The following is a 71943-nucleotide window of genomic DNA, read 5'->3' as shown; positions in this document are numbered from 1 at the left end:
AATAAGGCCGGATATCCCTGCAGTGACTTGAATGCAGGCTCGTCTTGCATCTCCCAAGACGAAAGGATGTCTGAATCCCCTGTGGAGACCACAGAGAAAGACCTAGTTCCCCACATCATGGTGACCGGAGGCCTCACATCCTTTGAAAACTCCAGAGGTACGCGGAGATCAGTGCCTCCAAAGGAGACGATGCCTGACTCCTCGTGAAACTTGATAGGAGTCCCAGGATTCCTGTGGCACGTGGAAAGGGACCCTTGGTCTCCCGCCTCAGCTGGAGAGGCGTCGCAATTGCCCTGCCAAACCTCGAGGAGAATCCCGAGTTGTCCCTCCCAAATAGGCAGGAGTCCTGACGTCGCTGAACAAACACGTGGGTGGAAGGGCCATCCCCGTCGTAACTCGAGAATATACCCCAGGTTCCCGCCGCAACTCGAGAAAAACCATGAGACTTCCCCCTCGCCGGGAGCTGAGGCCCGATTCCCCTGCACTGCGTGCAGAGCAATTCCGTGTTGCACATCACACATGAAAGGAGCCTTGATTTCCTTAATGGCACTCCAGAGAAACCCCAAGAACACTGTTTCAAGGCTAGAGGGATCCTGAGGTCACTGTAGCAACACGAAAGAGCTCCATGGACCAAAAATCAACTCGAGATGACAGGTTAGTCCCTGTCTTCGACTCCAGAGGAATACCACCTTATCACAAGCACCTCAAGAGGAGGCTTCTCTCAGCTCTAGGTATGTGAGAGGGACCCTGAGTATGCGGCCTCAAGTTCAATGGACACCGCGATGCCCTGACTCGAAATAAGGCCGGATATCCCTGCAGTGACTTGAATGCAGGCTCGTCTTGCATCTCCCAAGACGAAAGGATGTCTGAATCCCCTGTGGAGACCACAGAGAAAGACCTAGTTCCCCACCTCATCGCGACCGGAGGCCTCACATCCTTTGAAAACTCCAGAGGTACGTGGAGATCAGTGCCTCCAAAGGAGACGATGCCTGACTCCTCGTGAAACTTGATAGGAGTCCCAGGATTCCTGTGGCACGTGAAAAGGGACCCTTGGTCTCCCGCCTCAGCTGGAGAGGCGTCCCAATTGCCCTGCCAAGCCTCGAGGAGAATCCCGAGTTGTCCCTCGCAACTAGGCAGGAGTCCTGACGTCGCTGAAGAAACACGTGTGTGGAAGGGCCATCCCCGTCGTAACTCGAGAATATACCCCAGGTTCCCGCCGCAACTCGAGAAAAGCCATGAGACTTCCCCCTCGCCGCGAGATGAGGCCCGATTCCCCTGCACTGCGTGCAGAGCAATTCCGTGTTGCACATCACACATGAAAGGAGCCTTGATTTCCTTGATGGCACTCCAGAGAAACCCCAAGAAATCTGTTTCAAGGCTAGAGGGATCCAGAGGTCACTGTAGCAACACGAAAGAGCTCCGTGGACCAAGAATCAACTCGAGATGAGAGGTTAGTCCCTGGCTTCGACTCCAGAGGAATACCACCTTACCACAAGCACCTCAAGAGGAGGCTTCTCTCAGCTCTAGCTATGTGAGAGGGACCCTGAGTTTGCGGCCTCAAGTGGAATGGACACCGCGATGCCCTGACTCGAAATTAGGCTGGATATCCCTGCAGTGACTTGAATGCAAGCTTGTCTTGCATCTCCCAAGATGAAAGGATGTCTGAATCCCCTGTGGAGATCACAGAGAAAGACCTAGTTCCCCACCTCATCGGGACCGGAGGCCTCACATCCTTTGAAAACTCCAGAGGTACGCGGAGATCAGTGCCTCCAAAGGAGACGATGCCTGACTCCGCGTGAAACTTGATAGGAGACCCAGGATTCCTGTGGCACGTGGAAAGGGACCCTTGGTCTCCCGCCTCAGCTGGAGAGGCGTCGCAATTGCATTGCCAAGCCTCGAGGAGAATCCCGAGTTGTCCCTCGCAACTAGGCAGGAGTCCTGCCGTCGCTGAACAAACTCGTGTGTGCAAGGGCCATCCCCATCTTAAGTCGAGAATATACCCCAGGTTCCCGCCGCAACTCGAGAAAAACCATGAGACTTCCCTCTCGCCGCGGGATGAGGCCCGATTCCACTGCACTGCGTGCAGAGCAATTCCGTGTTGCACATCACACATGAAAGGAGCCTTCATTTCCTTGGTGGCACTCCAGAGAAACCCCAAGAACACTGTTTCAAGGCTAGAGGGATCCTGAGGTCACTGTAGCAACACGAAAGAGCTGCGAGGACCAAAAATCAACTCGAGATGAGAGGTTAGTCCCTGGCTTCGACTGTGGAGGAATACCACCTTACCACAAGCACCTCAAGAGGAGGCTTCTCTCAGCTCTAGGAATGTGAAAGGGACCCTGAGGTTGCAGCCTCAAGTGGAATAGACACCGCAATGCCCTGGCTCGAAATTAGGCCGGATATCCCTGCAGTGACTTGAATGCAGGCTCGTCTTGCATCTCCCAACACGAAAAGATGTCTGAATCCCCTGTGGAGACCACAGAGAAAGACCTAGTTCCCCACCTCATCGCGACCGGAGGCCTCACATCCTTTGAAAACTCCAGAGGTACGCGGAGATCAGTGCCTCCAAAGGAGATGATGCCTGACTCTTCGTGAAACTTGATAGGAGTCCCAGGATTCCTGTGGCACGTGGAAAGGGACCCTTGGTCTCCCGCCTCAGCTGGAGAGGCGTCCCAATTGCCCTGCCAAGCCTCGAGGAGAATCCCGAGTTGACCCTCGCAACTAGGCAGGAGTCCTGACGTCGCTGAAGAAACACGTGGGTGGAAGGGCCATCCCAGTCGTAACTCGAGAATATACCCCAGGTTCCCGCCGCAACTCGAGAAAAACCATGAGACTTCCCCCTCGCCGCGAGATGAGGCCCGATTCCCCTGCACTGCGTGCAGAGCAATTCCGTGTTGCACATCAAATATGAAAGGAGCCTTGATTTCCTTGATGGCACTCCAGAGAAACCCCAAGAACACTGTTTCAAGGCTAGAGGGATCCTGAGGTCACTGTAGCAACACGAAAGAGCTCCGTGGACCAAAAATCAACTCGAGATGAGAGGTTAGTCCCTGTCTTCGACTCCAGAGGAATACCACCTTACCACAAGCACCTCAAGAGGAGGCTTCTCTCAGCTCTAGCTATGTGAGAGGGACCCTGAGATTGCGGCCTCAAGTGGAATGGACACCGCGATGCCCTGACTCGAAATAAGGCCGGATATCCCTGCAGTGACTTGAATGCAGGCTCGTCTTGCATCTCCCAAGACGAAAGGATGTCTGAATTCCCTGTGGAGACCACAGAGAAAGACCTAGTTCCCCACCTCATCGCGACCGGAGGCCTCACATCCTTTGAAAACTCCAGAGGTACGCGGAGATCAGTGCCTGCAAAGGAGATGATGCCTGACTCCTCGTGAAACTTGATAGCAGTGCCAGGATTCCTGTGGCACGTGGAAAAGGACCGTTGGTCTTCCGCCTCAGCTGGAGAGGCGTCCCAAATGCCCTGCCACGCCTCGAGGAGAATCCCGAGTTGTCCCTCGCAACTAGGCAGGAGTCCTGACGTCGCTGAAGAAACACGTGTGTGGAAGGGCCATCCCCGTCGTAACTCGAGAATATACCCCAGGTTCCCGCCGCAACTCGAGAAAAGCCATGAGACTTCCCCCTCGCCGCGAGATGAGGCCCGATTCCCCTGCACTGCGTGCAGAGCAATTCCGTGTTGCACATCACACATGAAAGGAGCCTTGATTTCCTTGATGGCACTCTAGAGAAACCCCAAGAAATCTGTTTCAAGGCTAGAGGGATCCAGAGGTCACTGTAGCAACACGAAAGAGCTCCGTGGACCAAGAATCAACTCGAGATGAGAGGTTAGTCCCTGGCTTCGACTCCAGAGGAATACCACCTTACCACAAGCACCTCAGGAGGCTTCTCTCAGCTCTAGGTATGTGAGAGGGACCCTGAGTTTGCGGCCTCAAGTGGAATGGACACCGCGGGGCCCTGGCTCGAAATAAGGCCGGATATCCCTGCAGTGACTTGAATGCAGGCTCGTCTTGCATCTCCCAAGACGAAAGGATGTCTGAATCCCCTGTGGAGACCACAGAGAAAGACCTAGTTCCCCACCTCATCGCGACCGGAGGCCTCACATCCTTTGAAAACTCCAGAGGTATGCGGAGATCAGTGCCTCCAAAGGAGACCATGCCTGACTCCTCGTGAAACTTGATAGGAGTCCCAGGATTCCTGTGGCACATGGAAAGGGACCCTTGGTCTTCCGCCTCAGCTGGAGAGGCGTCCCAAATGCCCTGCCACGCCTCGAGGAGAATCCCGAGTTGTCCCTCGCAACTAGGCAGGAGTCCTGACGTCGCTGAAGAAACACGTGGGTGGAAGGGCCATCCCCGTCGTTACTCGAGAATATACCCCAGGTTCCCGCCGCAACTCGTGAAAAACCATGAGACTTCCCCCTTGCCGCGAGATGAGGCCCGATTCCCCTGCACTGCGTGCAGAGCAATACCGTGTTGCACATCACACATGAAAGGAACCTTGATTTCCTTGATGGCACTCCAGAGAAACCCCAAGAACACTGTTTCAAGGCTAGAGGGATCCTGAGGTCAATGTAGCAACACGAAAGAGCTCCATGGACCAAAAATCAACTCGAGATGAGAGGTTAGTCCCTGGCTTCGACTCCAGAGGAATACCACCTTACCACAAGCACCTCAAGAGGAGGCTTCTCTCAGCTCTAGCTATGTGAGAGGGACCCTGAGTTTGCGGCCTCAAGTGGAATGGACACCGCGATGCCCTGACTCGAAATTAGGCTGGATATCCCTGCAGTGACTTGAATGCAAGCTTGTCTTGCATCTCCCAAGATGAAAGGATGTCTGAATCCCCTGTGGAGATCACAGAGAAAGACCTAGTTCCCCACCTCATCGGGACCGGAGGCCTCACATCCTTTGAAAACTCCAGAGGTACGCGGAGATCAGTGCCTCCAAAGGAGACGATGCCTGACTCCGCGTGAAACTTGATAGGAGACCCAGGATTCCTGTGGCACGTGGAAAGGGACCCTTGGTCTCCCGCCTCAGCTGGAGAGGCGTCCCAATTGCCCTGCCAAGCCTCGAGGAGAATCCCGAGTTGTCCCTCGCAACTAGGCAGGAGTCCTGCCGTCGCTGAACAAACTCGTGTGTGCAAGGGCCATCCCCATCGTAAGTCGAGAATATACCCCAGGTTCCCGCCGCAACTCGAGAAAAACCATGAGACTTCCCTCTCGCCGCGGGATGAGGCCCGATTCCACTGCACTGCGTGCAGAGCAATTCCGTGTTGCACATCACACATGAAAGGAGCCTTCATTTCCTTGGTGGCACTCCAGAGAAACCCCAAGAACACTGTTTCAAGGCTAGAGGGATCCTGAGGTCACTGTAGCAACACGAAAGAGCTCCGAGGACCAAAAATCAACTCGAGATGAGAGGTTAGTCCCTGGCTTCGACTGCAGAGGAATACCACCTTACCACAAGCACCTCAAGAGGAGGCTTCTCTCAGCTCTAGGAATGTGAAAGGGACCCTGAGTTTGCAGCCTCAAGTGGAATAGACACCGCAATGCCCTGGCTCGAAATAAGGCCGGATATCCCTGCAGTGACTTGAGCGCAGGCTCGTCTTGCATCTCCCAACACGAAAGGATGTCTGAATCCCCTGTGGAGACCACAGAGAAAGACCTAGTTCCCCACCTCATCGCGACCGGAGGCCTCACATCCTTTGAAAACTCCAGAGGTACGCGGAGATCAGTGCCTCCAAAGGAGATGATGCCTGACTCTTCGTGAAACTTGATAGGAGTCCCAGGATTCCTGTGGCACGTGGAAAGGGACCCTTGGTCTCCCGCCTCAGCTGGAGAGGCGTCCCAATTGCCCTGCCAAGCCTCGAGGAGAATCCCGAGTTGTCCCTCGCAACTAGGCAGGAGTCCTGACGTCGCTGAAGAAACACGTGGGTGGAAGGGCCATCCCAGTCGTAACTCGAGAATATACCCCAGCTTCCCGCCGCAACTCGAGAAAAACCATGAGACTTCCCCCTCGCCGCGAGATGAGGCCCGATTCCCCTGCACTGCGTGCAGAGCAATTCCGTATTGCACATCGCACATGAAAGGAGCCTTGATTTCCTTGATGGCACTCCAGAGAAACCCCAAGAACACTGTTTCAAGGCTAGAGGGATCCTGAGGTCACCGTAGCAACAAGAAAGAGCTCCTTGGACCAAAAATCAACTCGAGATGAGAGGTTAGTCCCTGGCTTCGACTCCAGAGGAATACCACCTTACCACAAGCACCTCAAGAGGAGGCTTCTCTCAGCTCTAGCTATGTGAGAGGGACCCTGAGTTTGCGGCCTCAAGTGGAATGGACACCGCGATGCCCTGACTCGAAATAAGGTCGGATATCCCTGCAGTGACTTGAATGCAGGCTCGTCTTGCATCTCCCAAGACGAAAGGATGTCTGAATCCCCTGTGGAGACCACAGAGAAAGACGTAGTTCCCCACCTCATGGCGACAGGAGGCCTCACATCCTTTGAAAACTCCAGAGGTACGCGGAGATCAGTGCCTCCAAAGGAGACGATGCCTGACTCCTCGTGAAACTTGATAGGAGTCCCAGGATTCCTGTGGCACGTGGAAAGGGACCCTTGGTCTCCTGCCTCAGCTGGAGAGGCGTCGCAATTGCCCTGCCAAGCCTCGAGGAGAATCCCGAGTTGTCCCTCGCAACTAGGCAGGAGTCCTGACGTCGCTGAACAAACACGTGGGTGGAAGGGCCATCCCCGTCGTAACTCGAGAATATACCCCAGGTTCCCGCCGCAACTCGAGAAAAACCATGAGACTTCCCCCTCGCCGCGAGATGAGGCCCGATTCCCCTGCACTGCGTGCAGAGCAATTCCGTGTTGCACATCACACATGAAAGGAGCCTTGATTTCCTTGATGGCACTCCAGAGAAACCCAAAGAACACTGTTTCAAGGCTAGAGGGATCCTGAGGTCACTGTAGCAACACGAAAGAGCTCCGTGGACCAAAAATCAACTCGAGATGAGAAGTTAGTCCGTGGCTTCGACTCCATAGGAATACCACCTTACCACAAGCACCTCAAGAGGAGGCTTCTCTCAGCTCTAGCTATGTGAGAGGGACCCTGAGTTTGCGGCCTCAAGTGGAATGGACACCGCGATGCCCTGACTCGAAATGAGGCCGGATATCCCTGCAGTGACTTGAATGCAGGCTCGTCTTGCATCTCCCAAGACGAAAGGATGTCTGAATCCCCTGTGGAGACCACAGAGAAAGACCTAGTTCCCCACCTCTTCGCGACCGGAGGCCTCACATCCTTTGAAAACTCCAGAGGTACGCGGAGATCAGTGCCTGCAAAGGAGACGATTCCTGACTTCTCGTGAATCTTGATAGGAGTCCCAGGATTTCTGTGGCACGTGGAAAGGGACCCTTGGTCTCCCGCCTCAGCTGGAGAGGCGTCCCAATTGCCCTGCCAAGCCTCGAGGAGAATTCCGAGTTGTCCCTCGCAACTAGGCAGGAGTCCTGACGTCGCTGAAGAAACACGAGTGTGGAAGGGTCATCCCCGTCGTAACTCGAGAATATACCCCAGGTTCCCGCCGCAACTCGAGAAAAACCATGAGACTTCCCCCTTGCCGCGAGATGAGGCCCGATTCCCCTGCACTGCGTGCAGAGCAATTCCGTGTTGCACATCACACATGAAAGGAGCCTTGATTTCCTTGATGGCACTCCAGAGATACCCCAAGAACACTGTTTCAAGGCTAGAGGGATCCTGAGGTCACTGTAGCAACAAGAAAGAGCTCCGTGGACCAAAAATCAACTCGAGATGAGAGGTTAGTCCCTGGCTTCGACTCCAGAGGAATACCACCTTACCACAAGCACCTCAAGAGGAGGCTTCTCTCAGCTCTAGGTATGTGAGAGGGACCCTGAGTTTGCGGCCTCAAGTGGAATGGACACCGCGATGCCCTGACTCGAAATAAGGCCGGATATCCCTGCAGTGACTTGAATGCAGGCTCGTCTTACATCTCCCAAGACGAAAGGATGTGTGGATCCCCTGTGGAGACCACAGAGAAAAAATTAGTTCCCCACCTCATCGCGACCGGAGGCCTCACATCCTTTGAAAACTCCAGAGGTACGCGGAGATCAGTGCCTCCAAAAGAGACGATGCCTGACTCCTCGTGAAACTTGATAGGAGTCCCAGGATTCCTGTGGCACGTGGAAAGGGACTCTTGGTCTCCCGCCTCAGCTGGAGAGGCGTCCCAATTGCCCTGCCAAGCCTCGAGGAGAATCCCGAGTTGTCCCTCGCAACTAGGCAGGAGTCCTGATGTCGCTGAACAAACACGTGGGTGGAAGGGCCATCCCCGTTGTAACTCGATAATATACCCCAGGTTCCCGCTGCAACTCGAGAAAAACCATGAGACTTCCCCCTCGCCGCGAGATGAGGCCCGATTCCCCAGCACTGCGTGCAGAGCAATTCCGTGTTGAACATCACACATGAATGGAGCCTTGATTTCCTTGATGGCACTCCAGAGAAACCCCAAGAACACTGTTTCAAGGCTAGAGGGATCCTGAGGTCACTGTAGCAACACGAAAGAGCTCCGTTGACCAAGAATCAACTCGAGATGAGAGGTTAGTCCCTGGCTTCCACTCCAGAGGAATACCACCTTACCACAAGCACCTCAAGAGGAGGCTTCTCTCAGCTCTAGGTATGTGAGAGGGACCCTGAGTTTGCGGCCTCAAGTGGAATTTACACCGCGATGCCCTGGCTCGAAATAAGGCCGGATATCCCTGCAGTGACTTGAATGCAGGCTCGTCTTGCATGTCCCAACATGAAAGGATGTCTGAATCCCCTGTGGAGACCACAGAGAAAGACCTAGTTCCCCACCTCATCGCGACCGGAGGCCTCACATCCTTTGAAAACTCCAGAGGTACGCGGAGATCAGTGCCTCCAAAGGAGACGATGCCTGACTCCTCGTGAAACTTGATAGGAGTCCCAGGATTCCTGTGGCACGTGGAAAGGGACCATTGGTCTCCCGCCTCAGCTGGAGAGGCGTCCCAATTGCCCTGCCAAGCCTCGAGGAGAATCCCGAGTTGTCCCTCGCAACTAGGCAGGAGTCCTGACGTCGCTGAAGAAACACGTGTGTGGAAGGGCCATCCCCGTCGTAACTCGAGAATATACCCCACGTTCCCGCCGCAACTCGAGAAAAACCATGAGACTTCCGCCTCTCCGCGAGATGAGGCCTGATTCCCCTGCACTGCGTGCAGAGCCATTCCGTGTTGCACATCACACATGAAAGGAGCCTTGATTTCCTTGATGGCACTCCAGAGAAAACCCAAAAACACTGTTTCAAGGCTAGAGGGATCCTGAGGTCACTGTAGCAACACGAAAGAGCTCCGTGGACCAAAAATCAACTCGAGATGAGAGGTTAGTCCCTGGCTTCGACTCCAGAGGAATACCACCTTACCACAAGCACGTCAAGAAGAGGCTTCTCTCAGCTCTAGGTATGTGAGAGGGACCCTGAGTTTGCGGCCTCAAGTGGAATGGACACCGCGATGCCCTGACTCGAAATAAGGCCGGATATTCCTGCAGTGACTTGAATGCAGGCTCGTCTTGCATCTCCCAAGACGAAAGGATGTGTGAATCCCCTGTGGAGACCACAGAGAAAGACCAAGTTCCCCACCTCATCGCGACCGGAGGCCTCACATCCTTTGAAAACTCCAGAGGTACGCGGAGATCAGTGCCTCCAAAGGAGACGATGCCTGACTCCTCATGAACCTTGATAGGAGTCCCAGGATTCCTGTGGCACGTAGAAAGGGACCCTTGGTCTCCCGCCTTAGCTGGAGAGGCATCCCAATTGCCCTGCCAAGCCTCGAGGAGAATCCCGAGTTGTCCCTCGCAACTAGGCAGGAGTCCTGACGTCGCTGAACAAACACGTGTGTGGAAGGGCCATCCCCGTCGTAACTCGAGAATATACCCCAGGTTCCCGCCGCAACTCGAGAAAAACCATGAGACTTCCCCCTCGCCGCGAGATGAGGCCCGATTCCCCTGCACTGCGTGCAGAGCAATTCCGTGTTGCACATCAAACATGAAAGGAGCCTTGATTTCCTTGATGGCACTCCAGAGAAACACCAAGAACACTCTTTCAAGGCTAGACGGATCCTGAGGTCACTGTAGCAACACGAAAGAGCTCCGTGGACGAAAAATCAACTCGAGATGAGAGGTTAGTCCCTGGCTTCGACTCCAGAGGACTACCACCTTACCACAAGCACCTCAAGAGGAGGCTTCTCTCAGCTCTAGGTATGTGAGAGGGGCCCTGAGTTTGCGGCCTCAAGTGGAATGGACACCGCGATTCCCTGACTTGAAATAAGGCCGGATATCCCTGCAGTGACTTGAATGCAGGCGCGTCTTGCATCTCCCAAGATGAAAGGTGTCTGAATCTCCTGTGGAGACCACAGAGAAAGACCTAGCTCCCCACCTCATCGTGACCGGATTCCTTATATCCTTTGAAAACTCCAGAGGTATGCGGAGATCAGTGCCTCCAAAGGAGACGATGCCTGACTCCTCGTGAAACTTGATAGGAGTCCCAGGATTCCTGTGGCACGTGGAAAGGGACCCTTGGTCTCCTGCCTCAGCTGGAGAGGCGTCCCAATTGCCCTGCCAAGCCTCGAGGAGAATCCCGAGTTGTCCCTCGCAACTAGGCAGGAGTCCTGACGTCGCTGAACAGAAACGTGGGTGGAAGGGCCATCCCCGTGGTAACTCGAGAATATACCCCAGGTTCCCGCCGCAACTCGAGAAAAACCATGAGACTTCCCCCTCGCCGCGAGATGAGGCCCGATTCCCCTGCACTGTGCGCAGAGCAATTCCGTGTTGCACATCACACATGAAAGGATCCTTGATTTCCTTGATGGCACTCCAGAGAAACCCCAAGAACACCGTTTCAAGGCTAGAGGGATCCTGAGGTCACTGTAGCAACACGAAAGAGCTCCGTGGACCAAAAATCAACTCGAGATGAGAAGTTACTCCCTGGTTTCGACTCCAGAGGAATACCACCTTACCACAAGCACCTCAAGAGGAGGCTTCTCTCAGCTCTAGGTATGTGAGAGGGACCCTGAGTTTGCGGCCTCAAGTGGAATGGACACCGCGATGCCCTGGCTCGAAATAAGGCCGGATATCCCTGCAGTGACTTGAATGCAGGCTCGTCTTGCATCTCCCAAGACGAAAGGATGTCTGAATCCCCTGTGGAGACCACAGAGAAAGACCTAGTTCCCCAACTCATGGCGACCAGAGGCCTCACATCCTTGGAAAACTCCAGAGGTACGCGGAGATCAGTGCCTCCAAAGGAGACGATTCGTGACTCCTCGTGAAACTTGATAGGAGACCCAGGATTCCTGTGGCACGTGGAAAGGGAGCCTTGGTCTCCCGCCTCAGCTGGAGAGGCACCCCAATTGCCCTGCCAAGCCTCGAGGAGAATTCCGAGTTGTCCCTCGCAACTAGGCAGGAGTCCTGACGTCGCTGAAGAAACACGTGTGTGGAAGGGCCATCCCCGTCGTAACTCGAGAATATACCCCATGTTCCCGCCGCAACTCGAGAAAGCCAAGAGACTTCCCCCTCGCCGTGAGATGAGGCCCGATTCCCCTGCACTGCGTGCAGAGCAATTACGTGTTGCACATCACACATGAAAGGAGCCTTCATTTCCTTGGTGGCACTCCAGAGAAACCCCAAGAACACTGTTTCAAGGCTAGAGGGATCCTGAGGTCACTGTAGCAACACGAAAGAGCTCCGTGGACCAAAAATCAACTCGAGATGAGAGGTTAGTCCCTGGCTTTGACTCCAGAGGAATACCACTTTACCACAAGCACCTCAAGAGGAGGCTTCTCTCAGCTCTAGGTATGTGAGAGGGACCCTGAGTTTGCGGCCTCAAGTGGAATGGACACCGCGATGCCCAGACTCAAAATAAGGCTGGATATCCCTGCAGTGACTTGAATGCAGGCTTGTCTTGCATCTCCCAAGACGAAAGGATGTCTGAATCCCCTGTGTAGATCACAGAGAAAGACCTAGTTCCCCACCTCATCGCGACCGGAGGGCTCACATCCTTTGAAAACTCCAGAAGTACGCGGAGATCAGTGCCTCCAAAGGAGACGATGCCTGACTCTCGAGAAACTTGATAGGAGTCCCAGGATTCCTGGGGCACGTGGAAAGGGACCCTTGGTCTCCCGCCTCAGCTGGAGAGGCGTCCCAGTTGCCCTGCCAAGCCTCGAGGAGAATCCCGAGTTGTCCCTCGCAATTAGGCAGGAGTCCTGACGTCGCTGAAGAAACACGTGTGTGGAAGGGCCATCCCCGTCGTAACTCGAGAATATACCCCAGGTTCCCACCGCAACTCGAGAAAAACCATGAGACTTCCCCCTCGTCGCGAGATGAGGCCCGATTCCCCTGCACTGCGTGCAGAGCAATTCCGTCTTGCACATCACACATGAAAGGAGCCTTGATTTCCTTGATGGCACTCCAGAGAAACCCCAAGAACACTGTTTCAAGGCTAGAAGGATCCTGAGGTCACTGTAGCAACACGAAAGAGCTCCATGGACCAAAAATCAACTCGAGATGACAGGTTAGTCCCTGGCTTCGACTCCAGGGGAATACCACCTTACCACAAGCACCTCAACAGGAGGCTTCTCTCAGCTCTAGGTATGTGAGAGGGACCCTGAGTTTGCGGCCTCAAGTGGAATGGACACCGCGATGCCCTGACTCGAAATAAGGCCGGATATCCCTGCAGTGACTTGAATGCAGGCTCGTCTTACATCTCCCAAGACGAAAGGATGTGTGGATCCCCTGTGGAGACCACAGAGAAAGACCTAGTTCCCAACCTCATCGCTACCGGAGGCCTCACATCCTTTGAAAACTCCAGAGGTACGCGGAGATCAGTGCCTCCAAAAGAGACGATGCCTGACTCCTCGAGAAACTTGATAGGAGTCCCAGGATTCCTGTGGCACGTGGAAAGGGACTCTTGGTCTCCCGCCTCAGCTGGAGAGGCGTCCCAATTGCCCTGCCAAGCCTCGAGGAGAATCGCGAGTTGTCCCTCGCAACTAGGCAGGAGTCCTGACGTCGCTGAACAAACACGTGGTTGGAAGGGCCATCCCCGTTGTAACTCGAGAATATACCGCAGGTTCCCGCCGCAACTCGAGAAAAACCATGAGACTTCCCCCTTGCCGCGAGATGAGGCCCAATTCCCCTGCACTGCGTGCAGAGCAATTCCGTGTTGCACATCACACATGAAAGGAGCCTTGATTTCCTTGATGGCACTCCAGAGAAACCCCAAGAACACTGTTTCAAGGCTAGAGGGATCCTGAGGTCACTGTAGCAACACGAAAGAGCTCCGTGGACGAAAAATCAACTCGAGATGAGAGGTTAGTCCCTGGCTTCGACTCCAGAGGAATACCACCTTACCACAAGCACCTCAAGCGGAGGCGTCCCTCAGCTCTAGGTATGTGAGAGGGAGCCTGAGTTTGCGGCCTCAAGTGGAATGGACACCGCGATGCCCTGACTCGAAATAAGGCCGGATATCCCTGCAGTGACTTGAATGCAGGCTCGTCTTGCATCTCCCAAGACGAAAGGATGTCTGAATCCCCTGTGGAGACCACAGAGAAAGACCTAGTTCCCCACCTCATCGCGACCGGAGGCCTCACATCCTTTGAAAACTCCAGAGGTACGCGGAGATCAGTGCCTCCAAAGGAGACGATGCCTGACTCCTCGTGAAACTTGATAGGAGTACCAGGATTCCTGTGGCACGTGGAAAGGGACACTTGGTCTCCCGCCTCAGCTGGAGAGGCGTCCCTATTGCCCTGCGAAGCCTCGGGGAGAATCCCGAGTTGTCCCTCCCAACTAGGCAGGAGTCCTGACATCGCTGAACAAACACGTGGGTGGAAGGGCCATCCCCGTCGTAACTCAAGAATATACCCCAGGTTCGCACCGCAACTCGAGAAAAACCATGAGACTTCCCCCTCGTCGCGAGATTAGGCCCGATTCCCCTGCACTGCATGCAGGGCAATTCCGTGTTGCACATCACACATGAAAGGAGCCTTGATTTCCGTGATGGCACTCCAGAGAAACCCCAAGAACACTGTTTCAAGGCTAGAGGGATCCTGAGGTCACTGTAGCAACACGAAAGAGCTCCGTGGACCAAAAATCAACTCGAGATGAGAGGTTAGTCCCTGGCTTCGACTCCAGGGGAATACCACCTTACCACAAGCACCTCAAGAGGAGGCTTCTCTCAGCTCTAGGTATGTGAGAGGGACCCTGAGTTTGCGGCCTCAAGTGGAATGGACACCGCGATGCCCTGGCTCGAAATAAGGCCGGATATCCCTGCAGTGACTTGAATGCAGACTCGTCTTGCATCTCCCAAGACGAAAGGATGTCTGAATCCCCTGTGGAGACCACAGAGAAAGACCTAGTTCCCCAACTCATGGCGAACGGAGGCCACACATCCTTTGAAAAATCCAGAGGTACGCGGAGATCAGTGCCTCCAAAGGAGACGATTCGTGACTCCTCGTGAAACTTGATAGGAGACCCAGGATTCCTGTGGCACGTGGAAAGGGAGCCTTGGTCTCCCGCCTCAGCTGGAGAGGCGTCCCTATTGCCCTGCCAAGCCTCGAGGAGAATTCCGAGTTGTCCCTCGCAACTAGGCAGGAGTCCTGACGTCGCTGAAGAAACACGTGTGTGGAAGGGCCATCCCCGTCGTAACTCGAGAATATACCCCAGGTTCCCGCCGCAACTCGAGAAAAACCATGAGACTTCCCCCTCGCCGCGAGATGAGGCCTGATTCCCCTGCACTGCGTGCAGAGCAATTCCGTGTTGCACATCACACATGAAAGGAGCCTTGATTTCCTTGATGGCACTCCAGAGAAAACCCAAGAACAGTGTTTCAAGGCTAGAGGGATCCTGAGGTCACTGTAGCAACACGAAAGAGCTCCGGGGACCAAAAATCAACTCGAGATGAGAGGTTAGTCCCTGGCTTCGACTCCAGAGGAATACCACCTTACCACAAGCACGTCAAGAAGAGGCTTCTCTCAGCTCTAGGTATGTGAGAGGGACCCTGAGTTTGCGGCCTCAAGTGGAATGGACACCGCGATGCCCTGACTCGAAATAAGGTCGGATATCCCTGCAGTGACTTGAATGCAGGCTCGTCCTGCATCTCCCAAGGCGAAAGGATGTGTGAATCCCCTGTGGAGACCACAGAGAAAGACCTAGTTCCCCACCTCATCGCGACCGGAGGCCTCACATCCGTTGAAAACTCCAGAGGTACGCGGAGATCAGTGCCTCCAAAGGAGACGATGCCTGACTCCTCATGAACCTTGATAGGAGTCCCAGGATTCCTGTGGCACGTGGAAAGGGACCCTTGGTCTCCCGCCTTAGCTGGAGAGGCATCCCAATTGCCCTGCCAAGCCTCGAGGAGAATCCCGAGTTGTCCCTCGCAACTAGGCAGGAGTCCTGACGTCGCTGAACAAACACGTGTGTGGAAGGGCCATCCCCGTCGTAACTCGAGAATATAGCCCAGGTTCCCGCCGCAACTCGAGAAAACCAAGAGACTTTCCCCTCGCCGCGAGATGAGGCCCGATTCCCCTGAACTGCGTGCAGAGCAATTCCGTGTTGCACATCAAACATGAAAGGAGCCTTGATTTCCTTGATGGCACTCCAGAGAAACACCAAGAACACTCTTTCAAGGCTAGAGGGATCCTGAGGTCACTGTAGCAACACGAAAGAGCTCCGTGGACCAAAAATCAACTCGAGATGAGAGGTTAGTCCCTGGCTTCGACTCCAGAGGACTACCACCTTACCACAAGCACCTCAAGAGGAGGCTTCTCTCAGCTCTAGGTATGTGAGAGGGACCCTGAGTTTGCGGCCTCAAGTGGAATGGACACCGCGATGCCCTGGCTCGAAATAAGGCCGGATATCCCTGCAGTGACTTGAATGCAGGCTCGTCTTGCATCTCCCAAGACGAAAGAATGTCTGAATCCCCTGTGGAGACCACAGAGAAAGACCTAATTCCCCACCTCATCGCGACCGGAGGCCTCACATCCTTTGAAAACTCCAGAGGTACGCGGAGATCAGTGCCTCCAAAGGAGACGATTCGTGACTCCTCGTGAAACTTGATAGGAGACCCAGGATTCCTGTGGCACGTGGAAAGGGAGCCTTAGTCTCCCACCTCAGCTGGAGAGGCGTCCCAATTGCCCTGCCAAGCCTCGAGGAGAATCCCGAGTTGTCCCTCGCAACTAGGCAGGAGTCCTGACGTCGCTGAACAAACACATGGGTGGAAGGGCCATCCCCGTCGTAACTCGAGAATATACCCCAGGTTCCCGCCGCAACTCGAGAAAAGCCATGAGACTTCCCCCTCGCCGACAGATGAGGCCCGATTCCGCTGCACTGTGTGCAGAGGAATTCCGTGTTGCACATCACACATGAAAGGAGCCTTGATTTCCTTGATGGCACTCCAGAGAAACACCAAGAACACTGTTTCAAGGCTAGAGGGATCCTGAGGTCACTGTAGCAACACGAAAGTGTTCCGTGGACCAAAAATCAACTCGAGATGAGAAGTTAGTCCCTGGCTTCAACTGCAGAGGAATACCACCTTACCACAAGCACCTCAAGAGGAGGCTTCTCTCAGCTCTAGGTATGTGAGAGGGACCCTGAATTTGCGGCCTCAAGTGGAATGGACACCGCGATGCCCTGGCTCGAAATAAGGCCGGATATCCCTGCAGTGACTTGAATGCAGGCTCGTCTTGCATCTCCCAAGACGAAAGAATGTCTGAATCCCCTGTGGAGACCACAGAGAAAGACCTAATTCCCCACCTCATCGCGACCGGAGGCCTCACATCCTTTGAAAACTCCAGAGGTACGCGGAGATCAGTGCCTCCAAAGGAGACGATGCCTGACTCCTCGTGAAACTTGATAGGAGTCCCAGGATTCCTGTGGCACGTGGAAAGGGACCCTTGGTCTCCCGCCTCAGCTGGAGAGGCGTCCCAATTGCCCTGCCAAGCCTCGAGGAGAATCCCGAGTTTTCCCTCGCAACTAGGCAGGAGTCCTGACGTCGCTGAAGAAACACGTGTGTGGAAGGGCCATCCCCGTCGTAACTCGAGAATATACCCCAGGTTCCCGCCGCAACTCGAGAAAAACCATGAGACTTCCCTCTCGCCGCGAGATGAGGCACGATTCCCCTGCACTGCGTGCAGAGCAATTCTGTGTTGCACATCACACATGAAAGGAGCCTTCATTTCCTTGGTGGCACTCCAGAGAAACCCCAAGAACACTGTTTCAAGGCTAGAGGGATCCTGAAGTCACTGTAGCAACACGAAAGAGCTCCGTGGACCAAAAATCAACTCGAGATGAGAGGTTAGTCCCTGGCTTTGACTCCAGAGGAATACCACCTTACCACAAGCACCTCAAGAGGAGGCTTCTCTCAGCTCTAGGTATGTGAGAGGGACCCTGAGTTTGCGACCTCAAGTGGAATGGACACCGCGATGCCCTGGCTCGAAATAAGGCTGGATATCCCTGCAGTGACTTGAATGCAGGGTTGTCTTGCATCTCCCAAGACGAAAGGATGTCTGAATCCCCTGTGTAGATCATAGAGAAAGACCTAGTTCCCCACCTCATTGCGACCGGAGGGCTCACATCCTTTGAAAACTCCAGAGGTACGCGGAGATCAATGCCTCCAAAGGAGAGGATGCCTGACTCCTCGTGAAACTTGATAGGAGTCCCAGGATTCCTGTGGCACGTGGAAAGGGAACCTTCGTCTCCCACCTCAGCTGGAGAGGCGTCCCAGTTGCCCTGCCAAGCCTCGAGGAGAATCCCGAGTTGTCCCTCGCAACTAGGCAGGAGTCCTGACTTCGCTGAAAAAACACGTGGGTGGAAGGACCATCCCCGTCGTTACTCGAGAATATACCCCAGGTTCCCGTCGCAACTCGAGAAAAACCATGAGACTTCCCCCTCGCCGCGAGCTGAGGCCCGATTCCCCTGCACTGCGTGCAGAGCAATTCCGTGTTGCACATCACACATGAAAGGAGCCTTGATTTCCTTGATGGCACTCCAGAGAAACCCCACGAACACTGTTTCAAGGCTAGAGGGATCCTGCGGGCACTGTAGCAACACGAAAGAACTCCATGGACCAAAAATCAACTCGAGATGAGAGGTTAGTCCCTGGCTTCCACTCCAGAGGAATACCACCTTACCACAAGCACCTCAAGAGGAGGCTTCTCTCAGCTCTAGGTATGTGAGAGGGACCCTGAGTTTGCGGCCTCAAGTGGAATGGACACCGCGATGCCCTGGCTCGAAATAAGGCCGGATATCCCTGCAGTGACTTGAATGCAGGCTCGTCTTGCATCTCCCAAGACGAAAGGATGTCTGAATCCCCTGTGGAGACCACAGAGAAAGACCTAGTTCCCCAACTCATGGCGACCAGAGGCCTCACATCCTTTGAAAAATCCAGAGGTACGCGGAGATCAGTGCCTCCAAAGGAGACGATTCGTGACTCCTCGTGAAACTTGATAGGAGACCCAGGATTCCTGTGGCACGTGGAAAGGGAGCCTTAGTCTCCCGCCTCAGCTGGAGAGGCGTCCCAATTGCCCTGCCAAGCCTCGAGGAGAATTCCGAGTTGTCCCTCGCAACTAGGCAGGAGTCCTGACGTCGCTGAACAAACACGTGTGTCGAAGGGCCATCCCCGTCGTAACTCGAGAATATACCCCAGGTTCCCGCCGCAACTCGAGAAAAACCATGAGACTTCCCCCTCGCTGCGAGATGAGGCCTGATTCCCCTGCACTGCGTGCAGAGCAATTCCGTGTTGCACATCACACATGAAAGGAGCCTTCATTTCCTTGGTGGCACTCCAGAGAAACCCCAAGAACACTGTTTCAAGGCTAGAGGGATCCTGAAGTCACTGTAGCAACACGAAAGAGCTCCGTGGACCAAAAATCAACTCGAGATGAGAGGTTAGTCCCTGGCTTTGACTCCAGAGGAATACCACCTTACCACAAGCACCTCAAGAGGAGGCTTCTCTCAGCTCTAGGTATGTGAGAGGGACCCTGAGTTTGCGACCTCAAGTGGAATGGACACCGCGATGCCCTGACTCAAAATAAGGCTGGATATCCCTGCAGTGACTTGAATGCAGGCTTGTCTTGCATCTCCCAAGACGAAAGGATGTCTGAATCCCCTGTGTAGATCATAGAGAAAGACCTAGTTCCCCACCTCATTGCGACCGGAGGGCTCACATCCTTTGAAAACTCCAGAGGTACGCGGAGATCAATGCCTCCAAAGGAGAGGATGCCTGACTCCTCGTGAAACTTGATAGGAGTCCCAGGATTCCTGTGGCACGTGGAAAGGGACCCTTGGTCTCCCACCTCAGCTGGAGAGGCGTCCCAGTTGCCCTGCCAAGCCTCGAGGAGAATCCCGAGTTGTCCCTCGCAACTAGGCAGGAGTCCTGACTTTGCTGAAGAAACACGTGGGTGGAAGGGCCATCCCCGTCGTTACTCGAGAATATAGCCCAGGTTCCCGTCGCAACTCGAGAAAAACCATGAGACTTCCCCCTCGCCGGGAGCTGAGGCCCGATTCCCCTGCACTGCGTGCAGAGCAATTCCGTGTTGCACATCACACATGAAGGAGCCTTGATTTCCTTGATGGCACTCCAGAGAAACCCCAAGAACACTGTTTCAAGGCTAGAGGGATCCTGCGGGCACTGTAGCAACACGAAAGAACTCCATGGACCAAAAATCAACTCTAGATGAGAGGTTAGTCCCTGGCTTCGACTCCAGAGGAATACCACCTTACCACAAGCACCTCAAGAGGAGGCTTCTCTCAGCTCTAGGTATGTGAGAGGGACCCTGAGTTTGCGGCCTCAAGTGGAATGGACACCGCGATGCCCTGGCTCGAAATAAGGCCGGATATCCCTGCAGTGACTTGAATGCAGGCTCGTCTTGCATCTCCCAAGACGAAAGGATGTCTGAATCCCCTGTGGAGACCACAGAGAAAGACCTAGTTCCCCAACTCATGGCGACCAGAGGCCTCACATCCTTTGAAAAATCCAGAGGTACGCGGAGATCAGTGCCTCCAAAGGAGACGATTCGTGACTCCTCGTGAAACTTGATAGGAGACCCAGGATTCCTGTGGCACGTGGAAAGGGAGCCTTAGTCTCCCACCTCAGCTGGAGAGGCGTCCCAATTGCCCTGCCAAGCCTCGAGGAGAATCCCGAGTTGTCCCTCGCAACTAGGCAGGAGTCCTGACGTCGCTGAACAAACACATGGGTGGAAGGGCCATCCCCGTCGTAACTCGAGAATATACCCCAGGTTCCCGCCGCAACTCGAGAAAAGCCATGAGACTTCCCCCTCGCCGACAGATGAGGCCCGATTCCGCTGCACTGTGTGCAGAGGAATTCCGTGTTGCACATCACACATGAAAGGAGCCTTGATTTCCTTGATGGCACTCCAGAGAAACCCCAAGAACACTGTTTCAAGGCTAGAGGGATCCTGAGGTCACTGTAGCAACACGAAAGTGTTCCGTGGACCAAAAATCAACTCGAGATGAGAAGTTAGTCCCTGGCTTCAACTGCAGAGGAATACCACCTTACCACAAGCACCTCAAGAGGAGGCTTCTCTCAGCTCTAGGTATGTGAGAGGGACCCTGAATTTGCGGCCTCAAGTGGAATGGACACCGCGATGCCCTGGCTCGAAATAAGGCCGGATATCCCTGCAGTGACTTGAATGCAGGCTCGTCTTGCATCTCCCAAGACGAAAGAATGTCTGAATCCCCTGTGGAGACCACAGAGAAAGACCTAATTCCCCACCTCATCGCGACCGGAGGCCTCACATCCTTTGAAAACTCCAGAGGTACGCGGAGATCAGTGCCTCCAAAGGAGACGATGCCTGACTCCTCGTGAAACTTGATAGGAGTCCCAGGATTCCTGTGGCACGTGGAAAGGGACCCTTGGTCTCCCGCCTCAGCTGGAGAGGCGTCCCAATTGCCCTGCCAAGCCTCGAGGAGAATCCCGAGTTGTCCCTCGCAACTAGGCAGGAGTCCTGACGTCGCTGAAGAAACACGTGTGTGGAAGGGCCATCCCCGTCGTAACTCGAGAATATACCCCAGGTTCCCGCCGCAACTCGAGAAAAACCATGAGACTTCCCTCTCGCCGCGAGATGAGGCACGATTCCCCTGCACTGCGTGCAGAGCAATTCTGTGTTGCACATCACACATGAAAGGAGCCTTCATTTCCTTGGTGGCACTCCAGAGAAACCCCAAGAACACTGTTTCAAGGCTAGAGGGATCCTGAAGTCACTGTAGCAACACGAAAGAGCTCCGTGGACCAAAAATCAACTCGAGATGAGAGGTTAGTCCCTGGCTTTGACTCCAGAGGAATACCACCTTACCACAAGCACCTCAAGAGGAGGCTTCTCTCAGCTCTAGGTATGTGAGAGGGACCCTGAGTTTGCGACCTCAAGTGGAATGGACACCGCGATGCCCTGGCTCGAAATAAGGCTGGATATCCCTGCAGTGACTTGAATGCAGGGTTGTCTTGCATCTCCCAAGACGAAAGGATGTCTGAATCCCCTGTGTAGATCATAGAGAAAGACCTAGTTCCCCACCTCATTGCGACCGGAGGGCTCACATCCTTTGAAAACTCCAGAGGTACGCGGAGATCAATGCCTCCAAAGGAGAGGATGCCTGACTCCTCGTGAAACTTGATAGGAGTCCCAGGATTCCTGTGGCACGTGGAAAGGGAACCTTCGTCTCCCACCTCAGCTGGAGAGGCGTCCCAGTTGCCCTGCCAAGCCTCGAGGAGAATCCCGAGTTGTCCCTCGCAACTAGGCAGGAGTCCTGACTTCGCTGAAAAAACACGTGGGTGGAAGGACCATCCCCGTCGTTACTCGAGAATATACCCCAGGTTCCCGTCGCAACTCGAGAAAAACCATGAGACTTCCCCCTCGCCGCGAGCTGAGGCCCGATTCCCCTGCACTGCGTGCAGAGCAATTCCGTGTTGCACATCACACATGAAAGGAGCCTTGATTTCCTTGATGGCACTCCAGAGAAACCCCACGAACACTGTTTCAAGGCTAGAGGGATCCTGCGGGCACTGTAGCAACACGAAAGAACTCCATGGACCAAAAATCAACTCGAGATGAGAGGTTAGTCCCTGGCTTCCACTCCAGAGGAATACCACCTTACCACAAGCACCTCAAGAGGAGGCTTCTCTCAGCTCTAGGTATGTGAGAGGGACCCTGAGTTTGCGGCCTCAAGTGGAATGGACACCGCGATGCCCTGGCTCGAAATAAGGCCGGATATCCCTGCAGTGACTTGAATGCAGGCTCGTCTTGCATCTCCCAAGACGAAAGGATGTCTGAATCCCCTGTGGAGACCACAGAGAAAGACCTAGTTCCCCAACTCATGGCGACCAGAGGCCTCACATCCTTTGAAAAATCCAGAGGTACGCGGAGATCAGTGCCTCCAAAGGAGACGATTCGTGACTCCTCGTGAAACTTGATAGGAGACCCAGGATTCCTGTGGCACGTGGAAAGGGAGCCTTAGTCTCCCGCCTCAGCTGGAGAGGCGTCCCAATTGCCCTGCCAAGCCTCGAGGAGAATTCCGAGTTGTCCCTCGCAACTAGGCAGGAGTCCTGACGTCGCTGAACAAACACGTGTGTCGAAGGGCCATCCCCGTCGTAACTCGAGAATATACCCCAGGTTCCCGCCGCAACTCGAGAAAAACCATGAGACTTCCCCCTCGCTGCGAGATGAGGCCTGATTCCCCTGCACTGCGTGCAGAGCAATTCCGTGTTGCACATCACACATGAAAGGAGCCTTCATTTCCTTGGTGGCACTCCAGAGAAACCCCAAGAACACTGTTTCAAGGCTAGAGGGATCCTGAAGTCACTGTAGCAACACGAAAGAGCTCCGTGGACCAAAAATCAACTCGAGATGAGAGGTTAGTCCCTGGCTTTGACTCCAGAGGAATACCACCTTACCACAAGCACCTCAAGAGGAGGCTTCTCTCAGCTCTAGGTATGTGAGAGGGACCCTGAGTTTGCGACCTCAAGTGGAATGGACACCGCGATGCCCTGACTCAAAATAAGGCTGGATATCCCTGCAGTGACTTGAATGCAGGCTTGTCTTGCATCTCCCAAGACGAAAGGATGTCTGAATCCCCTGTGTAGATCATAGAGAAAGACCTAGTTCCCCACCTCATTGCGACCGGAGGGCTCACATCCTTTGAAAACTCCAGAGGTACGCGGAGATCAATGCCTCCAAAGGAGAGGATGCCTGACTCCTCGTGAAACTTGATAGGAGTCCCAGGATTCCTGTGGCACGTGGAAAGGGACCCTTGGTCTCCCACCTCAGCTGGAGAGGCGTCCCAGTTGCCCTGCCAAGCCTCGAGGAGAATCCCGAGTTGTCCCTCGCAACTAGGCAGGAGTCCTGACTTTGCTGAAGAAACACGTGGGTGGAAGGGCCATCCCCGTCGTTACTCGAGAATATAGCCCAGGTTCCCGTCGCAACTCGAGAAAAACCATGAGACTTCCCCCTCGCCGGGAGCTGAGGCCCGATTCCCCTGCACTGCGTGCAGAGCAATTCCGTGTTGCACATCACACATGAAGAAGCCTTGATTTCCTTGATGGCACTCCAGAGAAACCCCAAGAACACTGTTTCAAGGCTAGAGGGATCCTGCGGGCACTGTAGCAACACGAAAGAACTCCATGGACCAAAAATCAACTCTAGATGAGAGGTTAGTCCCTGGCTTCGACTCCAGAGGAATACCACCTTACCACAAGCACCTCAAGAGGAGGCTTCTCTCAGCTCTAGGTATGTGAGAGGGACCCTGAGTTTGCGGCCTCAAGTGGAATGGACACCGCGATGCCCTGGCTCGAAATAAGGCCGGATATCCCTGCAGTGACTTGAATGCAGGCTCGTCTTGCATCTCCCAAGACGAAAGGATGTCTGAATCCCCTGTGGAGACCACAGAGAAAGACCTAGTTCCCCAACTCATGGCGACCAGAGGCCTCACATCCTTTGAAAAATCCAGAGGTACGCGGAGATCAGTGCCTCCAAAGGAGACGATTCGTGACTCCTCGTGAAACTTGATAGGAGACCCAGGATTCCTGTGGCACGTGGAAAGGGAGCCTTAGTCTCCCACCTCAGCTGGAGAGGCGTCCCAATTGCCCTGCCAAGCCTCGAGGAGAATCCCGAGTTGTCCCTCGCAACTAGGCAGGAGTCCTGACGTCGCTGAACAAACACATGGGTGGAAGGGCCATCCCCGTCGTAACTCGAGAATATACCCCAGGTTCCCGCCGCAACTCGAGAAAAGCCATGAGACTTCCCCCTCGCCGACAGATGAGGCCCGATTCCGCTGCACTGTGTGCAGAGGAATTCCGTGTTGCACATCACACATGAAAGGAGCCTTGATTTCCTTGATGGCACTCCAGAGAAACCCCAAGAACACTGTTTCAAGGCTAGAGGGATCCTGAGGTCACTGTAGCAACACGAAAGTGTTCCGTGGACCAAAAATCAACTCGAGATGAGAAGTTAGTCCCTGGCTTCAACTGCAGAGGAATACCACCTTACCACAAGCACCTCAAGAGGAGGCTTCTCTCAGCTCTAGGTATGTGAGAGGGACCCTGAATTTGCGGCCTCAAGTGGAATGGACACCGCGATGCCCTGGCTCGAAATAAGGCCGGATATCCCTGCAGTGACTTGAATGCAGGCTCGTCTTGCATCTCCCAAGACGAAAGAATGTCTGAATCCCCTGTGGAGACCACAGAGAAAGACCTAATTCCCCACCTCATCGCGACCGGAGGCCTCACATCCTTTGAAAACTCCAGAGGTACGCGGAGATCAGTGCCTCCAAAGGAGACGATGCCTGACTCCTCGTGAACCTTGATAGGAGTCCCAGGATTCCTGTGGCACGTGGAAAGGGACCCTTGGTCTCCCGCCTCAGCTGGAGAGGCGTCCCAATTGCCCTGCCAAGCCTCGAGGAGAATCCCGAGTTGTCCCTCGCAACTAGGCAGGAGTCCTGACGTCGCTGAAGAAACACGTGTGTGGAAGGGCCATCCCCGTCGTAACTCGAGAATATACCCCAGGTTCCCGCCGCAACTCGAGAAAAACCATGAGACTTCCCTCTCGCCGCGAGATGAGGCACGATTCCCCTGCACTGCGTGCAGAGCAATTCTGTGTTGCACATCACACATGAAAGGAGCCTTCATTTCCTTGGTGGCACTCCAGAGAAACCCCAAGAACACTGTTTCAAGGCTAGAGGGATCCTGAAGTCACTGTAGCAACACGAAAGAGCTCCGTGGACCAAAAATCAACTCGAGATGAGAGGTTAGTCCCTGGCTTTGACTCCAGAGGAATACCACCTTACCACAAGCACCTCAAGAGGAGGCTTCTCTCAGCTCTAGGTATGTGAGAGGGACCCTGAGTTTGCGACCTCAAGTGGAATGGACACCGCGATGCCCTGGCTCGAAATAAGGCTGGATATCCCTGCAGTGACTTGAATGCAGGGTTGTCTTGCATCTCCCAAGACGAAAGGATGTCTGAATCCCCTGTGTAGATCATAGAGAAAGACCTAGTTCCCCACCTCATTGCGACCGGAGGGCTCACATCCTTTGAAAACTCCAGAGGTACGCGGAGATCAATGCCTCCAAAGGAGAGGATGCCTGACTCCTCGTGAAACTTGATAGGAGTCCCAGGATTCCTGTGGCACGTGGAAAGGGAAACTTCGTCTCCCACCTCAGCTGGAGAGGCGTCCCAGTTGCCCTGCCAAGCCTCGAGGAGAATCCCGAGTTGTCCCTCGCAACTAGGCAGGAGTCCTGACTTCGCTGAAAAAACACGTGGGTGGAAGGACCATCCCCGTCGTTACTCGAGAATATACCCCAGGTTACCGTCGCAACTCGAGAAAAACCATGAGACTTCCCCCTCGCCGCGAGCTGAGGCCCGATTCCCCTGCACTGCATGCAGAGCAATTCCGTGTTGCACATCACACATGAAAGGAGCCTTGATTTCCTTGATGGCACTCCAGAGAAACCCCACGAACACTGTTTCAAGGCTAGAGGGATCCTGCGGGCACTGTAGCAACACGAAAGAACTCCATGGACCAAAAATCAACTCGAGATGAGAGGTTAGTCCCTGGCTTCGACTCCAGAGGAATACCACCTTACCACAAGCACCTCAAGAGGAGGCTTCTCTCAGCTCTAGGTATGTGAGAGGGACCCTGAGTTTGCGGCCTCAAGTGGAATGGACACCGCGATGCCCTGGCTCGAAATAAGGCCGGATATCCCTGCAGTGACTTGAATGCAGGCTCGTCTTGCATCTCCCAAGACGAAAGGATGTCTGAATCCCCTGTGGAGACCACAGAGAAAGACCTAGTTCCCCAACTCATGGCGACCAGAGGCCTCACATCCTTTGAAAAATCCAGAGGTACGCGGAGATCAGTGCCTCCAAAGGAGACGATTCGTGACTCCTCGTGAAACTTGATAGGAGACCCAGGATTCCTGTGGCACGTGGAAAGGGAGCCTTAGTCTCCCGCCTCAGCTGGAGAGGCGTCCCAATTGCCCTGCCAAGCCTCGAGGAGAATTCCGAGTTGTCCCTCGCAACTAGGCAGGAGTCCTGACGTCGCTGAACAAACACGTGTGTCGAAGGGCCATCCCCGTCGTAACTCGAGAATATACCCCAGGTTCCCGCCGCAACTCGAGAAAAACCATGAGACTTCCCCCTCGCTGCGAGATGAGGCCTGATTCCCCTGCACTGCGTGCAGAGCAATTCCGTGTTGCACATCACACATGAAAGGAGCCTTGATTTCCTTGATGGCACTCCAGAGAAAACCCAAGAATAGTGTTTCAAGGCTAGAGGGATCCTGAGGTCACTGTAGCAACACGAAAGAGCTCCGGGGACCAAAAATCAACTCGAGATGAGAGGTTAGTCCCTGGCTTCGACTCCAGAGGAATACCACCTTACCACAAGCACCTCAAGAGGAGGCTTCTCTCAGCTCTAGGTATGTGAGAGGGACCCTGAGTTTGCGGCCTCAAGTGGAATGGACACCGCGATGTCCTGACTCAAAATAAGGCTGGATATCCCTGCAGTGACTTGAATGCAGGGTTGTCTTGCATCTCCCAAGACGAAAGGATGTCTGAATCCCCTGTGGAGACCACAGAGAAAGACCTAGTTCCCCACCTCATCGCGACCGGAGGGCTCATATCCTTTGAAAACTCCAGAGGTACGCGGAGATCAATGCCTCCAAAGGAGACGATGCCTGACTCCTCGTGAAACTTGATAGGAGTCCCAGGATTCCTGTGGCACGTGGAAAGGGACCCTTGGTCTCCCGCCTCAGCTGGAGAGGCGTCCCAATTGCCCTGCCAAGCCTCGAGGAGAATCCCGAGTTGTCCCTCGCAACTAGGCAGGAGTCCTGACGTCGCTGAACAAACACGTGGGTGGAAGGGCCATCCCCGTCGTAACTCGAGAATATACCCCAGGTTCCCGCCGCAACTCGAGAAAAACCATGAGACTTCCCTCTCGCCGCGAGATGAGGCACGATTCCCCTGCACTGCGTGCAGAGCAATTCCGTGTTGCACATCACACATGAAAGGAGCCTTCATTTCCTTGGTGGCACTGCAGAGAAACCCCAAGAACACTGTTTCAAGGCTAGAGGGATCCTGAAGTCACTGTAGCAACACGAAAGAGCTCCGTGGACCAAAAATCAACTCGAGATGAGAGGTTAGTCCCTGGCTTTGACTCCAGAGGAATACCACCTTACCACAAGCACCTCAAGAGGAGGCTTCTCTCAGCTCTAGGTATGTGAGAGGGACCCTGAGTTTGCGACCTCAAGTGGAATGGACACCGCGATGCCCTGACTCAAAATAAGGCTGGATATCCCTGCAGTGACTTGAATGCAGGCTTGTCTTGCATCTCCCAAGACGAAAGGATGTCTGAATCCCCTGTGTAGATCATAGAGAAAGACCTAGTTCCCCACCTCATCGCGACCGGAGGGCTCACATCCTTTGAAAACTCCAGAGGTACGCGGAGATCAATGCCTCCAAAGGAGAGGATGCCTGACTCCTCGTGAAACTTGATAGGAGTCCCAGGATTCCTGTGGCACGTGGAAAGGGACCCTTGGTCTCCCACCTCAGCTGGAGAGGCGTCCCAGTTGCCCTGCCAAGCCTCGAGGAGAATCCCGAGTTGTCCCTCGCAACTAGGCAGGAGTCCTGACTTCGCTGACGAAACACGTGGGTGGAAGGGCCATCCCCGTCGTTACTCGAGAATATAGCCCAGGTTCCCGTCGCAACTCGAGAAAAACCATGAGACTTCCCCCTCGCCGCGAGCTGAGGCCCGATTCCCCTGCACTGCGTGCAGAGCAATTCCGTGTTGCACATCACACATGAAAGGAGCCTTGATTTCCTTGATGGCACTCCAGAGAAACCCCAAGAACACTGTTTCAAGGCTAGAGGGAACCTGAGGTCACTCTAGCAACACGAAAGAGCTCCGTGGACCAAAAATCAACTCGAGATGAGAGGTTAGTCCCTGGCTTCGACTCCAGAGGAATACCACCTTACCACAAGCACCTCAAGAGGAGGCTTCTCTCAGCTCTAGGTATGTGAGAGGGACCCTGAGTTTGCGGCCTCAAGTGGAATGGACACCGCGATGCCCTGGCTCGAAATAAGGCCGGATATCCCTGCAGTGACTTGAATGCAGGCTCGTCTTGCATCTCCCAAGACGAAAGGATGTCTGAATCCCCTGTGGAGACCACAGAGAAAGACCTAATTCCCCACCTCATCGCGACCGGATTCCTTATATCCTTTGAAAATTCCAGAGGTACGCGGAGATCAGTGCCTCCAAAGGAGACGATGCCTGACTCCTCGTCAAACTTGATAGGAGTCCCAGGATTCCTGTGGCACGTGGAAAGGGACCCTTGGTCTCCCGCCTCAGCTGGAGAGGCGTCCCAATTGCCCTGCCAAGCCTCGAGGAGAATCCCGAGTTGTCCCTCGCAACTAGGCAGGAGTCCTGACGTCGCTGAACAAACACGTGGGTGGAAGGGCCATCCCCGTCGTAACTCGAGAATATACCCCAGGTTCGCGCCGCAACTCGAGAAAAACCATGAGACTTCCCTCTCGCCGCGAGATGAGGCACGATTCCCCTGCACTGCGTGCAGAGCAATTCCGTGTTGCACATCACACATGAAAGGAGCCTTCATTTCCTTGGTGGCACTCCAGAGAAACCCCAAGAACACTGTTTCAAGGCTAGAGGGATCCTGAGGTCACTGTAGCAACACGAAAGAGCTCCGTGGACCAAAAATCAACTCGAGATGAGAGTTTAGTCCCTGGCTTCGACTACAGAGGAATACCACCTTACCACAAGCACCTCAAGAGGAGCCTTCTCTCAGCTCTAGGTATGTGAGAGGGACCCTGAGTTTGCGGCCTCAAGTGGAATGGACACCGCGATGCCCTAGCTCGAAATAAGGCCGGATATCCCTGCAGTGACTTGAATGCAGGCTCGTCTTGCATCTCCCAAGACGAAAGGATGTCTGAATCCCCTGTGCAGACCAAAGAGAAAGACCTAGTTCCCCAGCTCATCGCGACCGGAGGCCTCACATCCTTTGAAAACTCCAGAGGTACGCGGAGATCAGTGCCTCCAAAGGAGACGATGCCTGACTCCTCGTGAAACTTGATAGGAGTCCCAGGATTCCTGTGGCACGTGGAAAGGGACCCTTGGTCTCCCGCCTCAGCTGGAGAGGCGTCCCAATTGCCCTGCCAAGCCTCGAGGAGAATCCCGAGTTGTCCCTCGCAACTAGGCAGGAGTCCTGACGTCGCTGAACAAACACGTGGGTGGAAGGGCCATCCCCGTCGTAACTCGAGAATATACCCCAGGTTCCCGCCGCAACTCGAGAAAAACCATGAGACTTCCCCCTCGCCGCGAGATGAGGCCCGATTCCCCTGCACTGCGTGCAGAGCAATTCCGTGTTGCACATCACACATGAAAGGAGCCTTGATTTCCTTGATGGCACTCCAGAGAACCTCCAAGAACACTGTTTCCAGGCTAGAGGGATCCTGAGGTCACTGTAGCAACACGAAAGAGCTCCGTGGACCAAAAATCAACTCGAGATGAGAGGTTAGTCCCTGGCTTCGACTCCAGAGGAATACCACCTTACCACAAGCAGCTCAAGAGGAGGCTTCTCTCAGCTCTAGGTATGTGAGAGGGGCCCTGCGTTTGCGGCCTCAAGTGGAATGGACACTGCGATGCCCTGACTCGAAATAAGGCCGGATATCCCTGCAGTGACTTGAATGCAGGCTCGTCTTGCATCGCCTAATGACGAAAGGATGTCTAAATCCCCTGTGCAGACCACAGAGAAAGACCTAGTTCCCCACCTCATCGCGACCGGAGGCCTCACATCCTTTGAAAACTCCAGAGGTACGCGGAGATCAGTGCCTCCAAAGGAGACGATGCCTGACTCCGCGTGAAACTTGATAGGAGTCCCAGGATTCCTGCGGCACGTGGAAAGGGAGCCTTGGTCTCCCGCCTCAGCTGGAGAGTCGTCCCAATTGCCCTGCCAAGCCTCGAGGAGAATCCCGAGTTGTCCCTAGCAACTAGGCAGGAGTCCTGACGTTGCTGAACAAACACGTGGGTTGAAGGGCCATCCCCGTCGTAACTCGAGAATATACCCCAGGTTCCCGCCGCAACTCGAGAAAAACCATGAGACTTCCCCCTCGCCGCGAGATGAGGCCCGATTCCCCTGCACTGCGTGCAGAGCAATTCCGTGTTGCACATCACACATGAAAGGAGCCTTGATTTCCTTAATGGCACTCCAGAGAAACCCAAGAACACTGTTTCAAGGCTAGAGGGATATTGACGTCACTGTAGCAACACGAAAGAGCTTCATGGACCAAAAATCAACTCGAGATGAGAGGTTAGTCCCTGTCTTCGACACCAGAGGAATACCACCTTACCACAAGCTCCTCAAGAGGAGCCTTCTCTCAGCTCTAGGTATGTGAGAGGGACCCTGAATATGCGTCCTCAAGTTCAATGGACATCGCGACGCCCTGACTCGAAATAAGGCCGGATATCCCTGCAGTGACTTGAATGCAGGCTCGTCTTGCATCTCCCAAGACGAAATGATGTCTGAATCCCCCGTGGAGACCACAGAGAAAGACCTAGTTCCCCACCTCATCGCAACCGGAGGCCTCACAGCCTTTGAAAACTCCAGAGGTACGCGGAGATCAGTGCCTCCAAAGGAGACGATGCCTGATTCCTCGTGAAACTTGAAAGGAGTCCCAGGATTCCTGTGGCACATGGAAAGGGACCCTTGGTCTCCCGCCTCAGCTGGAGAGGCGTCCCAATTGCCCTGCCAAGCCTCGAGGAGAATTCCGAGTTGTCCCTCGCAACTAGGCAGTAGTCCTGACGTCGCTGAAGAAACACGTGTGTGGAAGGGCCATCCCCGTCGTAACTCGAGAATATACCCCAGGTTCCCGCCGCAACTCGAGAAAAACCATGAGACTTCCCCCTCGCCGCGAGATGAGGCCCGATTCCCCTGCAATGCGTGCAGAGCAATTCCGTGTTGCACATCACACATGAAAGGAGCCTTGATTTCCTTGATGGCACTCCAGAGAAACCCCAAGAACACTGTTTCAAGGCTAGAGGGATCCTGAGGTCACTGTAGCAACACGAAAGAGCTCCGTGGACCAAAAATCAACTCGAGATGGAAGGTTAGTCCCTGGCTTCGACTCCAGAGGAATACCACCTTACCACAAGCACCTCAAGAGGAGGCTTCTCTCAGCTCTAGCTATGTGAGAGGGACCCTGAGTTTGCGGCCTCAAGTGGAATGGACACCGCGATGCCCTGACGTGAAATAAGGCCGGATATCCCTGCAGTGACTTGAATGCAGGCTCGTCTTGCATCTCCCAAGACGAAAGGATGTCTGAATCCCCTGTGGAGACCACAGAGAAAGACCTAGTTCCCCAACTCATGGCGACCAGAGGCCTCACATCCTTTGAAAAATCCAGAGGTACGCGGAGATCAGTGCCTCCAAAGGAGACGATTCATGACTCCTCGTGAAACTTGATAGGAATCCCAGGATTCCTGTGGCACGTGGAAAGGGAGCCTTGGTTTCCCGCCTCAGCTGGAGAGGCGTCCCAATTGCCCTGCCAAGCCTCGAGGAGAATCCCGAGTTGTCCCTCGCAACTAGGAAGGAGTCCTGACGTCGCTGAAGAAACACGTGTGTGGAAGTGCCATCCCCGTTGTAACTCGAGAATATACCCCAGGTTCCCGCTGCAACTCGAGAAAAACCATGAGACTTACCCCTCGCCGCGAGATGAGGCCTGATTCCCCTGCACTGCGTGCAGAGCAATTCCGTGTTGCACATCACACATGAAAGGAGCCTTGATTTCCTTGATGGCACTCCAGAGAAACCCCAAGAACACTGTTTCAAGGCTAGAGGGATCCTGAGGTCACTGTAGCAACACGAAAGAGCTCCGTGGACCAAGAATCAACTCGAGATGAGATGTTAGTCCGTGGCTTCGACTCCAGAGGAATACCACCTTACCACAAGCACCTCAAGAGGAGGCTTCTCTCAGCTCTAGCTATGTGAGAGGGACCCTGAGTTTGCGGCCTCAAGTGGAATGGACACCGCGATGCCCTGACTCGAAATAAGGCCGGATATCCCTGCAGTGACTTGAATGCAGGCTCGTCTTGCATCTCCCAAGACGAAAGGATGTGTGAATCCCCTGTGGAGACCAGAGAGAAAGACCTAGTTCCCCACCTCATCGCGACCGGAGGCCTCACATCCTTTGAAAATTTCAGAGGTACGCGGAGATCAGTGCCTCCAAAGGAGACGATTCGTGACTCCTCGTGAAACTTGATAGGAGTCCCAGGATTCCTGTGGCACGTGGATAGGGAGCCTTGGTCTCCCGCCTCAGCTGGAGAGGCGTCCCAATTGCCCTGCCAAGCCTCGAGGAGAATCCCGAGTTGTCCCTCGCAACTAGGCAGGAGTCCTGACGTCGCTGAACAAACACGTGGGTGGAAGGGCCATCCCCGTCGTAACTCGAGAATATAGCCCAGGTTCCCGCCGCAACTCGAGAAAAACCATGAGACTTCCCCCTTGCCGCGAGATGAGGCCCGATTCCCCTGCACTGCATGCAGAGCAATTCCGTGTTGCACATCACACATGAAAGGAGCCTTGATTTCCTTGATGGCACTCCTGAGAAACCCCAAGAACACTGTTTCCAGGCTAGAGGGATCCTGAGGTCAATGTAGCAACACGAAAGAGCTCCGTGGACCAAAAATCAATTCGAGATGAGAGGTTAGTCCCTGGCTTCGACTGCAGAGGAATACCACCTTACCACAAGCACCTCAAGAGGAGGCTTCTCTCAGCTCTAGCTATGTGAGATGGACCCTGAGTTTGCGGCCTCAAGTGGAATGGACACCGCGATGCCCTGGCTAGAAATAAGGCCAGATATCCCTGCAGTGACTTGAATGCAGGCTCGTCTTGCATCTCCCAAGAAGAAAGGATGTCTGAACCCCTGTGGAGACCACAGAGAAAGACCTAGTTCCCCACCTCATCGCGACCGGAGGCCTCACATCCTTTGAAAACTCCAGAGGTACGCGGAGATCAGTGCCTCCAAAGGAGACGATGCCTGACTCCTCGTGAAACTTGATAGGAGTCGCAGGATTCCTGTGGCACGTGGAAAGGGACCCTTGGTCTCCCGCCTCAGCTGGAGAGGCGTCCCAATTGCCCTGCCAAGCCTCAAGGAGAATCCCGAGTTGTCCCTCGCAACTAGGCAGGAGTCCTGACGTCGCTGAACAAACACGTGGGTGGAAGGGCCATCCCCGTCGTAACTCGAGAATATACCCCAGGTTCCCGCCGCAACTCGAGAAAAACCATGAGACTTCCCCCTCGCCGCGAGATGAGGCCTGATTCCCCTGCACTGCGTGCAGAGCAATTCCGTGTTGCACATCACACATGAAAGGAGCCTTGATTTCCTTGATGGCACTCCAGAGAAACCCCAAGAACACTGTTTCAAGGCTAGAGGGATCCTGAGGTCACTGTAGCAACACAAAATAGCTCCGTGGACGAAAAATCAACTCGAGATGAGAGGTTAGTCCCTGACTTCGACACCAGAGGAATACCACCTTACCACAAGCACCTCAAGAGGAGGCTTCTCTCAGCTCTAGCTATGTGAGAGGGACCCTGAGTTTGCGGCCTCAAGTTTAATGGACACCGCAATGCCCTGACTTGAAATAAGGCCGGATATCCCTGCAGTGACTTGAATGCAGGCTGGTCTTGCATCGCCCAAGACGAAAGGATGTCTGAATCCCCTGTGGAGACCACAGAGAAAGACCTAGTTCCCCACCTCATCGCGACCGGAGGCCTCACATCCTTTGAAAACTCTAGAGGTACGCGGAGATCAGTGCCTCCAAAGGAGACGATGCCTGACTCCTCGTGAAACTTGATAGGAGTCCCAGGATTCCTGTGGCACGTGGAAAGGGACCCTTGGTCTCCCGCCTCAGCTGGAGAGGCGTCCTAATTGCCCTGCCAAGCCTCGAGGAGAATCCCGAGTTGTCCCTCGCAACTAGGCAGGAGTCCTGACGTCGCTGAACAAACACGTGGGTGGAAGGTCCATCCCCGTCGTAACTCGAGAATATACCCCAGGTTCCCGCCGCAACTCGAGAAAAACCATGAGACTTCCCCCTCGCCGCGAAATGAGGCCCGATTCCCCTGCACTGCGTGCAGAGCAATTCGTGTTGCACATCACACATGAAAGGAGCCTTGATTTCCTTGATGGCACTCCAGAGAAACCCCAAGAACACTGTTTCAAGGCTAGAGGGATCCTGAGGTCACTGTAGCAACACAAAAGAGCTCCGTGGACCAAGAATCAACTCGAGATGAGAGGTTAGTCCCTGGCTTCGACTCCAGAGGAATACCACCTTACCACAAGCACCTCAAGAGGAGGCTTCTCTCAGCTCTAGCTATGTGAGAGGGACCCTGAGTTTGCGGCCTCAAGTGGAATAGACACCGCGATGCCCTGACTCGAAATAAGGCCGGATATCCCTGCTGTGACTTGAATGCAGGCTCGTCTTGCATCTCCCAAGACGAAAGGATGTCTGAATCCCCTGTGGAGACCACAGAGAAAGACCTAGTTCCCCAACTCAAAGCGACCAGAGGCCTCACATCCTTTGAAAAATCCAGAGGTACGCGGAGATCAGTGCCTCCAAAGGAGACGATTCGTGACTCCTCGTGAAACTTGATAGGAGTCCCAGGATTCCTGTGGCACGTGGAAAGGGACCCTTGGTCTCCCGCCTCAGCTGGAGAGGCGTCCCAGTTGCCCTACCAAGCCTCGAGGAGAATCCCGAGTTGTCCCTCGCAACTAGGCAGGAGTCCTGACGTCGCTGAAGAAACACGTGGGTGGAAGGGCCATCCCCGTCGTTACTCGAGAATATACCCCAGGTTCCCGTCGCAACTCGAGAAAAACCATGAGACTTCCCCCTCGCCGCGAGCTGAGACCCGATTCCCCTGCACTGCGTGCAGAGCAATTCCGTGTTGCACATCACACATGAAAGGAGACTTGATTTCCTTGATGGCACTCCAGAGAAACCCCAAGAACACTGTTTCAAGGCTAGAGGGATCCTGAGGTCACTGTAGCAACACGAAAGAGCTCCGTGGACCAAAAATCAACTCGAGATGAGAGGTTAGTCCCTGGCTTCGACTCCAGAGGAATACCACCTTACCACAAGCACCTCAAGAGGAGGCTTCTCTCAGCTCTAGCTATGTGAGAGGGACCCTGAGTTTGCGGCCTCAAGTGGAATGGACACCGAGATGCCCTGACTCGAAATAAGGCCGGATATCCCTGCAGTGACTTGAATGCAGGCTCGTCTTGCATCTCCCAAGACGAAAGGATGTCTGAATCCCCTGTGGAGACCACAGAGAAAGACCTAGTTCCCCATCTCATCGCGACCGGAGGCCTCACATCCCTTGAAAATTCCAGAGGTACGCGGAGATCAGTGCCTCCAAAGGAGATGATGCCTGACTCCTCGTGAAACTTGATAGGAGTCCCAGGATTCCTGTGGCACGTGGAAAGGGAGCCTTGGTCTCCCGCCTCAGCTGGAGAGGCGTCCCAATTGCCGTGCCAAGCCTCGAGGAGAATTCCGAGTTGTCCCTCGCAACTAGGCAGGAGTCCTGACGTCACTGAAGAAACACGTGTGTGGAAGGGCCATCCCCGTCGTAACTCGAGAATATACCCCAGGTTCCCGCCGCAACTCGAGAAAAACCATGAGACTTCCCCCTCGCCGCGAGATGAGGCCCGATTCCCCTGCACTGCGTGCAGAGCAATTCCGTGTTGCACATCACACATGAAAGGAGCCTTGATTTCCTTGATGGCACTCCAGAGAAACCCCAAGAACACTCTTTCAAGGCGAGAGGGATCCTGAGGTCACTGTAGCAACACGAAAGAGCTCCACGGACCAAAAATCAACTCGAGATGAGAGGTTAGTCACTGGCTTCGACTCCAGAGGAATACCACCTTACCACAAGCACCTCAAGAGGAGGCTTCTCTCAGCTCTAGCTGTGTGAGAGGGACCCTGATTTTGCGGCCTCAAGTGGATTGGACACCGCGATGCCCTGACTCAAAATAAGGCTGGATATCCCTGCAGTGACTTGAATGCAGGCTCGTCTTGCATCTCCCAAGATGAAAGGATGTCTGAATCCCCAGTGTAGACCACAGAGAAAGACCTAGTTCCCCACTTCATCGCGACCGGAGGCCTCACATCCTTTGAAAACTCCAGAGGTACGCGGAGATCAGTGCCTCCAAAGGATTCGATGCCTGACTCCTCGTGAAACTTCATAGGAGTCCCAGGATTCCTGTGGCACGTGGAAAGGGACCCTTGGTCTCCCGCCTCAGATGGAGAGGCGTCCCAATTGCCCTGCCAAGCCTCGAGGAGAATTCCGAGTTGTCCCTCGCAACTAGGCAGGAGTCCTGACGTCGCTGAACAAACACGTGGGTGGAAGGGCCATTCCCGTCGTAACTGGAGAATATACCCCAGGTTCCCGCTGCAACTCGAGAAAAACCATGAGACTTCCCCCTCGCCGCGAGCTGAGGCCCGATTCCCCTGCACTGCGTGCAGAGCAATTCCGTGTTGCACATCACACATGAAAGGAGCCTTGATTTCCTTGATGGCACTCCAGAGAAACCCCAAGAACACTGTTTCAAGGCTAGAGGGATCCTGAGGTCACTGTAGCAACACGAAAGAGCTCCGTGGACCAAGAATCAACTCGAGATGAGATGTTAGTCCCTGGCTTCGACTCCAGAGGAATACCACCTTACCACAAGCACCTCACGAGGAGGCTTCTCACAGCTCTAGCTATGTGAGAGGGACCCTGAGTTTGCGGCCTCAAGTGGAATGGACACCGCGATGCCCTGACTCGAAATAAGGCCGGATATCCCTGCAGTGACTTGAATGCAGGCTCGTCTTGCATCTCCCAAGACGAAAGGATGTCTGAATCCCCTGTGGAGACCACAGAGAAAGACCTAGTTCCCCACCTCATCGCGACCGGAGGCCTCACATCCTTTGAAAACTTCAGAGGTACGCGGAGATCAGTGCCTCCAAAGGAGACGATTCGTGACTCCTCGTGAAACTTGATAGGAGTCCCAGGATTCCTGTGGCACGTGGAAAGGGAGCCTTGGTCTCCCGCCTCAGCTGGAGAGGCATCCCAATTGCCCTGCCAAGCCTCGAGGAGAATCCCGAGTTATCCCTCGCAACTAGGCAGGAGTCCTGACGTCGCTGAACAAACACGTGGGTGGAAGGGCCATCCCCGTCGTAACTCGAGAATATAGCCCAGGTTCCCGCCGCAACTCGAGAAAAACCATGAGACTTCCCCCTTGCCGCGAGATGAGGCCCGATTCCCCTGCACTGCATGCAGAGCAATTCCGTGTTGCACATCACACATGAAAGGAGCCTTGATTTCCCTGATGGCACTCCTGAGAAACCCCAAGAACACTGTTTCCAGGCTAGAGGGATCCTGAGGTCACTGTAGCAACACGAAAGAGCTCCGTGGACCAAAAATCAATTCGAGATGAGAGGTTAGTCCCTGGCTTGGACTGCAGAGGAATACCACCTTACCACAAGCACCTCAAGAGGAGGCTTCTCTCAGCTCTAGCTATGTGAGATGGACCATGAGTTTGCGGCCTCAAGTGGAATTTACACCGCGATGCCCTGGCTCGAAATAAGGCCGGATATCCCTGCAGTGACTTGAATGCAGGCTCGTCTTGCATCTCCCAAGACGAAAGGATGTCTGAATCCCCTGTGGAGACCAGAGAGAAAGACCTAGTTCCCCACCTCATCGCGACCGGAGGCCTCACATCCTTTGAAAACTCCTGAGGTACGCGGAGATCAGTGCCTCCAAAGGAGACGATGCCTGACTCCTCGTGAAACTTGATAGGAGTCCCAGGATTCCTGTGGCACGTGGAAAGGGACCCTTGGTCTCCCGCCTCAGCTGGAGAGGCGTCCCAATTGCCCTGCCAAGCCTCGAGGAGAATCCCGAGTTGTCCCTCGCAACTAGGCAGGAGTCCTGACGTCGCTGAAGGAACACGTGTGTGGAAGGGCCATCCCCGTCGTTACTCGAGAATATACCCCAGGTTCCCGCTGCAACTCGAGAAAAACCATGAGACTTCCCCCTCGCCGCGAGATGAGGCCCGATTTCCCTGCACTGCGTGCAGAGCAATTCCGTGTTGCACATCACACATGAAAGGAGCCTTGATTTCCTTGATGGCACTCCAGAGAAAAGCCAAGAACACTGTTTCAAGGCTAGAGGGATCCTGAGGTCACTGTAGCAACACGAAAGAGCTCCGGGGACCAAAAATCAACTCGAGATGAGAGGTTAGTCCCTGGCTTCGACTCCAGAGGAATACCACCTTACCACAAGCACGTCAAGAAGAGGCTTCTCTCAGCTCTAGGTATGTGAGAGGGACCCTGAGTTTGCGGCCTCAAGTGGAATGGACACCGCGATGCCCTGACTCGAAATAAGGCCGGATATCCCTGCAGTGACTTGAATGCAGGCGCGTCTTGCATCTCCCAAGATGAAAGGATGTCTGAATCCCCTGTGGAGACCACAGAGAAAGACCTAGTTCCCCACCTCATCGCGACCGGATTCCTTATATCCTTTGAAAACTCGAGAGGTACGCGGAGATCAGTGCCTCCAAAGGAGACGATGCCTGACTCCTCGTGAAACTTGATAGGAGTCCCAGGATTCCTTTGGCACGTGGAAAGGGACCCTTGGTCTCCTGCCTCAGCTGGAGAGGCGTCCCAATTGCCCTGCCAAGCCTCGAGGAGAATCCCGAGTTGTCCCTCGCAACTAGGCAGGAGTCCTGACGTCGCTGACCAAACACGTGGGTGGAAGGGCCATCCCCGTCGTAACTCGAGAATATACCCCAGGTTCCCGCCGCAACTCGAGAAAAACCATGAGACTTCCCCCTCGCCGCGAGATGAGGCCCGATTTCCCTGCACTGCGTGCAGAGCAATTCCGTGTTGCACATCACACATGAAAGGAGCCTTGATTTCCTTGATGGCACTCCAGAGAAACCCCAAGAACACTGTTTCAAGGCTAGAGGGATCCTGAGGTCACTGTAGCAACACGAAAGAGCTCCGTGGACCAAAAATCAACTCGAGATGAGAGGTTAGTCCCTGGCTTCGACTCCAGAGGACTACCACCTTACCACAAGCACCTCAAGAGGAGGCTTCTCTCAGCTCTAGGTATGTGAGAGGGACCCTGAGTTTTTGGCCTCAAGTGGAATGGACACCTCGATGACCTGGCTCGAAATAAGGCCGGATATCCCTGCAGTGACTTGAATGCAGGCTCGTCTTGCATCTCCCAAGACGAAAGGATGTGTGAATCCCCTGTGGAGACCACAGAGAAAGACCTAGTTCCCCACCTCATCGCGACCAGAGGCCTCACATCCTTTGAAAACTCCAGAGGTACGCGGAGATCAGTGCCTCCAAAGGAGACGATGCCTGACTCCTCATGAACCTTGATAGGAGTCCCAGGATTCCTGTGGCACGTGGAAAGGGACCCTTGGTCTCCCGCCTTAGCTGGAGAGGCTTCGCAATTGCCCTGCCAAGCTTCGAGAATCCCGAGTTGTCCTTCGCAACTAGGCAGGAGTCCTGACGTCGCTGAACAAACACGTGTGTGGAAGGGCCATCCCCGTCGTAACTCGAGAATATAGCCCAGGTTCCCGCCGCAACTCGAGAAAGCCATGAGACTTCCCCCTCGCCGTGAGATGAGGCCCGATTCCCCTGCACTGCGTGCAGAGCAATTCCGTGTTGCACATCACACATGAAAGGAGCCTTGATTTCCTTGTTGGCACTCCAGAGAAACACCAAGAACACTCTTTCAAGGCGAGAGGGATCCTGAGGTCACTGTAGCAACACGAAAGAGCTCCGTGGACCAAAAATCAAATCGAGATGAGAGGTTAGTCCCTGGCTTCGACTCCAGAGGACTACCACCTTACCACAAGCACCTCAAGAGGAGGCTTCTCTCAGCTCTAGGTCTCTGAGAAGGGCCCTGAGTTTGCGGCCTCAAGTGGAATGGACACCGCGATGCCCTGACTCGAAATAAGGCCGGATATCCCTGCAGTGCCTAGAATGCAGGCGCGTCTTGCATCTCCCAAGATGAAAGGATGTCTGAATCCCCTGTGGAGACCACAGAGAAAGACCTAGTTCCCCACCTCATCGCGACCGGATTCCTTATATCCTTTGAAAACTCCAGAGGTACGCGGAGATCAGTGCCTCCAAAGGAGACGATGCCTGACTCCTCGTGAAACTTGATAGGAGTCCCAGGATTCCTGTGGCACGTGGAAAGGGACCCTTGGTCTCCCGCCTCAGCTGGAGAGGCGTCCCAGTTGCCCTGCCAAGCCTCGAGGAGAATCCCGAGTTGTCCCTCACAACTAGGCAGGAGTCCTGACGTCGCTGAAGAAACACGTGGGTGGAAGGGCCATTCCCGTCGTTACTCGTGAATATACCCCATGTTCCCGTCGCAACTCGAGAAAAACCATGAGACTTCCCCCTCGCCGCGAGCTGAGACCCGATTCCCCTGCACTGCGTGCAGAGCAATTCCGTGTTGCACATCACACATGAAAGAAGCCTTGATTTCCTTGATGGCACTCCAGAGAAACCCCAAGAACACTGTTTCAAGGCTAGAGGGATCCTGAGGTCACTGTAGCAACACGAAAGAGCTCCGTGGACCAAAAATCAACTCGAGATGAGAGGTTTGTCCCTGGCTTCGACTCCAGAGGAATACCACCTTACCACAAGCAGCTCAAGAGGAGGCTTCTCTCAGCTCTAGCTATGTGAGAGGGACCCTGAGTTTGCGGCCTCAAGTGGAATGGACACCGAGATGCCCTGACTCGAAATAAGGCCGGATATCCCTGCAGTGACTTGAATGCAGGCTCGTCTTGCATCTCCCAAGACGAAAGGATGTCTGAATCCCATGTGGAGACCAAAGAGAAAGACCAAGTTATCCATCTCATCGCGACCGGAGGCCTCACATCCCTTGAAAATTCCAGAGGTACGCGGAGATCAGTGCCTCCAAAGGAGCCGATGCCTGACTCCTCGTGAAACTTGATAGGAGTCCCAGGATTCCTGTGGCACGTGGAAAGGGACCCTTGTTCTCCCGCCTCAGCTGGAGAGGCGTCCCAATTGCCGTGCCAAGCCTCGAGGAGAATCACGAGTTGTCCCTCGCAACTAGGCAGGAGTCCTGACGTCACTGAAGAAACACGTGTGTGGAAGGGCCATCCCCGTCGTAACTCGAGAATATACCCCACGTTCCCGCCGCAACTCGAGAAAAACCATGAGACTTCCCCCTCGCCACGAGATGAGGCCCGATTCCCCTGCACTGCGTGCAGAGCAATTCCGTGTTGCACATCACACTTGAAAGGAGCCTTGATTTCCTTGATGGCACTCCAGAGAAACCCCAAGAACACTGTTTCAAGGTTAGAGGGATCCTGAGGTCACTGTAGCAACACGAAAGAGCTCCATGGACCAAAAATCAACTCGAGATGACAGGTTAGTCCCTGGCTTCGACTCCAGAGGAATACCACCTTACCACAAGCACCTCAAGAGGAGCCTTCTCTCAGCTCTAGGTATGTGAGAGGGACCCTGAGTTTGCGGCCTCAAGTGGAATGGACACCGTGATGCCCTGGCTCGAAATAAGGCCAGATATCCCTGCAGTGACTTGAATGCAGGCTCGTCTTGCATCTCCCAAGACGAAAGGATGTCTGAATCCCCTGTGGAGACCACAGAGAAAGACCTAGTTCCCCAACTCATGGCGACCGGAGGCCTCACATCCTTTGAAAAATCCAGAGGTACGCGGAGATCAGTGCCTCCAAAGGAGACGATGCCTGACTCCTCGTGAAACTTGATAGGAGTCCCAGGATTCCTGTGGCACGTGGAAAGGGACCCTTGGACTCCCGCCTCAGCTGGAGAGGCGTCCCAATTGCCCTGCCAAGCCTCGAGGAGAATCCCGAGTTGTCCCTCGCAACTAGGCAGGAGTCCTGACGTCGCTGAAGAAACACGTGGGTGGAAGGGCCATCCTCGTCGTAACTCGAGAATATACCCCAGGTTCCCGCTGCAACTAGAGAAAAACCATGAGACTTCCCCCTCGCCGCGAGATGAGGCCTGATTCCCCTGCACTGCGTGCAGAGCAATTCCGTGTTGCACATCACACTTGAAAGGAGCCTTGATTTCCTTGATGGCACTCCAGAGAAACCACAAGAACACTGTTTCAAGGTTAGAGGGATCCTGAGGTCACTGTAGCAACACGAAAGAGCTCCATGGACCAAAAATCAACTCGAGATGACAGGTTAGTCCCTGGCTTCGACTCCAGAGGAATACCACCTTACCACAAGCACCTCAAGAGGAGCCTTCTCTCAGCTCTAGGTATGTGAGAGGGACCCTGAGTTTGCGGCCTCAAGTGGAATGGACCCCGTGATGCCCTGGCTCGAAATAAGGCCGCATATCCCCGCAGTGACTTGAATGCAGGCTCGTCTTGCATCTCCCAAGACGAAAGGATGTCTGAATCCCCTGTGGAGACCACAGAGAAAGACCTAGTTCCCCAACTCATGGCGACCGGAGGCCTCACATCCTTTGAAAAATCCAGAGGTACGCGGAGATCAGTGCCTCCAAAGGAGACGATTCATGACTCCTCGTGAAACTTGATAGGAGTCCCAGGATTCCTGTGGCACGTGGAAAGGGACCCTTGGACTCCCGCCTCAGCTGGAGAGGCGTCCCAATTGCCCTGCCAAGCCTCGAGGAGAATCCCGAGTTGTCCCTCGCAACTAGGCAGGAGTCCTGACGTCGCTGAAGAAACACGTGGGTGGAAGGGCCATCCTCGTCGTAACTCGAGAATATACCCCAGGTTCCCGCTGCAACTCGAGAAAAACCATGAGACTTCCCCCTCGCCGCGAGATGAGGCCTGATTCCCCTGCACTGCGTGCAGAGCAATTCCGTGTTGCACATCACACATGAAAGGAGCCTTGATTTCCTTGATGGCACTCCAGAGAAACCCCAAGAACACTGTTTCAAGGCTAGAGGGATCCTGAGGTCACTGTAGCAACACGAAAGAGCTCCGTGGACCAAAAATCAACTCGAGATGAGATGTTAGTCCCTGGCTTCGACTCCAGAGGAATACCACCTTACCACAAGCACCTCAAGAGGAGGCTTCTCTCAGCTCTAGGTATGTGAGAGGGACCCTGAGTTTGCGGCCTCAAGTGGAATGGACACCACGATGCCCTGACTCGAAATAAGGCCGGATATTCCTGCAGTGACTTGAATGCAGGCTCGTCTTGCATCTCCCAAGACGAAAGGATGTGTGAATCCCCTGTGGAGACCAGAGAGAAAGACCTAGTTCCCCACCTCATCGCGACCGGAGGCCTCACATCCTTTGAAAACTCCAGAGGTACGCGGAGATCAGTGCCTCCAAAGGAGACGATGCCTGACTCCTCATGAACCTTGATAGGAGTCCCAGGATTCCTGTGGCACGTGGAAAGGGACCCTTGGTCTCCCGCCTCAGCTGGAGAGGCGTCCCAATTGCCCTGCCAAGCCTCGAGGATAATCCCGAGTTGTCCCTCGCAACTAGGCAGGAGTCCTGACGTCGCTGAACAAACACGTGTGTGGAAGGGCCATCCCCGTCGTAACTCGAGAATATAACCCAGGTTCCCGCCGCAACTTGAGAAAAACCATGAGACTTCCCCCTTGCCGCGAGATGAGGCCCGATTCCCCTGCAGTGCATGCAGAGCAATTCCGTGTTGCACATCACACATGAAAGGAGCCTTGATTTCCTTGATGGCACTCCAGGGAAACCCCAAGAACACTGTTGCCAGGCTAGAGGGATCCTGAGGTCACTGTAGCAACACGAAAGAGCTCCGTGGACCAAGAATCAACTCGAGATGAGAGGTTAGTCCCTGGCTTCGACTCCAGAGGAATACCACCTTACCACAAGCACCTCAAGAGGAGGCTTCTCTCAGCTGTAGCTATGTGAGAGGGACCCTGAGTTTGCGGCCTCAAGTGGAATGGACACCGCGATGCCCTGACTCGAAATAAGGCCGGATATCTCTGCAGTGACTTGAATGCAGGCTCGTCTTGCATCTCGCAAGACGAAAGGATGTCTGAATCCCCTGTGGAGATCACAGAGAAAGACCTAGTTCACCACCTCATCGCGACCGGAGGCCTCACATACTTTGAAAACTCCAGAGGTACGCGGAGATCAGTGCCTCCAAAGGAGACGATGCCTGACTCCTCGTGAAACTTGATAGGTGTCCCAGGATTCCTGTGGCACGTGGAAAGGGACCCTTGGTCTCCTGCCTCAGCTGGAGAGGCGTCCCAATTGCCCTGCCAAGCCTCGAGGAGAATCCCGAGTTGTCCCTCGCAACTAGGCAGGAGTCCTGACGTCGCTGAACAAACACGTGGGTGGAAGGGCCATCCCCGTCGTAACTCGAGAATATACCCCAGGTTCCCGCCGCAACTCGAGAAAAACCATGAGACTTCCCCCTCGCCACGAGATGAGGCCCAATTCCCCTGCACTGCGTGCAGAGCAATTCCGTGTTGCACATCACACATGAAAGGAGACTTGATTTCCTTGATGGCACTCCAGAGAAACCCCAAGAACACTGTTTCAAGGCTAGAGGGATCCTGAGGTCACTGTAGCAACACGAAAGAGCTCCATGGACCAAAAATCAACTCGAGATGAGAGGTTAGTCACTGGCTTCGACTCCAGAGGAATACCACCTTACCACAAGCACCTCAAGAGGAGGCTTCTCTCAGCTCTAGGTATGTGAGAGGGACCCTTAGTTTGCGGCCTCAAGTGGAATGGACACCGCGATGCCCTGACTCAAAATAAGGCTGGATATCCCTGCAGTGACTTGAATGCAGGCTCGTCTTGCATCTCCCAAGACGAAAGGATGTCTGAATCCCCTGTGGAGACCACAGAGAAAGACCTAGTTCCCCACCTCATCGTGACCGGAGGCCTCACATCCTTTGAAAAATCCAGAGGAACGCGGAGATCAGTGCCTCCAAAGGAGACGATGCCTGACTCCTCGGGAAACTTGATAGGAGTCCCAGGATTCCTGTGGCACGTGGAAAGGGACCCTTGGTCTACCGCCTCAGCTGGAGAGGCGTGCCAATTGCCCTGCCAAGCCTCGAGGAGAATCCCGAGTTGTCCCTGGCAACTAGGCAGGAGTCCTGACGTCGCTGAACAAACACGTGGGTGGAAGGGCCATCCCCGTCTTAACTCGAGAATATAGCCCAGGTTCCCATTGCAACTCGAGAAAAACAATGAGACTTCCCCCTCGCCGCGAGATGAGGCCCGATTCCCCTGCACTGCATGCAGAGCAATTCCGTGTTGCACATCACACATGAAAGGAGCCTTGATTTCCTTGATGGCACTCCAGAGAAACCCCAAGAACACTGTTTCAAGGCTAGAGGGATCCTGAGGTCACTGTAGCAACACGAAAGAGCTCCGTGGACCAAAAATCAACTCGAGATGAGAGGTTAGTCCCTGGCTTCGACTCCAGAGGAATAGCACCTTACCACAAGCACCTCAAGAGGAGCCTTCTCTCAGCTCTAGGTATGTGAGAGGGACCCTGAGTATGCGGCCTCAAGTGGAATGGACACCGCGATGCCCTGGCTCGAAATAAGGCCAGATATCCCTGCAGTGACTTGAATGAAGGCTTGTCTTGCATCTCCCAAGACGAAAGGATGTCTGAATCCCCTGTGTAGATCACAGAGAAAGAACTAGTTCCCCACCTCATCGCGACCGTTGGCCTCACATTCTTTGAAAACTCCAGAGGTTCGCGGAGATCAGTGACTCCAAAGGAGACGATGTCTGACTCCTCGTGAAACTTGATAGGAGTCCCAGGATTCCTGTGGCATGTGGAAAGGGACCCTTGGTCTCCCGCCTCAGCTGGAGAGGCGTCCCATTGCCCTGCCAAGCCTCGAGGAGAATCCCGAGTTGTCCCTCGCAACTAGGCAGGAGTCCTGCCGTCGCTGAACAAACACGTGGGTGGAAGGGCCCTCCCCGTCGTAACTCGAGAATATACCCCAGGTTCCCGCCGCAACTCGAGAAAAACCATGAGACTTCCCCCTCGCCGCGAGATGAGGCCCGATTCCCCTGCACTGCGTGCAGAGCAATTCCGTGTTGCACATCACACATGACACGAGCCTTGATTTCCTTGATGGCACTCCAGAGAAACCCCAAGAACACTGTTTCCAGGCTAGAGGGATCCTGAGGTCACTGTAGCAACACAAAAGAGCTCCGTGGACCAAAAATCAACTCGAGATGAGAGGTTAGTCCCTGGCTTCGACTCCAGAGGAATACCACCTTACCACAAGCACCTCAAGAGGAGGCTTCTCTCAGCTCTAGGTATGTGAGAGGGACCCTGAGTTTGCAGCCTCAAGTGGAATGGACACCACGATGCCCTGACTCGAAATAAGGCCCGATATCCCTGCAGTGACTTGAATGCAGGCTCGTCTTGCATCTCCCAAGACGAAAGGATGTCTGAATCCCCTGTGGAGACCACAGAGAAAGACCTAGTTCCCCACCTCATCGCGACCGGAGGCCTCACATCCTTTGAAATCTCCAGATGTACGCGGAGATCAGTGCCTCCAAAGGAGACGATGCCTGACTCCTCGTGAAAATTGACAGGAGTCCAAGGATTCCTGTGGCACGTGGAAAGGGACTCTTGGTCTCCCGCCTCAGCTGGAGAGGCGTCCCAATTGCCCTGCCAAGCCTCGAGGAAAATCCCGAGTTGTCCCTCGCAACTAGGCAGGAGTCCTGACGTCGCTGAACAAACACGTGGGTGGAAGGGCCATCCCCGTCGTAACTCGAGAATATACCCCAGGTTCCCACCGCAACTCGAGAAAAACCATGAGACTTCCCCCTCGCCGCGAAATGAGGCCCGATTCCCCTGCACTGCGAACAGAGCAATTCCGTGTTGCACATCACACATGAAAGGAGCCTTGATTTCCTTGATGGCACTCCAGAGAAACCCCAGGAACACTGTTTCAAGTCTAGAGGGATCCTGAGGTCACTGTAGCAACATGAAAGAGCTCCGTGGACCAAGAATCAACTCGAGATGAGAGGTTAGTCCCTGGCTTCGACTCCAGAGGAATACCACCTTACCACAAGCACCCCAAGAGGAGGCTTCTCTCAGCTTTAGGTATGTGAGAGGGACCCTGAGTTTGCGGCCTCAAGTGGAATGGACACTGTGATGCACTGACGGGAAATAAGGCCGGATATCCCTGCAGTGACTTGAATGCAGGCTCGTCTTGCATCTCCCACGATGAAAGGATGTCTAAATCTCCTGTTTAGACCACAGAGAAAGACCTAGTTCCCCAAATCATCGCGACCAGAAGCCTCACATCCTTTGAAAACTCCAGAGGTACGCGGAGATCAGTGCCTCCAAAGGAGACGATGCCTGACTCCTCGTGAAACTTGATAGGAGTCCCAGGATTCCTGTGGCACGTGGAAAGGGAGCCTTGGTCTCCCGCCTCAGCTGGAGAGGCGTCCCAATTGCCCTGCCAAGCCTCGAGGAGAATCCCGAGTTGTCCCTCGCAACTAGGCAGGAGTCCTGACGTCGCTGAACAAACACGTGGGTGGAAGGGCCATCCCCGTCTTAACTCGAGAATATACCCCAGGTTCCCGCCGCAACTCGAGAAAAACCATGAGACTTCCCCCTCGCCGCAAGATGAGGCCTGATTCCCCTGCACTGCGTGCAGAGCAATTCCGTGTTGCACATCACACATGAAAGGAGCCTTGATTTCCTTGATGGCACTCCAGAGAAACCCCAAGAACACTGTTTCAAGGCTAGGGGGATCCTGAGGTCACTGTAGCAACACGAAAGAGCTCCGTGGACCAAAAATCAACTCGAGATGAGAGGTTAGTCCCTGGCTTCGACTCCAGAGGAATACCACCTTACCACAAGCACCTCAAGAGGAGGCTTCTCTCAGCTCTAGGTATGTGATAGAGACCCTGAGTTTGCGGCCTCAAGTGGAATGGACACCGCGATGCCCTGACTCGAAATAAGGCCGGATATCACTGCAGTGACTTGAATGCCGGCTCGTCTTGCATCTCCCAAGATGAAAGGATGTCTGAATCCCCTGTGGAGACCACAGAGAAAGACCTAGTTCACCACTTCATCGCGACCGGAGGCCTCACATCCTTTGAAAACTCCAGAGGTACGCGGAGATCAGTGTCTGCAAAGGAGACGATGCCTGACTCCTCGTGAAACTTGATAGGAGTCCCAGGATTCCTGTGGCACGTGGCAAGGGACCCTTGGTCTCCTGCCTCAGCTGGAGAGGCGTCCCAATTGCCCTGCCAAGCCTCGAGGAGAATCCCGAGTTGTCCCTCGCAACTAGGCAGGAGTCCTGACGTCGCTGAACAAACACGTGGGTGGAAGGGCCATCCCCTTCGGAACTCGAGAATATACCCCAGGTTCCCGCCGCAACTCGAGAAAAACCATGAGACTTCCCCCTCGCCGCGAGATGAGGCCCGATTCCCCTGCACTGCGTGCAGAGCAATTCCGTGTTGCACATCACACATGAAAGGAGCCTTGATTTCCTTGATGGCACTCCAGAGAAACCCCAAGAACACTGTTTCAAGGCTAGAGGGATCCTGAGGTCACTGTAGCAACACGAAAGAGTTCCGTGGACCAAAAATCAACTCGAGATGAGAGGTTAGTCCCTGGCTTCGACTCCAGAGGAATACCACCTTACCACAAGCACCTCAAGAGGAGCCTTCTCTCAGCTCTAGGTATCTGAGAGGGACCCTGAGTTTGCGGCCTCAAGTGGAATGGACACCGCGATGCCCTGGCTCGAAATAAGGCCGGATATCCCTGCAGTGACTTGAATGCAGGCTCGTCTTGCATCTCCCAAGACGAAAGGATGTGTGAATCCCCTGTGGAGACCACAGAGAAAGACCTAGTTCCCTACCTCATCGCTACCGGAGGCCTCACATCCTTTGAAAACTCCAGAGGTACGCGGAGATCAGTGCCTCCAAAGGAGACGATGCCTGACTCCTCGTGAAACTTGATAGGAGTACCAGGATTCCTGTGGCACGTGGAAAGGGACCCTTGGTCTCCTGCCTCAGCTGGAGAGGCGTCCCAATTGCCCTGCCAAGCCTCGAGGAGAATCCCGAGTTGTCCCTCGCAACTAGGCAGGAGTCCTGACGTCGCTGAACAAACACGTGGGTGGAAGGGCCATCCCCGTCTTAACTCGAGAATATACCCCAGGTTCCCGCCGCAACTCGAGAAAAACCATGAGACTTCCCCCTCTCCGCGAGATGAGGCCTGATTCCCCTGCACTGCGTGCAGAGCAATTCCGTGTTGCACATCACACATGAAAGGAGCCTTGATTTCCCTGATGGCACTCCAGAGAAACCCCAAGAACACTGTTTCAAGGCTAGAGGGATCCTGAGGTCACTGTAGCAACACGAAAGAGCTCCGTGGACCAAAAATCAACTCGAGATTAGAGGTTAGTCCCTGGCTTCGACTCCAGAGGAATACCACCTTACCACAAGCACCTCAAGAGGAGCCTTCTCTCAGCTCTAGGTATGTGAGAGGGACCCTGAGTTTGCGGCCTCAAGTGGAATGGACACTGCGATGCCCTGACGTGAAATAAGGCCGGATATCCCTGCAGTGACTTGAATGCAGGCTCGTCTTTCATCGCCCAAGACGAAAGGATGTCTGAATCCCCTGTGGAGACCACAGAGAAAGACCTAGTTCCCCAAATCAGAGCGACCAGAGGCCTCACATCCTTTGAAAAATCCAGAGGTACGCGGAGATCAGTGCCTCCAAAGGAGACGATTCGTGACTCCTCGTGAAACTTGATAGGAGTCCCAGGATTCCTGTGGCACGTGGAAAGGGAGCCTTGGTCTCCCGCCTCAGCTGGAGAGGCGTCCCAATTGCCCTGCCAAGCCTCGAGGAGAATCCCGAGTTGTCCCTCGCAACTAGGCAGGAGTCCTGACGTCGCTGAACAAACACGTGTGTGGAAGGGCCATCCCCGTCGTAACTCGAGAATATACCCCAGGTTCCTGCTGCAACTCGAGAAAAACCATGAGACTTCCCCCTCGCCGCGAGATGAGGCCTGATTCCCCTGCACTGCGTGCAGAGCAATTCCGTGTTGCACATCACTCATGAAAGGAGCCTTGATTTCCTTGATGGCACTCCAGAGAAACCCCAAGAACACTGTTTCAAGGCTAGAGGGATCCTGAGGTCACTGTAGCAACACGAAAGTGCTCCGGGGACCAAAAATCAACTCGAGATGAGAGGTTAGTCCCTGGCTTCGACTCCAGAGGAATACCACCTTACCACAAGCACGTCAAGAAGAGGCCGCTCTCAGCTCTAGGTATGTGAGAGGGACCCTGAGTTTGCGGCCTCAAGTGGAATGGACACCGCGATGCCCTGACTCGAAATAAGGCCGGATATCCCTGCAGTGACTTGAACGCAGGCGCGTCTTGCATCTCCCAAGATGAAAGGATGTCTGAATCTCCTGTGGAGACCACAGAGAAAGACCTAGTTCCCCACCTCATCGCGACCGGATTCCTTATATCCTTTGAAAACTCCAGAGGTACGCGGAGATCAGTGCCTCCAAAGGAGACGATGCCTGACTCCTCATGAACCTTGATAGGAGTCCCAGGATTCCTGTGGCACGTGGAAAGGGACCCTTGGTCTCCCGCCTTAGCTGGAGAGGCATCCCAATTGCCCTGCCAAGCCTCGAGGAGAATCCCGAGTTGTCCTTCGCAACTAGGCAGGAGTCCTGACGTCGCTGAACAAACACGTGTGTGGAAGGGCCATCCCCGTCGTAACTCGAGAATATAGCCCAGGTTCCCGCCGCAACTCGAGAAAGCCATGAGACTTCCCCCTCGCCGTGAGATGAGGCCCGATTCCCCTGCACTGCGTGCAGAGCAATTCCGTGTTGCACATCAAACATGAAAGGAGCCTTGATTTCCTTGGTGGCACTCCAGAGAAACACCAAGAACACTCTTTCAAGGCGAGAGGGATCCTGAGGTCACTGTAGCAACACGAAAGAGCTCCGTGGACCAAAAATCAACTCGAGATGAGAGGTTAGTCCCTGGCTTCGACTCCAGAGGACTACCACCTTACCACAAGCACCTCAAGAGGAGGCTTCTCTCAGCTCTAGGTATGTGAGAGGGGCCCTGAGTTTGTGGCCTCAAGTGGAATGGACACCGCGATGCCCTGACTCGAAATAAGGCCCGATATCCCTGCAGTGACTTGAATGCAGGCTCGTCTTGCATCTACCAAGACGAAAGGATGTCTGAATCCCCTGTGGAGACCACAGAGATAGACCTAGTTCCCCACCTCATCGCGACCGGAGGCCTCACATCCTTTGAAAATTCCAGAGGTATATGGAGATCAGTTCCTCCAGAGGAGACAATGCCTGACTCCTCGTGAATCTTCTTAGGAGTCCCAGGCTTCCTGTGGCAGGTGGAACGGGACCCTTGGTCTCCCGCCTCAGCTGGAGAGGCGTCCCAATTGCCCTGCCAAGCCTCGAGGAGAATCCCGAGTTGTCCCTCGCAACTAGGCAGGAGTCCTGACGTCGCTGAACAAACACGTGTGTGGAAGGGCCATCCCCGTCGTAACTCGAGAATATACCCCAGGTTCCTGCTGCAACTCGAGAAAAACCATGAGACTTCCCCCTCGCCGCAAAATGAGACCCGATATCCTGCACTGCGTGCAGAGCAATTCCGTGTTGCACATCACACATGAAAGGAGCCTTGATTTCCTTGATGGCACTCCAGAGAAACCCCAAGAACACTGTTTCAAGGCTAGAGGGAACCTGAGGTCACTGGAGCAACACAAAAGAGCTGCGTTGACCAAAAATCAACTCGAGATGAGAGGTTAGTCCCTGGCTTCGGCTCTAGAGGAATACCACCTTACCACAAGCACCTCAAGAGGAGGCTTCTCTCAGCTCTAGCTATGTGAGAGGGACCATAATTTTGCGGCCTCAAGTGGAATGGACACTGCGATGCCCTGACGCGAAATAAGGCCGGATATCCCTGCAGTGACTTGAATGCAGGCTCGTCTTGCATCTCCCAAGATGAAAGGATGTCTGAACCCCTTTGGAGACCACAGAGAAAGACCTAGTTCCCCACCTCATCGCGACCGGAGGCCTCACATCCTTTGAAAACTCCAGAGGTACGCGGAGATCAGTGCCTCCAAAGGAGACGATGCCTGACTCCTCGTGAAACTTGATAGGAGTCCCAGGATTCCTGTGGCACGTGGAAAGGGACACTTGGTCTCCCGCCTCAGCTGGAGAGGCGTCCCAATTGCCCTGCCAAGCCTCAAGGAGAATCCCGAGTTGTCCCTCGCAACTAGGCATGAGTCCTGATGGCGCTGAACAAACACGTGGGTGGAAGGGCCATCCCCGTCGTAACTCGAGAATATACCCCAGGTTCCCGCCGCAACTCGAGAAAAACCATGAGAATTCCACCTGCTGCGAGATGAGGCCCGATTCCCCTGCACTGCGTGCAGAGCAATTCCGTGTTGCACATCACACATGAAAGGAGCCTTGATTTCCTTGATGGCACTTCAGAGAAACCCCAAGAACATTGTTTCAAGGCTAGAGGGATCCTGAGGTCACTGTAGCAACATGAAAGAGCTCCGTGGACCAAAAATCAACTCGAGATGAGAGGTTAGTCCCTGGCTACGACTCCAGAGGAATACCACCTTACCACAAGCACCTCAAGAGGAGGGTTCTCTCAGCTCTAGGTATGTGAGAGGGACCCTGAGTTTGGGGCCACAATAGGTATGGACAAAGCGATGCCCTGACGCGAAATAAGGCCGGATATCCCTGCAGTGACTTGAATGCAGGCTCGTCTTGCATCTCCCAAGATGAAAGGATGTCTGAATCCCCTGTGGAGACAACAGAGAAAGACCTAGTTCCCCACCTCATCGCGACCGGAGGCCTCACATCCTTTGAAAACTCCAGAGGTACGCGGAGATCAGTGCCTCCAAAGGAGACGATGCCTGACTCCTCGTGAAACTTGATAGGAGTCCCAGGATTCCTGTGGCACGTGGAAAGGGACCCTTGGTCTCCCGCCTCAGCTGGAGAGGCGTCCCAATTGCCCTGCCAAGCCTCGAGGAGAATCCCGAGTTGTCCCTCGCAACTAGGCAGGAGTCCTGACGTCGCTGAACAAACACGTGTGTGGAAGGGCCTTCCCTGTCATAACTCGAGAATATACCCCAGGTTCCCGCCGCAACTTGAGGAAAACATTGAGACTTTCCTCGCCGCGAAATGAGGCCCGATTCCCCTGCACTGTGTGCAGAGCAATTCCGTGTTGCACATCACACATGAAAGGAGCCTTGATTTCCTTGATGGGACTCCAGAGAAACCCCAAGAACACTGTTTCAAGGCTAGAGGGATCCTGAGGTCACTGTAGCAACACGAAAGAGCTCCGTGGACCAAAAATCAACTCGAGATGAAAGGTTAGTCCCTGGCTTCGACTCCAGAGGAATACCACCTTACCACAAGCACCTCAAGAGGAGGCTTCTCTCAGCTCTAGGTATGTGAGAGGGACACTGATTTTGCGGCCTCAAGTGGAATGGACACCGCGATGCCCTGACTCGAAATAAGGCCGGATATCCCTGCAGTGACTTGAATGCAGGCTCGTCTTGCATCTCCCAAGACGAAAGGATGTCTGAATCCCCTGTGGAGACCACAGAGAAAGACCTAGTTCCCCACCTCATCCCGACCGGAGGCCTCACATCCTTTGAAAACTCCAGAGGTACGCGGAGATCAGTGCCTCCAAAGGAGACGATGCCTGACTCCTCGTGAAACTTGATAGGTGTCCCAGGATTCCTGTGGCACGTGAAAAGGGACCCTTGGTCTCCTGCCTCAGCTGGAGAGGCGTCCCAATTGTCCTGCGAAGCCTCGAGGAGAATCCCGAGTTGTCCCTCGCATCTAGGCAGGAGTCCTGACGTCGCTGAACAAACACGTGGGTCTAATGGCCATCCCAGTCGTAACTCGAGAATATACCCCAGGTTCCCACCGCAACTCGAGAAAAACCATGAGACTCCCCGCTCGCTGCGAGATGAGGACCGATTCCCCTGCACTATGTGCAGAGTAATTCCATGTTGCACATCACATATGAAAGGAGCCTTGATTTCCTTGATGGCACTCCAGAGAAACCCCAAGAACACTGTTTCAAGGCTAGAGGGATCCTGAGGTCACTGTAGCAACACGAAAGAGCTCCGTGGACCAAAAATCAACTCGAGATGAAAGGTTAGTCCCTGGCTTCAAAACCAGAGGAATACCACCTTACCACAAGCACCTCAAGAGGAGGCTTCTCTCAGCTCTAGGTATGTGAGAGGGACCCTGAATTTGCGGCCTCAAGTGGAATGGACACCGAGATCCCCTGACTCGAAATAAGGCCGGATATTCCTGCAGTGACTTGAATGCAGGCTCGTCTTGCATCTCCCAAGACGAAAGGGTGTCTGAATCCCCTGTGGAGACCACAGAGAAAGACCTAGTTCCCCACCTCATCGCGACCGGAGGCCTCACATTCTTTGAAAACTTCAGAGGTACGCGGAGATCAGTGCCTCCAGAGGAGACGATGCCTGACTCCTCGTGAAACTTGATAGGAGTCCCAGGATTCCTGTGGCACGTGGAAAGGGACCCTTGGTCTCCCGCCTCAGCTGGAGAGGCGTCCCAATTGCCCTGCCAAGCCTCGAGGAGAATTCCGAGTTGTCCCTCGCAACTAGGCAGGAGTCCTGATGGCGCTGAACAAACACGTGGGTGGAAGGGCCATCCCCGTCGTAACTCGAGAATATACCCCAGGTTCCCGCCGCAACTCGAGAAAAACCATGAGAATTCCCTTTGCTGCGAGATGAGGCCCGATTCCCCTGCACTGTGTGCAGAGCAATTCCGTGTTGCACATCACACATGAAAGGAGCCTTGATTTCCTTAATGGCACTGCAGAGAAACCCCAAGAACACTGTTTCAAGGCTAGAGGGATCCTGAGGTCACTGTAGCAACATGAAAGAGCTCCGTGGACCAAAAATCAACTCGAGATGAGAGGTTAGTCCCTGGCTACGACTCCAGAGGAATACCACCTTACCACAAGCACCTCAAGAAGAGGCTTCTCTCAGCTCTAGGTATGTGAGAGGGACCCTGAGTTTGGGTCCTCAATAGGTATGGACAAAGCGATGCCCTGACGCGAAATAAGGCCGGATATCCCTGCAGTGACTTGAATGCAGGCTCGTCTTGCATCTCCCAAGATGAAAAGATGTCTGAATCCCCTGTGGTGACCACAGAGAAAGACCTAGTTCCCCACCTCATCGCGACCGTAGGCCTCACATCCTTTGAAAACTCCAGAGGTACGCGGAGATCAGTGCCTCCAAAGGAGACGATGCCTGACTCCTCGTGAAACTTGATAGGAGTCCCAGGATTCCTGTGGCACGTGGAAAGGGAGCCTTGGTCTCCCGCCTTAGCTGGAGAGGCATCCCAATTGCCCTGCCAAGCCTCGAGGAGAATCCCGAGTTGTCCCTCGCAACTAGGCAGGAGTCCTGACGTCGCTGAACAAACACGTGTGTGGAAGGGCCATCCCTGTCATAACTCGAGAATATACCCCAGGTTCCCGCCGCAACTCAAGGAAAACATTGAGACTTTCCTCGCCGCGAAATGAGGCCCGATTCCCCTGCACTGTGTGCAGAGCAATTCCATGTTGCACATCACACATGAAAGGAGCCTTGATTTCCTTGATGGCACTCCAGAGAAACCCCAAGAACACTGTTTCAAGGCTAGAGGGATCCTGAGGTCACTGTAGCAACACGAAAGAGCTCCGTGGACCAAAAATCAACTCGAGATGAGAGGTTAGTCCCTGGCTTCGACTCCAGAGGAATACCACCTTACCACAAGCACCTCAAGAGGAGGCTTCTCTCAGCTCTAGGTATGTGAGAGGGACCCTGAGTTTGGGACCTCAATAGGTATGGACAAAGCGATGCCCTGACGCAAAATAAGGCCGGATATCCCTGCAGTGACTTGAATGCAGGCTCGTCTTGCATCTCCCAAGATGAAAGGATGTCTGAATCCCCTGTGGAGACAACAGAGAAAGACCTAGTTCCCCACCTCATCGCGACCGGAGGCCTCATATCCTTTGAAAACTCCAGAGGTACGCGGAGATCAGTACCTCCAAAGGAGACGATGCCTGACTCCTCGTGAAACTTGATAGGTGTCCCAGGATTCCTGTGGCACGTGAAAAGGGACCCTTGGTCTCCCGCCTCAGCTGTAGAGGCGTCCCAATTGCCCTGCGAAGCCTCGAGGAGAATCCCGAGTTGTCCCTCGCAATTAGGCAGGAGTCCTGACGTCGCTGAACAAACACGTGGGTCTAATGGCCATCCCCGTCGTAACTCGAGAATATACCCCAGGTTCCCACCGCAACTCGAGAAAAACCATGAGACTCCCCGCTCGCTGCGAGATGAGGACCGATTCCCCTGCACTACGTGCAGAGTAATTCCATGTTGCACATCACATATGAAAGGAGCCTTGATTTCCTTGATGGCACTCCAGAGAAACCCCAAGAACACTGTTTCAAGGCTAGAGGGATCCTGAGGTCACTGTAGCAACACGAAAGAGCTCCGTGGACCAAAAATCAACTCGAGATGAAAGGTTAATCCCTGGCTTCAAAACCAGAGGAATACCACCTTACCACAAGCACCTCAAGAGGAGGCTTCTCTCAGCTCTAGGTATGTGAGAGGGACCCTGAGTTTGCGGCCTCAAGTGGAATGGACACCACGATGCCCTGACTCGAAATAAGGCCGGATATCCCTGCAGTGACTTGAATGCAGGCTCGTCTTGCATCTCCCAACACGAAAGGATGTCTGAATCCCCTGTGGAGACCACAGAGAAAGACCTCGTTCCCCACCTCATCGCGACCGGAGGCCTCACATTCTTTGAAAACTTCAGAGGCACGCGGAGATCAGTGCCTCCAGAGGAGACGATACCTGACTCCTAGTGAAACTTGATAGGAGTCCCAGGATTCCTGTGGCACGTGGAAAGGGACCCTTGGTCTCCCGCCTCAGCTGGAGAGGCGTCCCAATTGCCCTGCCAAGCCTCGAGGAGAATCCCGAGTTGTCCCTCGCAACTAGGCAGGAGTCCTGATGGCGCTGAACAAACACGTGGGTGGAAGGGCCATCCCCGTCGTAACTCGAGAATATACCCCAGGTTCCCGCCGCAACTCGAGAAAAACCATGAGAATTCCCCCTTGCTGCGAGATGAGGCCCGATTCTCCTGCACTGCGTGCAGAGCAATTCCGTGTTGCACATCACACATGAAAGGAGCCTTGATATCCTTGATGGCACTGCAGAGAAACCCCAAGAACACTGTTTCAAGGCTAGAGGGATCCTGAGGTCACTGTAGCAACATGAAAGAGCTCCGTGGACCAAAAATCAACTCGAGATGAGAGGTTAGTCCCTGGCTACGACTCCAGAGGAATACCACCTTACCACAAGCACCTCAAGAGGAGGCTTCTCTCAGCTCTAGGTATGTGAGAGGGACCCTGAGTTTGGGGCCTCAATAGCTATGGACAAAGCGGTGCCCTGACGCGAAATAAGGCCGGATATCCCTGCAGTGACTTGAATGCAGGCTCGTCTTGCATCTCCCAAGACGAAAGGATGTCTGAATCCCCTGTGGAGACCACAGAGAAAGACCTAGTTACCCACCTCATCGCGACCGGAGGCCTCACATCCTTTGAAATCTCCAGATGTACGCGGAGATCAGTGCCTCCAAAGGAGACGATGCCTGACGCCTCGTGAAAATTGACAGGAGACCAAGGATTCCTGTGGCACGTGGAAAGGGACACTTGGTCTCCCGCCTCAGCTGGAGAGGCGTCCCAATTGCCCTACCAAGCCTCGGGGAAAATCCCGAGTTGTCCCTCGCAACTAGGCAGGAGTCCTGTCGTCGCTGAACAAACACGTGGGTGGAAGGGCCATCCCCGTCGTAACTCGAGAATATACCCCAGGTTCCCGCCGCAACTCGAGAAAAACCATGAGACTTCCCCCTCGCCGCGAAATGAGGCCCGATTCCCCTGCACTGCGAACAGAGCAATTCCGTGTTGCACATCACAAATGAAAGGAGCCTTGATTTCCATGATGGCACTCCAGAGAAACCCCAGGAACACTGTTTCAAGTCTAGAGGGATCCTGAGGTCACTGTAGCAACATGAAAGAGCTCCGTGGACCAAGAATCAACTCGAGATGAGAGGTTAGTCCCTGGCTTCGACTCCAGAGGAATACCACCTTACCACAAGCACCTCAAGAGGAGGCTTCTCTCAGCTCTAGGTATGTGAGAGGGACCCTGAGTTTGCGGCCTCAAGTGGAATGGACACTGTGATGCCCTGACGCGAAATAAGGCCGGATATCCATGCAGTGACTTGAATGCAGGCTCGTCTTGCATCTCCCAAGATGAAAGGATGTCTAAATCCCCTGTGGAGACCACAGAGAAAGACCTAGTTCCCCACCTCATGCCGACCGGAGGCCTCACATACTTTGAAAACTCCAGAGGTACGCGGAGATCAGTGCCTCCAACGGAGACGATGCCTGACTCCTCATGAAACTTGATAGGAGCCCCAGGATTCCTGTGGCACGTGGAAAGGGACACTTGGTCTCCCGCCTCAGCTGGAGAGGCGTCCCAATTGCCCTGCCAAGCCTCGAGGAGAATCCCGAGCTGTCCCTCGCAACTAGGCAGGAGTCCTGACGTCGCTGAACAAACACGTGGGTGGAAGGGCCATACCCGTCGTTACTCGAGAATATACCCCAGGTTCCCGCCGCAACTCGAGGAAAACCATGAGACTTCCCCCTCGCCGCAAGATGAGGCCCGATTCCCCTGCACTGCGTGCAGAGCAATTCCGTGTTGCACATCACACATGAAAGGAGTCTTGATTTTCTTGATGGCACTCCAGAGAAAACCCAAGAACACTGTTTCAAGGCAAGAGGGATCCTGAGGTCACTGTAGCAACATGAAAGAGCTCCGTGGACCAAGAATCAACTCGAGAGGAGAGGTTAGTCCCTGGCTTCGACTCCAGAGGAATACCACCTTATCACAAGCATCTCAAGAGGAGGCTTCTCTCAGCTCTAGGTATGTGAGAGGGACCCTTAGTTTGCGGCCTCAAGTGGAATGGACACCCCGATGCCCTGACTCAAAATAATGCTGGATATCCCTGCAGTGACTTGAATGCAGGCTCGTCTTGCATCTCCCAAGACGAAAGGATGTCTGAATCCCCTGTGGAGACCACAGAGAAAGACCTAGTTCCCCACCTCATCGTGACCGGAGGCCTCACATCCTTTGAAAAATCCAGAGGTTCGCGGAGATCAGTGCCTCCAAAGGAGACGATGCCTGACTCCTCGGGAAACTTGATAGGAGTCCCAGGATTCCTGTGGCACGTGGAAAGGGACACTTGGTCTCCCGCCTCAGCTGGAGAGGCGTCCCAATTGCCCTGCCAAGCCTCGAGGAAAATCCCGAGTTGTCCCTCGCAACTAGGCAGGAGTCCTGTCGTCGCTGAACAAACACGTGGGTGGAAGGGCCATCCCCATCGTAACTCGAGAATATACCCCAGGTTCCCGCCGCAACTCGAGAAAAACCATGAGACTTCCCCCTCGCCGCGAAATGAGGCCCGATTCCCCTGCACTGCGAACAGAGCAATTCCGTGTTGCACATCACAAATGAAAGGAGCCTTGATTTCCTTGATGGCACTCCAGAGAAACCCCAGGAACACTGTTTCAAGTCTAGAGGGATCCTGAGGTCACTGTAGCAACATGAAAGAGCTCCGTGGACCAAGAATAAACTCGAGATGTGAGGTTAGTCCCTGGCTTCGACTCCAGAGGAATACCACCTTACCACAAGCACCCCAAGAGGAGGCTTCTCTCAGCTCTAGGTATGTGAGAGGGACCCTGAGTTTGCGGCCTCAAGTGGAATGGACACTGTGATGCACTGACGGGAAATAAGGCCGGATATCCCTGCAGTGACTTGAATGCAGGCTCGTCTTGCATCTCCCACGATGAAAGGATGTCTGAATCTCCTGTTTAGACCACAGAGAAAGACCTAGTTCCCCAAATCATCGCGACCGGAAGGCTCACATCCTTTGAAAACTCCAGAGGTACGCAGAGATCAGTGCCTCCAAAGGAGACGATGCCTGACTCCTCGTGAAACTTGATAGGAGTCCCAGGATTCCTGTGGCACGTGGAAAGGGAGCCTTGGTCTCCCGCCTCAGCTGGAGAGGCGTCCCAATTGCCCTGCCAAGCCTCGAGGAGAATCCCGAGTTGTCCCTCGCAACTAGGCAGGAGTCCTGACGTCGCTGAACAAACACGTGGGTGGAAGGGCCATCCCCGTCTTAACTCGAGAATATACCCCAGGTTCCCGCCGCAACTCGAGAAAAACCATGAGACTTCCCCCTCGCCGCAAGATGAGGCCTGATTCCCCTGCACTGCGTGCAGAGCAATTCCGTGTTGCACATCACACATGAAAGGAGCCTTGATTTCCTTGATGGCACTCCAGAGAAACCCCAAGAACACTGTTTCAAGGCTAGGGGGATCCTGAGGTCACTGTAGCAACACAAAAGAGCTCCGTGGACCAAAAATCAACTCGAGATGAGAGGTTAGTCCCTGGCTTCGACTCCAGAGGAATACCACCTTACCACAAGCACCTCAAGAGGAGCCTTCTCTCAGCTCTAGGTATGTGAGAGGGACCCTGAGTTTGCGGCCTCAAGTGGAATGGACACCGCGATGCCCTGGCTCGAAATAAGGCCGGATATCCCTGCAGTGACTTGAATGCAGGCTCGTCTTGCATCTCCCAAGACGAAAGGATGTGTGAATCCCCTGTGGAGACCACAGAGAAAGACCTAGTTCCCCACCTCATCGCGACCGGAGGCCTCACATCCTTTGAAAACTCCAGAGGTACGCGGAGATCAGTTCCTCCAAAGGAGAGGATGCCTGACTCATCGGGAAACTTGATAGGAGTCCCAGGATTCCTGTGGCACGTGGAAAGGGACACTTGGTCTCCCGCCTTAGCTGGAGAGGCATCCCAATTGCCCTGCCAAGCCTCGAGGAGAATCCCGAGTTGTCCTTCGCAACTAGGCAGGAGTCCTGACGTCGCTGAACAAACACGTGTGTGGAAGGGCCATCCGCGTCGTAACTCGAGAATATACCCCAGGTTCCCGCCGCAACTCGAGAAAAACCATGAGACTTCCCCCTCGCCACGAGATGAGGCCTGATTCCCCTGCACTGCGTGCAGAGCAATTCCGTGTTGCACATCACACATGAAAGGAGCCTTGATTTCCTTGATGGCACTCCAGAGAAACCCCAAGAACACTGTTTCAAGGCTAGAGGGATCCTGAGGTCACTGTAGCAACACAAAAGAGCTCCGTGGACGAAAAATCAACTCGAGATGAGAGGTTAGTCCCTGGCTTCGACTCCAGAGGAATACCACCTTACCACAAGCACCTCAAGAGGAGGCTTCTCTCAGCTCTAGGTATGTGAGAGGGACCCTGAGTTTGCCCTCAAGTGGAATGGACACCGCGATGCCCTGACTCGAAATAAGGTCGGATATCACTGCAGTGACTTGAATGTCGGCTCGTCTTGCATCTCCCAAGATGAAAGGATGTCTGAATCCCCTGTGGAGGCCACAGAGAAAGACCTAGTTCACCACTTCATCGCGACCGGAGGCCTCACATACTTTGAAAACTCCAGAGGTACGCGGAGATCAGTGCCTCCAAAGGAGACGATGCCTGACTCCTCGTGAAACTTGATAGGAGTACCAGGATTCCTGTGGCACGTGGAAAGGGACCCTTGGTCTCCTGCCTCAGCTGGAGAGGCGTCCCAATTGCCCTGCCAAGCCTCGAGGAGAATCCCGAGTTGTCCCTCGCAACTAGGCAGGAGTCCTGACGTCGGTGAACAAACACGTGGGTGGAAGGGCCATCCCCGTCTTAACTCGAGAATATACCCCAGGTTCCCACCGCAACTCGAGAAAAACCATGAGACTTCCCCCTCGCCGCGAGATGAGGCCTGATTCCCCTGCACTGCGTGCAGAGCAATTCCGTGTTGCACATCACACATGAAAGGAGCCTTGATTTCCCTGATGGCACTCCAGAGAAACCACAAGAACACTGTTTCAAGGCTAGAGGGATCCTGAGGTCACTGTAGCAACACGAAAGAGCTCCGTGGACCAAAAATCAACTCGAGATGAGAGGTTAGTCCCTGGCTTCGACTCCAGAGGAATACCACCTTACCACATGCACCTCAAGAGGAGCCTTCTCTCAGCTCTAAGTATGTGAGAGGGACCCTGAGTTTGCGGCCTCAAGTGGAATGGACACTGCGATGCCCTGACGCGAAATAAGGCCGGATATCCCTGCAGTGACTTGAATGCAGGCTCGTCTTGCATCGCCCAAGACGAAAGGATGTCTGAATCCCCTGTGGAGACCACAGAGAAAGACCTAGTTCCCCAACTCAGAGCGAACAGAGGCCTCACATCCTTTGAAAAATCCAGAGGTACGCGGAGATCAGTGCCTCCAAAGGAGAGGATGCCTGACTCATCGGGAAACTTGATAGGAGTCCCAGGATTCCTGTGGCACGTGGAAAGGGACCCTTGGTCTCCCGCCTTAGCTGGAGAGGCATCCCAATTGCCCTGCCAAGCCTCGAGGAGAATCCCGAGTTGTCCTTTGCAACTAGGCAGGAGTCCTGACGTCGCTGAACAAACACGTGTGTGGAAGGGCCATCCGCGTCGTAACTCGAGAATATACCCCAGGTTCCCGCCGCAACTCGAGAAAAACCATGAGACTTCCCCCTCGCCACGAGAAGAGGCCTGATTCCCCTGCACTGCGTGCAGAGCAATTCCGTGTTGCACATCACACATGAAAGGAGCCTTGATTTCCTTGATGGCACTCCAGAGAAACCCCAAGAACACTGTTTCAAGGCTAGAGGGATCCTGAGGTCACTGTAGCAACACAAAAGAGCTCCGTGGACGAAAAATCAACTCGAGATGAGAGGTTAGTCCCTGGCTTCGACTCCAGAGGAATACCACCTTACCACAAGCACCTCAAGAGGAGGCTTCTCTCAGCTCTAGGTATGTGAGAGGGACCCTGAGTTTGCGGCCTCAAGTGGAATGGACACTGTGATGCCCTGACGCGAAATAAGGCCGGATATCCATGCAGTGACTTGAATGCAGGCTCGTCTTGCATCTCCCAAGATGAAAGGATGTCTGAATCCCCTGTGGAGACCACAGAGAAAGACCTAGTTCCCCACCTCATGCCGACCGGAGGCCTCACATACTTTGAAAACTCCAGAGGTACGCGGAGATCAGTGCCTCCAACGGAGACGATGCCTGACTCCTCATGAAACTTGATAGGAGCCCCAGGATTCCTGTGGCACGTGGAAAGGGACACTTGGTCTCCCGCCTCAGCTGGAGAGGCGTCCCAATTGCCCTGCCAAGCCTCGAGGAGAATCCCGAGCTGTCCCTCGCAACTAGGCAGGAGTCCTGACGTCGCTGAACAAACACGTGGGTGGAAGGGCCATACCCGTCGTTACTCGAGAATATACCCCAGGTTCCCGCCGCAACTCGAGGAAAACCATGAGACTTCCCCCTCGCCGCAAGATGAGGCCCGATTCCCCTGCACTGCGTGCAGAGCAATTCCGTGTTGCACATCACACATGAAAGGAGTCTTGATTTTCTTGATGGCACTCCAGAGAAAACCCAAGAACACTGTTTCAAGGCAAGAGGGATCCTGAGGTCACTGTAGCAACATGAAAGAGCTCCGTGGACCAAGAATCAACTCGAGAGGAGAGGTTAGTCCCTGGCTTCGACTCCAGAGGAATACCACCTTATCACAAGCATCTCAAGAGGAGGCTTCTCTCAGCTCTAGGTATGTGAGAGGGACCCTTAGTTTGCGGCCTCAAGTGGAATGGACACCCCGATGCCCTGACTCAAAATAATGCTGGATATCCCTGCAGTGACTTGAATGCAGGCTCGTCTTGCATCTCCCAAGACGAAAGGATGTCTGAATCCCCTGTGGAGACCACAGAGAAAGACCTAGTTCCCCACCTCATCGTGACCGGAGGCCTCACATCCTTTGAAAAATCCAGAGGTTCGCGGAGATCAGTGCCTCCAAAGGAGACGATGCCTGACTCCTCGGGAAACTTGATAGGAGTCCCAGGATTCCTGTGGCACGTGGAAAGGGACACTTGGTCTCCCGCCTCAGCTGGAGAGGCGTCCCAATTGCCCTGCCAAGCCTCGAGGAAAATCCCGAGTTGTCCCTCCCAACTAGGCAGGAGTCCTGTCGTCGCTGAACAAACACGTGGGTGGAAGGGCCATCCCCATCGTAACTCGAGAATATACCCCAGGTTCCCGCCGCAACTCGAGAAAAACCATGAGACTTCCCCCTCGCCGCGAAATGAGGCCCGATTCCCCTGCACTGCGAACAGAGCAATTCCGTGTTGCACATCACAAATGAAAGGAGCCTTGATTTCCTTGATGGCACTCCAGAGAAACCCCAGGAACACTGTTTCAAGTCTAGAGGGATCCTGAGGTCACTGTAGCAACATGAAAGAGCTCCGTGGACCAAGAATAAACTCGAGATGTGAGGTTAGTCCCTGGCTTCGACTCCAGAGGAATACCACCTTACCACAAGCACCCCAAGAGGAGGCTTCTCTCAGCTCTAGGTATGTGAGAGGGACCCTGAGTTTGCGGCCTCAAGTGGAATGGACACTGTGATGCACTGACGGGAAATAAGGCCGGATATCCCTGCAGTGACTTGAATGCAGGCTCGTCTTGCATCTCCCACGATGAAAGGATGTCTGAATCTCCTGTTTAGACCACAGAGAAAGACCTAGTTCCCCAAATCATCGCGACCGGAAGCCTCACATCCTTTGAAAACTCCAGAGGTACGCAGAGATCAGTGCCTCCAAAGGAGACGATGCCTGACTCCTCGTGAAACTTGATAGGAGTCCCAGGATTCCTGTGGCACGTGGAAAGGGAGCCTTGGTCTCCCGCCTCAGCTGGAGAGGCGTCCCAATTGCCCTGCCAAGCCTCGAGGAGAATCCCGAGTTGTCCCTCGCAACTAGGCAGGAGTCCTGACGTCGCTGAACAAACACGTGGGTGGAAGGGCCATCCCCGTCTTAACTCGAGAATATACCCCAGGTTCCCGCCGCAACTCGAGAAAAACCATGAGACTTCCCCCTCGCCGCAAGATGAGGCCTGATTCCCCTGCACTGCGTGCAGAGCAATTCCGTGTTGCACATCACACATGAAAGGAGCCTTGATTTCCTTGATGGCACTCCAGAGAAACCCCAAGAACACTGTTTCAAGGCTAGGGGGATCCTGAGGTCACTGTAGCAACACAAAAGAGCTCCGTGGACCAAAAATCAACTCGAGATGAGAGGTTAGTCCCTGGCTTCGACTCCAGAGGAATACCACCTTACCACAAGCACCTCAAGAGGAGGCTTCTCTCAGCTCTAGGTATGTGATAGGGACCCTGAGTTTGCGGCCTGAAGTGGAATGGACACCGCGATGCCCTGACTCGAAATAAGGCCGGATATCCCTGCAGTGACTTGAATGCCGGCTCGTCTTGCATCTCCCAAGATGAAAGGATGTCTGAATCCCCTGTGGAGACCACAGAGAAAGACCTAGTTCACCACTTCATCGCGACCGGAGGCCTCACATCCTTTGAAAACTCCAGAGGTACGCGGAGATCAGTGCCTGCAAAGGAGACGATGCCTGACTCCTCGGGAAACTTGATAGGAGTCCCAGGATTCCTGTGGCACGTGGCAAGGGACCCTTGGTCTCCTGCCTCAGCTGGAGAGGCGTCCCAATTGCCCTGCCAAGCCTCGAGGAGAATCCCGAGTTGTCCCTCGCAACTAGGCAGGAGTCCTGACGTCGCTGAACAAACACGTGGGTGGAAGGGCCATCCCCGTCGGAACTCGAGAATATACCCCAGGTTCCCGCCGCAACTCGAGAAAAACCATGAGACTTCCCCCTCGCCGCGAGATGAGGCCCGATTCGCCTGCACTGCATGCAGAGCAATTCCGTGTTGCACATCACACATGAAAGGAGCCTTGATTTCCTTGATGGCACTCCAGAGAAACCCCAAGAACACTGTTTCAAGGCTAGAGGGATCCTGAGGTCACTGTAGCAACACGAAAGAGTTCCGTGGACCAAAAATCAACTCGAGATGAGAGGTTAGTCCCTGGCTTCGACTCCAGAGGAATACCACCTTACCACAAGCACCTCAAGAGGAGCCTTCTCTCAGCTCTAGGTATGTGAGAGGGACCCTGAGTTTGCGGCCTCAAGTGGAATGGACACCGCGATGCCCTGGCTCGAAATAAGGCCGGATATCCCTGCAGTGACTTGAATGCAGGCTCGTCTTGCATCTCCCAAGACGAAAGGATGTGTGAATCCCCTGTGGAGACCACAGAGAAAGACCTAGTTCCCCACCTCATCGCGACCGGAGGCCTCACATCCTTTGAAAACTCCAGAGGTACGCGGAGATCAGTTCCTCCAAAGGAGAGGATGCCTGACTCATCGGGAAACTTGATAGGAGTCCCAGGATTCCTGTGGCACGTGGAAAGGGACCCTTGGTCTCCCGCCTTAGCTGGAGAGGCATCCCAATTGCCCTGCCAAGCCTCGAGGAGAATCCCGAGTTGTCCTTCGCAACTAGGCAGGAGTCCTGACGTCGCTGAACAAACACGTGTGTGGAAGGGCCATCCGCGTCGTAACTCGAGAATATACCCCAGGTTCCCGCCGCAACTCGAGAAAAACCATGAGACTTCCCCCTCGCCACGAGATGAGGCCTGATTCCCCTGCACTGCGTGCAGAGCAATTCCGTGTTGCACATCACACATGAAAGGAGCCTTGATTTCCTTGATGGCACTCCAGAGAAACCCCAAGAACACTGTTTCAAGGCTAGAGGGATCCTGAGGTCACTGTAGCAACACAAAAGAGCTCCGTGGACGAAAAATCAACTCGAGATGAGAGGTTAGTCCCTGGCTTCGACTCCAGAGGAATACCACCTTACCACAAGCACCTCAAGAGGAGGCTTCTCTCAGCTCTAGGTATGTGAGAGGGACCCTGAGTTTGCCCTCAAGTGGAATGGACACCGCGATGCCCTGACTCGAAATAAGGTCGGATATCACTGCAGTGACTTGAATGTCGGCTCGTCTTGCATCTCCCAAGATGAAAGGATGTCTGAATCCCCTGTGGAGGCCACAGAGAAAGACCTAGTTCACCACTTCATCGCGACCGGAGGCCTCACATACTTTGAAAACTCCAGAGGTACGCGGAGATCAGTGCCTCCAAAGGAGACGATGCCTGACTCCTCGTGAAACTTGATAGGAGTACCAGGATTCCTGTGGCACGTGGAAAGGGACCCTTGGTCTCCTGCCTCAGCTGGAGAGGCGTCCCAATTGCCCTGCCAAGCCTCGAGGAGAATCCCGAGTTGTCCCTCGCAACTAGGCAGGAGTCCTGACGTCGGTGAACAAACACGTGGGTGGAAGGGCCATCCCCGTCTTAACTCGAGAATATACCCCAGGTTCCCACCGCAACTCGAGAAAAACCATGAGACTTCCCCCTCGCCGCGAGATGAGGCCTGATTCCCCTGCACTGCGTGCAGAGCAATTCCGTGTTGCACATCACACATGAAAGGAGCCTTGATTTCCCTGATGGCACTCCAGAGAAACCACAAGAACACTGTTTCAAGGCTAGAGGGATCCTGAGGTCACTGTAGCAACACGAAAGAGCTCCGTGGACCAAAAATCAACTCGAGATGAGAGGTTAGTCCCTGGCTTCGACTCCAGAGGAATACCACCTTACCACAAGCACCTCAAGAGGAGCCTTCTCTCAGCTCTAAGTATGTGAGAGGGACCCTGAGTTTGCGGCCTCAAGTGGAATGGACACTGCGATGCCCTGACGCGAAATAAGGCCGGATATCCCTGCAGTGACTTGAATGCAGGCTCGTCTTGCATCGCCCAAGACGAAAGGATGTCTGAATCCCCTGTGGAGACCACAGAGAAAGACCTAGTTCCCCAACTCAGAGCGAACAGAGGCCTCACATCCTTTGAAAAATCCAGAGGTACGCGGAGATCAGTGCCTCCAAAGGAGAGGATGCCTGACTCATCGGGAAACTTGATAGGAGTCCCAGGATTCCTGTGGCACGTGGAAAGGGACCCTTGGTCTCCCGCCTTAGCTGGAGAGGCATCCCAATTGCCCTGCCAAGCCTCGAGGAGAATCCCGAGTTGTCCTTTGCAACTAGGCAGGAGTCCTGACGTCGCTGAACAAACACGTGTGTGGAAGGGCCATCCGCGTCGTAACTCGAGAATATACCCCAGGTTCCCGCCGCAACTCGAGAAAAACCATGAGACTTCCCCCTCGCCACGAGAAGAGGCCTGATTCCCCTGCACTGCGTGCAGAGCAATTCCGTGTTGCACATCACACATGAAAGGAGCCTTGATTTCCTTGATGGCACTCCAGAGAAACCCCAAGAACACTGTTTCAAGGCTAGAGGGATCCTGAGGTCACTGTAGCAACACAAAAGAGCTCCGTGGACGAAAAATCAACTCGAGATGAGAGGTTAGTCCCTGGCTTCGACTCCAGAGGAATACCACCTTACCACAAGCACCTCAAGAGGAGGCTTCTCTCAGCTCTAGGTATGTGAGAGGGACCCTGAGTTTGCCCTCAAGTGGAATGGACAACGCGATGCCCTGACTCGAAATAAGGTCGGATATCACTGCAGTGACTTGAATGTCGGCTCGTCTTGCATCTCCCAAGATGAAAGGATGTCTGAATCCCCTGTGGAGGCCACAGAGAAAGACCTAGTTCACCACTTCATCGCGACCGGAGGCCTCACATACTTTGAAAACTCCAGAGGTACGCGGAGATCAGTGCCTCCAAAGGAGACGATGCCTGACTCCTCGTGAAACTTGATAGGAGTACCAGGATTCCTGTGGCACGTGGAAAGGGACCCTTGGTCTCCTGCCTCAGCTGGAGAGGCGTCCCAATTGCCCTGCCAAGCCTCGAGGAGAATCCCGAGTTGTCCCTCGCAACTAGGCAGGAGTCCTGACGTCGGTGAACAAACACGTGGGTGGAAGGGCCATCCCCGTCTTAACTCGAGAATATACCCCAGGTTCCCACCGCAACTCGAGAAAAACCATGAGACTTCCCCCTCGCCGCGAGATGAGGCCTCATTCCCCTGCACTGCGTGCAGAGCAATTCCGTGTTGCACATCACACATGAAAGGAGCCTTGATTTCCTTGATGGCACTCCAGAGAAACCCCAAGAACACTGTTTCAAGGCTAGAGGGATCCTGAGGTCACTGTAGCAACACGAAAGAGCTCCGTGGACCAAAAATCAACTCGAGATGAGAGGTTAGTCCCTGGCTTCGACTCCAGAGGAATACCACCTTACCACAAGCACCTCAAGAGGAGCCTTCTCTCAGCTCTAAGTATGTGAGAGGGACCCTGAGTTTGCGGCCTCAAGTGGAATGGACACTGCGATGCCCTGACGCGAAATAAGGCCGGATATCCCTGCAGTGACTTGAATGCAGGCTCGTCTTGCATCGCCCAAGACGAAAGGATGTCTGAATCCCCTGTGGAGACCACAGAGAAAGACCTAGTTCCCCAACTCAGAGCGAACAGAGGCCTCACATCCTTTGAAAAATCCAGAGGTACGCGGAGATCAGTGCCTCCAAAGGAGACGATTCGTGACTCCTCGTGAAACTTGATAGGAGTCCCAGGATTCCTGTGGCAAGTGGAAAGGGAGACTTGGTCTCCCGCCTCAGCTGGAGAGGCGTCTCAATTGCCCTGCCAAGCCTCGAGGAGAATCCCGAGTTGTCCCTCGCAACTAGGCAGGAGTCCTGACGTCGCTGAACAAACACGTGTGTGGAAGGGCCATCCCCGTCGTAACTCGAGAATATACCCCAGGTTCCTGCTGCAACTCGAGAAAAACCATGAGACTTCCCCCTCGCCGCGAGATGAGGCCTGATTCCCCTGCACTGCGTGCAGAGCAATTCCGTGTTGCACATCACTCATGAAAGGAGCGTTGATTTCCTTGATGGCACTCCAGAGAAACCCCAAGAACACTGTTTCAAGGCTAGAGGGATCCTGAGGTCACTGTAGCAACACGAAAGAGCTCCGGGGACCAAAAATCAACTCGAGATGAGAGGTTAGTCCCTGGCTTCGACTCCAGAGGAATACCACCTTACCACAAGCACCTCAAGAAGAGGCTTCTCTCAGCTCTAGGTATGTGAGAGGGACCCTGAGTTTGGGTCCTCAATAGGTATGGACAAAGCGATGCCCTGACGCGAAATAAGGCCGGATATCCCTGCAGTGACTTGAATGCAGGCTCGTCTTGCATCTCCCAAGATGAAAGGATGTCTGAATCCCCTGTGGAGACCACAGAGAAAGACCTAGTTCCCCACCTCATGCCGACCGGAGGCCTCACATACTTTGAAAACTCCAGAGGTACGCGGAGATCAGTGCCTCCAACGGAGACGATGCCTGACTCCTCATGAAACTTGATAGGAGCCCCAGGATTCCTGTGGCACGTGGAAAGGGACACTTGGTCTCCCGCCTCAGCTGGAGAGGCGTCCCAATTGCCCTGCCAAGCCTCGAGGAGAATCCCGAGCTGTCCTTCGCAACTAGGCAGGAGTCCTGACGTCGCTGAACAAACACGTGGGTGGAAGGGCCATACCCGTCGTTACTCGAGAATATACCCCAGGTTCCCGCCGCAACTCGAGGAAAACCATGAGACTTCCCCCTCGCCGCAAGATGAGGCCCGATTCCCCTGCACTGCGTGCAGAGCAATTCCGTGTTGCACATCACACATGAAAGGAGTCTTGATTTTCTTGATGGCACTCCAGAGAAAACCCAAGAACACTGTTTCAAGGCAAGAGGGATCCTGAGGTCACTGTAGCAACATGAAAGAGCTCCGTGGACCAAGAATCAACTCGAGAGGAGAGGTTAGTCCCTGGCTTCGACTCCAGAGGAATACCACCTTATCACAAGCATCTCAAGAGGAGGCTTCTCTCAGCTCTAGGTATGTGAGAGGGACCCTTAGTTTGCGGCCTCAAGTGGAATGGACACCCCGATGCCCTGACTCAAAATAATGCTGGATATCCCTGCAGTGACTTGAATGCAGGCTCGTCTTGCATCTCCCAAGACGAAAGGATGTCTGAATCCCCTGTGGAGACCACAGAGAAAGACCTAGTTCCCCACCTCATCGTGACCGGAGGCCTCACATCCTTTGAAAAATCCAGAGGTTCGCGGAGATCAGTGCCTCCAAAGGAGACGATGCCTGACTCCTCGGGAAACTTGATAGGAGTCCCAGGATTCCTGTGGCACGTGGAAAGGGACACTTGGTCTCCCGCCTCAGCTGGAGAGGCGTCCCAATTGCCCTGCCAAGCCTCGAGGAAAATCCCGAGTTGTCCCTCCCAAC

This window comes from Cervus elaphus, chromosome 20 (genome assembly GCF_910594005.1).
Source record: "Cervus elaphus chromosome 20, mCerEla1.1, whole genome shotgun sequence".
Taxonomy (NCBI): Eukaryota; Metazoa; Chordata; class Mammalia; order Artiodactyla; family Cervidae; genus Cervus; species Cervus elaphus.
This window is presented reverse-complemented; position numbering follows the sequence as displayed.